The sequence below is a fragment of the Schistocerca cancellata genome, chromosome 2, assembly GCF_023864275.1.
Source record: "Schistocerca cancellata isolate TAMUIC-IGC-003103 chromosome 2, iqSchCanc2.1, whole genome shotgun sequence".
NCBI lineage: Eukaryota > Metazoa > Arthropoda > Insecta > Orthoptera > Acrididae > Schistocerca > Schistocerca cancellata.
The window spans coordinates 425,120,617-425,192,705 of record NC_064627.1 but is presented as its reverse complement, the minus strand read 5'-3'; positions in this window follow the sequence as shown (position 1 = coordinate 425,192,705).

Here is a 72,089-nt window from a genome sequence, read left to right as displayed (position 1 = left end):
GCCATTGAATCAGCCTGCTACTTGGTATTACCGGCACTAGCAGAACTGGATGTGGCGGATGAATGTCTAGTCAGAGTGATTATTTACAAAACCATCTGGAGTTCGCATCGGATATTGGATGTTGAGCGTAAAAACAAACTAATACAAGATAGACCGAAGCAAATGGTTTCAAGTGGTTATTATGTCCCACAATCGTTGGTGCGTTGGTGCATCTGGAAGATAGGTTTTAGGAGTCGGGATCGGCGTGATGCCCCGCCGTATGGTAGCAACAGGGAGGGCGCTACCGGCCCGTAATCCAACAGAAAATTTATGTATCCTGAACTATCGAGGCACACCCACTTTCGAAGCCCAAGCCGTTGTAACATAACCCAGAGATTACTGATTCCAATCCTCAGGACGAAAAAAGTTTCGGGTCTACCTAGGGAGGAGAGATACCACCGTGCAATTCTTGATCCCGAAGAATAACTCCAATGTACAGGATAAAAATTTCAGCAGTGCCTTATCCAGAGAGAACACTATTAGCCAGTCGGTGTTTGCCACCAACTCTAACCTATGACAGTGAGCAATCAATCTTAAATTCGCAGACCATCCAAATACCATCTCAAAGCGTCATACAGATGTGTGTATCTTCGACAAATTTGATGGATTTTGCGATCCAATATTGTCTCGCGTAATTATGAATGACTACCAGGATTCGGTGCTGATTGTGGCGAATGTTACAGAACCATCAGTTTGACGAACCATGATTGCAAAATACTGACACGGATTAGCTACGGAAGAATGGAAAGACTTGTAGAAGATGACCTCAGGGAAGATCAGTTACTGTGCGGCTGGTCCCGGCGGAGGTTTGAGTCCTCCCTCGGGCATGGGTGTGTGTGTTTGTCCTTAGGATAATTTAGGTTAAGTAGTGTGTAAGCTTAGGGACTGATGACTTTAACAGTTAAGTCCCATAAGATTTCACACACATTTGAACATTTTTGATTTGAAGATCAGTTTGGGATCCGGAGGAAAGTAGAAACACACAAGGCTATACAGTGATCCCGCAATTGATCGTGGCACGTAGACTGAAGAGAGGCAAACCTACGCTTATAGCACATGTAAAAAGCTTTTGACGTTTTTGGCTGGAGTACGCTCTATGAAATTCTGAAGGTAACGAAGATAAAACGTAAAGAGCGAGCTGTGAAGGAAATCAAAAACAATTTTACTGTTTGAGTGGACTATGTTGATAATGTTGTAGCCCTTCAGGCTCGCTAGGAAGGTTTTTGACTTTCCAGTCGCACAATCGGATGCTGCTGCGTATTGCTTCTTCATCTGCATTGGTAGTTGAGTGAGATAAGTCTCTCGGTGATCGTACAGATAAAAAAGAAATTTAGATTTGTAAATTACGACACACGAGACAGCGTCAGGGCATTCTCGTTACCCGTATCACAACTTGGCCGTTTTTATCTTTCCTGTTATATGTTACGTAATTTCCGTATGAGGGAACTATGCAGTAATAGTCTGGAAAGTCAGGAAGTCTTTAACAGAGGGCGGAATACATAATGTGTTTCATAATGGTAAAAATCCATAATGTGCCTGCTGGTAAGTGTATCACATCCGTGAACGGGATTCAGTGGGTAGATTTTCGTTGTTTATTGTTAAACAAAGACATTATGCGTGTGAATTTTCCACCGTACGATGGTACAGAATTTTGTCGAGTGTTTCAATTAGAGTGAGCCTTTCTTCAGCAGCACCAAGCAACGTGACACAGTGAAAAGCGCATTATATTCAATTTTATGACGAGATGTGTGTGGTCACCTCGCTCAAACAGATGCAGGCACGTTTGAAAGAAATGTGTTTTATATCGTGTCAAGTAGTGCTTTGTCCGATTTACTGACCGAATCGGCAGGTACTTCAGGTAAGGATGAGAATGTAGTACGAGCATTAAGATTCTGTGTCGAGTCTAACTTCTACTAATGCAGTTACGTAGGAGATTCTAATATTTTTTAGAAGTGATTTGCTTATTCATTTATTCCGTAAGTGATTAAACTGTAAAATTGTCCTGTTTTATTATTTTAGTTTCTTTTCTGTTACCACCGTGGAATTTAATAGCACGTTTTATACGTTGTACTACAAAGAGTTGTTCATTTGAATTTGTATGTAACAATCACGATAATTTAATGAACAACAGCATTTTCATAATTGGCTGTATATATTTACTGTAAATCACACAGTTGCAATTTCGGCATTAAGCTGTTACCAAGTGGTTTAGTAGCTGAAACACACAAGCTGACGACATGAGTAAGAGAAATAAAATGGATGTGATATTGTAGGATTGTTGTCAGCGTTCGTTATACGTACTATCGGTTTATAAAAGATGAAAATGAGTGACTAAATAACTTAAGGCAAATGCTGGGATGATTCCTTCAAGAAAATACGGCCCATTTCATTGCCCAAATAAGTGGTTAATCACTGATAAGGTTAGTGTAGAGCAGACATACAGGTGTTTATAAGCCTAGCACGTGTGCTCTGGAAAAGTACGTTTGGAGTGCTTACTTCTGTTTAATTGCCTTGAATGTCCTGCATAGAGTGGTTCACTAAACAGAGGGATAAAATGAATTATATACGCCGTGCCATAGATTATACTTGCGATTCTGAATATTCTATAGGCTTGGAAAAGAGGGAATGCCGGCAGTGGAGGAGGAATATATCTATTTTAGTTCGAAAATTCCCAAAAGGAAAGGTGTTTCTTACTACTGAAATGTTATTTCGTCCTGTAACGTTTTAAGAAAATGTGTCTTGGTTAATACCACAGTGCAGCTTTTGATCAGTGTCGTTTTTAGTTTTCGTACATAGCGTTTACAGCTACGTTTGCTGTTCAGTACTTATGGCGCAGAAACACATAAGAGAGAAAACTTTCGAGACGAGAGCGTTTTTATGTTTGGGGAACGTTAGCAGTTGCGGCACTCGCTTCTTTATCAGTCAATTTTTTTTTATCTTCGACGCGTTATCACAAGAAAGACAGAGCTCCTGCTGTTGTCGGCGGAATCGATAACATACTTAAGTCTACAGCGTGCGGGTTACGTACAGGTGGTTAGGTAGGATTCCCATAGGATCAGTGCTGTAATGTGAAGCATTTCACGGGTTACCTAAAATTGAAGATTCTTCGGAAGTGAGTTTTCAACATAGAGGCATGTTATATTGACGTGAAGAAACATACGATGCTACAGCGTTCTGGGGATAATTTTTCGTCAACAATCTTCTGACTGGTTAGATGTGGCCCGCTACGATATGTTCTGTGATAACCTTTCAAATCAGAGTAACACTTGCACGCCGCTTCCTCTATTTCCTGGATGCATTCCAGTCTCTGTCTTCCTTAACCCTTTTACCGTATACAGCACTGTCTAATATCATGGAAGCTATTCCCTGATGTTTTAAGACATGTCCCATCGTCCTGTCCCTTATTCTTGTCAACGTTTTCGACGTATTCCTCTCCTCATCAACTCTGCGGCGAACCCCTTCATTCCCTGTCTAATCAGTTAACCTAATTTTCGACGTCCTTCTGCAGCATCATAATTCAAACGTTCGATTATTTTCCGATTTTCCGAGAGTCCATGATTCACTTCCATATGATACTGTCCTCCAAACGTACATTCTCCAATGTAAACCTACACTATGTGATTAAAAGTATCCGAACACCCCCAAAGAAATACGATTTTCGTATTATGGGCATTGTGCTGCCACCTACTGCCAGGTACTCCATATCAGCGACCTCAGTAGTCACTGGACATACTGAGAGAACAGAATGGGGCGCTTCGCGGAACCCACGGACTTCGAATGTGGTCAGGTGATTGGGTGTCACTTGAGTCATACGTCTGTACTCGAGATTTCCAAGCTCCCAGACATCCCTAGCTCCTCTGTTTCCGATGTGTTAGTGAAGTGGAAGCGTGAAGGGACGCGTACAGCACAAAAGCGTACAGGCCGACCTCGTCTATTGGCTAACAGAGACCGCCGACTGTTGAAGAGGGACGTAATGTGTAACAGGCAGACATCTAACCATACCATCACACAGGAATTCCAAACTGCACCAGGATCCACTGCAATTATTGTGACAGTTAGGCGGGAGGTGAGAAAACTTTGATTTCATGGTCGAGCGGCTGTTTATAAGCTACACATCACGCCGGCAGATGCCAAACGACGCATTGCTTGGTGTAAGGAGCGTAAACAATGGACCACTGAATAGTGACGAATCACGGTACACGGTGTGTTGATCCGATGGCAGGGTGTGGATATAGCGAATTCCCGGTGAACGTCATCTGCCAGCGTGTAGTACCAACAGTAAAATTCGGAGGCGGTGTTGTTATGGTGTGGGCGTGTTTTTCATGGAGGGGGTTGCACACCTTGTTGTTTTGCTGGCACTATCTCAGCACAGGCTTACATTGGCGTTTTAAGCACCTTCTTGCTTCCCACTGTTGAAGAGCAATTCGAGGATGGCGATTGCCTCTTTCAGCATGATCGAGCACTTGTTCATAATGCACGGTCTGTGGCGGAGTGGTTACACGACAATAACATCTCCGTAATGCACTGGCCTGCACAGAGTCCTGATTTGAATCCTTTGGAATGTTTTGGAATGGCGACTTCGTGACATGCCTCACCGCCCGACATCGATACCTCTCCTCAGCGCAGCACTTCATGAAGAATGGGCTGCCATTCCCCAAGAAACCTTCCAGGACCTGGCTGAACGTATGCCTGCGAAAGTGAAAGCTGTCGTCAAGGGTAAGGGTGGGCCAACACCATATTGAATTCCAGCATTACCGATGGAGGGCGCCACTAACTTGTAAGTCATTTTCAGCCTGGTGTCCGGATACTTTTGATCACATAGTGTATGTTTGGTACTAGTAGACTTATTTTTGCTAGAAATGCCCTCATTGCCGGTGTTACTGTGCTTTTTATGTTCCCCTCGCATCGTCGTCATTTGTTATTTTGCTTCGAAGATAGCAAAATTCCTTCACTTCATCTACTTCGTGGTCCCCATTTTCGATATTAAGCGCCTATAGCTAATCTCGTTAAGCTATTCCTCATTACTTTAGTCTTTCTTCGGTTTACTGTCAGGCCATAATGGGAACTTATTAGACTGTTCGTTTTATTTAAAGGCCCTGCAATTCCTCTTCACTTTTACAAGGATAGCAATGTCATCAGCAAATCTCATCATTTATATCCTTTCACCCTGAATTTTAATTCCGTTCCTGAACCTTTCTTTTATTTCCGTAATTTCTTCTTCCATCTATAGATTGAATAGCAAGGGCGAAAGACTACATCCCTGTTATACTCATTCCATTCTGAGCAGTTCGTTCTTGGTCTTCTATCCAGCCTAATTTACGCTATAAAAATATTATAACAATTATAGGACATTTTCAGAAAAAACCTTAGATTTATATTGCTGTATTGCTTTCCTGCGTAATCGCCACTCAAAATATAAGCGTTTATCAAGTCTCCTGACTAACAAGGTGTGCTGAAAAGTAATACCTCAGAATTTTTTTTTATTCGGTTGTCGATATCTGTTGAGGTATTACACGTCATGCATATTACTCGGTCGACTTTCCCGCTTCGCCGACGCAAGTTGCAACCCTGTGCCGCTAGATGGACTTGGAACTGTAGCGTGTAACATGGCGGTAAGTAACGTAACTATGTCGATGCATGAGAAACAGCGTGATGTAATCGAGTTTCTAACTGCAGAAGACGTGCCTCCTCAGTCTGATCACTCTCTCCTTCAGCAGCACATTGGTAGGCCACTCACGAGGGCAGCGACTTCTGCAACAATTCAACGTGTTGGGACACTGTCATCATCCTCCATGCAGTCCCGACTTGACCCCATCTGATATCTGATTTTCACCTGTTTCCAAAACTAGTGATGAAGCGGTGCAATCAGAAGTGAGGTTATTGCTCCGTGAATAAAGTCACACATTCTTCAGTGACGAATGTTGGGAGAAATGCTGCTAGAATCTCGATTACAGCACGCTTTTTCTCACGCACCGATACTTATGTTACATACCGCCATGATGGACGCTACAATTCGGAGCCCCTTTAGCAGCACAGGGTGACTACGTCGAGAAATAAATATGTAGACATGAAGAATAAAGATGTAGAATGTTAATAAAGTTTCTTTTATTTAAAAAAATTAGGCTAAGAGTTTTCACACTAAAAAAATCAGAGGTATTACTTTTCAGCATGCACTCGAAATTAGCAAGTTCCTTTTGTATAGCATTTGCAGTCGTATGTAGCAGTCAGTTCGTGTCTCTGGAAAGCGTTGGGAGGCAAGCCACTTTTTAATGTTCGTTAAGACTTGCAAATCACTTCAAGCCATCACCAAACTACAGCGTGGGTATTCAGTAAGGCCTCATTTTTTACTGACTCAACAATTCTTGTTTCTGAAGGGCACATCCAGACCGAGGATTGAGCAACAGCGCCACATCGGTACTCAAGAGGCGGCGACAGCGCTCTGTGAGTCGTCATTTTCTTAGTCGTATTTTTATTCTAATTTACATAAAACTCACAAACGAAATTCGTTAAACTTCCCAAAAATACAAGGGCCAAAACCTTTCAGGCTGACAGTATTTGGGAAAGAGGCCTTAGCTTATCGCATCACAGCGAAAACGAGATTCCAAATAAGCAGTTAACTTTCGAGTCTCGTATTTCGAAGAAAGCATGGTGCGGTGTCAGCGAGCCAGAGTGTGTACTATTCTCTGCTTTAGTCGCATTATCGTGCGAAGCACTCGAAGAACTTTGACCGTTGAGATATTGTGTGACGAAGGTTTTGCACGATATTTTAAGTTAGTTTTCTGTAGCATTCAGTTTATGACGACATGCTGACTGTCATTTGCAGCATTATTTTGAACATTTCTACCTTCCAGTCTTGATCATAATTTATTTAAAACAAGTTCACTCATCACATGTTGTCTGACAGAATAAAATTCGTCAGGAATGTCAACAGTTTTGAGATTGATTACCACCATAAACTTTTTTTTCAAAATAGATTTTACATGTAACGATATTTTCAGTTGAAATAGACATTTTAAAAAGACTCCCTGGGCGAACAGAAATAATGATACCTTACCACTCCGTGGAAAAATAATACAGTGGTATGAATTTAAGGTTTTATAAATATTTTCCTTATCTGTTTCAATATTTTATTTTTGGCCTAACAGAGGCTATTTTTCGGGCAGTTCTCGAATGTGTGGTAATGCCTCTTTATTTTCTTTCGCTACGATACTTAATTTCACTGAAAATGATACCTTAGGGTTTGGTTATCTATTTTCGAAATTGTGTAGCATTTTTGCACTGCTGTCTAGTGTGGAATTGTTCGGACTGTATTTTCCGGTGCTTCTGACAAGAAGGCAAGGCTGCAGGTGAGCAGTATAGAAAATATATTGAAATAGCATGTATCATGCGCCCGTACTGAAAGGGGGTGTGTCGCTACGTGAAACGCCCCTTTCGTTCGTACCTCAGAAGCCCTGTGGCGTCGCGCGGAGTCCCACTTGCAGGCAGGCGGAGACCGTAACACTGCAAAGCCAGAGGAGCTGTACGTGCAACTTACCTTTATTTTTCGGTCTTTGAGAAAGGTGAATCATTAGCACGAGGGATATTGCAACATCATACCGACAGATCACACACTCAATTGCAGCAAGAGTGGTGCCTGAGGATTAGAGTGTAGCGAGAAGAGCAGGGACGCGTGTTTTCAGGACGACTGTAACATGGAAATGTCGTAAGATTGTTTGACAGGCTCTGCGGAACAGACGGATGACAACAGCTGAAATTCGGATGAAGCGCCAAAACGAACCGTCGAGGACAGGTTGCTGAAAGCTGCGTTGAAACGCCGAGTTGCCACGCGTGATTTTCCTGACACCGTATCACAAAGAGCAGAGAATTGCATGACGTAGCGCAGAGTCAAAGGAGGCGTTGACGAATTTCTGTGGTGCCCAGCGGCGGGTCTCGCTCAGTTCGTGCTATTCAGGTCGACTTCAGCTCCTCAGTAAACAGAAGCAGCGATTCTCGAGATGCATACCTCTTCAACTCGCGGAGCTAATAAAAATGGCAATGGGACTGATTTGATACTTGTTGAAAGTAGGGTGATTGCTCGCCAGTGTTTGGAGACAATCGTAAACGCCATTATCATACCCTTTATGACCAGGGTACCAGATTTCATATTCCAGCATGATAGTGAAACATCCCACACCACAGTTCACATAACAAACCCCTTGTGGCATGTGTTAAGCGTCGGCTGGGAACTCGATCCCACAGCGGATGCCTGGGATGCGACGGGAAGACATCATACTTTCATGCCCGCCTTCATTCAGCAATTTCACCAGTTAACACAGAATGTCTTACAGATGTGGCAGGAAGTTCCCCAAGGACGCAGTCGTACACTATTTGCTGCCATGCCACAACGAATATGTCTGCGACGAAAGAGAAGTTCAGATATCAGCTGCTATCGGGCACTGAAATAAATCCAATGGCGACAAGTGAAAATTTGTGCCGGTTTGAGACCCGAACCCAATTTCCCGCTTATCGCGAGCGGTCGCCTTAACACTTACGCTATCCAAGTATGCTGCCCTGCAACCCATATGCCCGTATGTCGCAAACTACATACACTATGTGATCAAAAGTATCCGGACATCCCCAAAAACATACCTTTTTCATATTAGGCGCATTGTGCTGCCATCTACTACCAGGTAATCCATATCAGCTACCTCAGTAGTCATTAGACATCGTGAGAGAGCAGAATGGGGCGCTCCGCGGAACTCACGGACTTCGAACGTGGTCAGATGTAACACGTCTGTACACGAGATTTCCACAGTCCTAAACATCCCTAGGCCCACTGTTTCCGATGTGATAGTCAAGTGGAAACGTAAAGGGACAAGTACAGCACAAAAGCGTACAGGCCGACCTCGTCTGTTGACTTACAGAGACCGCCGGCATTTGGAAGAGGGTCGTAATGTGTAATAGGCAGACATCTATCCAGACCATCACACAGGAATTACAAACTGCATCAGGTTCCACTGCATGTACTATGACAGTTAGGCGGCAGGTGAGAAAACTTGGATTTCATGGTCTAGCGGCTGCTCATAAGCCACACACCGCGCCGGTAAATGCCAAATGACGCCTCGCTTGGTGTAAGGAGCGTAAATATTGGACGATTGAGCAGTGGAAAAACGTTGTGTGGAGTGACAAATCACGGTAAAAAATGTGGAAATCCGATGACAGGGTGTGATTGTGGCGAATGTCTGGTGAACGTCATCTGCCAGCATGTGTAGTGCAACAGTAAAATTCGGAGGCGGTGGTGTTATGGTGTGGTCGTGTTTTTAATGGAGGGGGCTTGCATCCCTTGTTGTTTTCCATCACGCTATCACAGCACAGGCCTACACTGATGTTTTGAGCACCTTCTTGCTTCCCACTGTTGAAGAGCAATTCGGGGATGGTGATTGCATCTTTCAACACGGTCGAGCACCTGTTCATATAAACGGCCTGTAGCGGAGTGGTTACACGACAATAACATCCCCGTAATGGACTGGCCTGCACAGAGTCCTGAACTGAATCCTATAGAACACCTTTGGGATGTTTTGGAACGCCGACTTCGTGCTACGTCTCACCGACCGACATCGATACCTCTCCTCAGTGCAGCATTCCGTGAAGAATGAGCTGCCATTCCCCACGAAATCTTCCAGCACCTGATTGAACGTATGCTTGCGAGAGTGGAAGCTGTCATCAAGGCTAATTGTGGGCCAACACCATATTGAATTCCAGCATTAAAGATGGAGGGCGCTACGAATTTGTAAGCCATTTTCAGCCAGGTGTCCGTATACTTTTGATCACATATTGCACCCTGTGCATTATGTTAGACGGGAATCGTATTCGGATAGCCGAAGTGGTTAAGGAGACCGCTGGCGATAAGCGCGAAATCCGGGTTCGAGTCCCAGTCCGGCATAAATTTTCACTTCAATGCCCGACCACAGTTGATGTCGGAATTCGTCTTTCGTCGTGTACTTATACGGCTGCAGAGTCATGAATGGCGTCTGTTCTTTGGGACATCTCCGATTGATTTACAATCCGCTATGTGATGAACATCTCTATCAAGTTTTATAAATATCTTACTAGCGCTTCACTGTAACACTTTCAATTTGTCAGTTGATTCTAGAAAACGGCCCGTTTTTTTTTAAGAAACACTTACTCCTAAATACGTGACGAACAGGCACTCCACAGTATTAAAGTTAAGTTACCTTTGCGTCAGGAATGCTATTAGTTATCTAGTTCGCTTGAAACCCTTAGGAGCTGGACACTACACATGTCTTATCTGTTTTACGAGCAAGATGTGTCACCAGGCTGACAGCGCTGCGTTAACTGCAACATAAAAAAGACTAAACCGGTGTCTCACGCCATTATACGTAGAGGCGTTCCTTTTGTAATAGATAACAATGAAAAGCGGGCCTAATGTTTAATGCCTCACGTCATAGATGTGGCAGTCTTTCGACCAATTTCATGGCGACAACCAGTCACAGCAATTTGGTCTCTATTAAAGTGACTGATTGTTAACCGAAGTTGCTGCTGCGTGGAATGTAGAAGAGCTCATTTGGTGAGCCCTTAGCCGACCCCCTTAAGTCTCGACAAATGTTACCTTTAAAAGCGTTATACTTCACCGGCGCCACATTAGCGCATTATTTAACGCACCGTGGGGTTGTTTATCTAGTAAACAGACGACTGACTACCTCGTTAGCAAACTGGCAGCGCCAAAGTGCCGTGACGGCTGTGACAACAGCAGCTGTATTAGCCGCTTTTAAAGCATCGTTTAGTGCCTAATAGTGACACAGGGCGCAGGAATGCGCGCGGCCGTGCTACTTCGGGCCTGTGACGCTGCTACGCTCATCGAGGACGGGACGTGTTATACACACCGGTCGAAACGATTAAGCCATCAGACGAGATATCGCACGTTAGATAAAGATAACATTTTAATTTCCTCTGATAGACATTTAAGAAAGTATACTCTGTGAGTTATTCTAACACTGGAATGTACAAGTGGTTGGTCAAAAATATGGAAACACAGCGAGAAATGCATACTTCAACGCAAATGCATATCCTAGCAAAGCCTGCAGCTAGCGCTGTTATATTTGACCACGAGCGGCACCCGTTCAACGCTCTCAATATGTTGCAAGCGTCGTTCGTGGTCAGAATGAAACGTCCCCTTTGGAAAATTGTGTATTACTGTGCTGCTAAACCTTTTACGTTATTTGATTTCCAAGCCACTGAGCAAAACTCAACGCACTCAGACAGTTTTCTCTTTACTCATTCTGATCATCACTAAACTGACACACAATATTTTTAGCGCAACGCAATCAGACTTCCAAAAATTCCCACAAAAGAATGGTCCTGACTAACAATAACCTATACCTTTCGTGAATCACTTACCTCACAAAAATCTTCGTTACTCGAACTACTGCAATACAGCGAGCGCCAGTACTGGCAGCTAAATAAAAGATTCTAACTACTGAAGGCAGTAACTACTGATAGGCATAGTTAGCAAATGAAAGATTTTGATAGAGAACAATGTATTTACCTTAATAGTGTTCAAAAGTCATAATAGCCTATATATATATATATATATATCAGTTCATGGCATCCAGTTTTACAAATTTCCTTTTTATGACGGACACACGTCCAGATCGTCCGCTCTCGAAACTCTGCCATCTCTCTTCCCACATCCACCACTGCTGGTGGCTCACCTCCAACTGCGCAACGCTACGCGCTGTTCACATCCAACTGCCCAACACTACAATAGCAAATATTCCAACAATACAAATCAGCCACAGACTGCTCACAGCACAGTCAGTGATTTTCATACAGAGCGCTACGTGGCGTTACCAACATAAAAACCTAAACAGCCTACTTAAAAGAACAGTCTTTCTCATAGTTGCGAGTGCATCATGTCGAAGCTCAGTGCGTTCGAAGGTGGGCAAACTGTTTGTGCTTAGACAGTAAGCGCCTCTGTAACCAAGGTAGCGGAAGTGTCAGGTGTTTCAAGAGACACTGTATCAATGATTTATACCACAAGAAAAAAAAAAACAGAAAAGAGTCATCCGCATAGTGACAAAGCGGATGAAAGTGTGTGTCGAGTGACCGTGACAAACGGTTATTCAAGAGGATTGTGAGGAAACGTGACTGCTACAAAGGTCACGCAGAATTGAATGTCGCTCTAGCGAACCCTGTCAGCACCAAAACAACGCGAAGGGAGCTCCGTAAACACATAACTGCAGGGCGAGCTGGAATCCCAAAACCACTGATCAGTGATAAAATGCCTGTAGCAGGAAAACGTGGTGCCGAAGCCATAAAACCTCGAGTTTAAGCAGTGGAAGACAGTTGTTTGGTCGGATGAGTCCTGTTTCAGCTTCTAGTCGGGTGTACGTCCCTAGAATGAAATATGCCGGGGGTTCGCAAATGATTTGTGCAGCCATACCGTGGTATTACGAAGGACCCCATGGCCAATCAAGGATGCTACTAACAGCAAAGACAAAGATAACCGACGGCGCCGCTGAAAATGAAGATAAGACATAAAAATTGAAAGTCAGTCCTATTAGGTCATTATACCTGTAATGATTTAACTGAACTTTGTTTGCGATTAATGCTTTTCAGAGTAGTCAGGGATTTGACGACGCACGTGTATCAATTAAGTGAAAATATAAATATGTTACTATTAATTGCTTTCAGACGTGATTTAGTAGTTTAAATAGTATTGACTGACTGGATGAGTCGCGTGATCTATTATGTTAGGGTTCTTCAGTCGGTTCTAACGAATGTTAGATTAGTGATTAATGTACGAGTTACCTTCGATTTACTGTGAGAAACTGTATTATTTCCTTGACTTTTGTGAATTCTCTCACTCACGTGTCGTCGCAATAGAGAGGTGCCACACTCGGTTCCTACCGATTAGTCGGAGTAAATGGGAAACAAATACAGATCCGACGGACAAGGGAAAAGCCGTCATTCAGGCGAACGACTGCTCGAAACATGTACGGCGCCACGGATGTAGGTCGGTGGGCGCAATATTACGCCAAGTGGAACATTCGCCTGGGCTTCCAAGGGACCTCCGCTAGTGATCGAAGGCACCACGACAGCCGGCCGAGGTGGCCGAGCGGTTCTAGGCGCTACAGTCTGGAACCGCGCGACCGCTACGGTCGCAGGTTCGAATCCTGCCTCGGGCATGGATGTTTCTGATGTCCTTAGGTTAGTTAGGTTTAAGTAGTTCTAAGTTCTAGGGGACTGATGACCTCATATGTTAAGTCCCATAGTGCTCAGAGACATTTGAACCAAGTTTTTGTTACTTTCTTCTCTGATTCTGAGACAAACCTCTTCATTCCTTACGTTATCACTCCATCTAATTTTCACATCTTTCTGCAGCACTACACCTCAACCGCTTCGATCATTTTCTTTCCCGGTTTTCTTCCAGTCCATGATTCACTACCAAACAATATCATGCTCCAAACGTATGTTCTCTGATCTTTTTCCCACAAATTCAGGCCAATGTTTGTTACTAGCAGGTATTTTTTTCCTCCAGGAATGACCTCTTTGCCTCCGCTAATCAGCTTTATATCTCCTCCTTGCTTCATCCATCATGTGTTATTTTGCTTACAAGATAACAAAATTCCTTCATATTGTCTACTTCGTGGTGCCACATTCTGATCCATAATATGCCATAATCGGTAAAAAATATTTGTAGATACTGTAAGTAGGCTGTTTATGTTTTCTTTATGTAAGTTTGCTGTTTATGTTTTCTTATTGGCAAAGTTACGTAGCGCTCTATATGAAAATCACTGGCTGTGCTGTGTGCAGTCTGTGGCTAGTTTGCATTGTTGTCTGCCATTGTAGAGGGGCAGCTGGATGTTAACAGCGCGTAGCGTTGCGCAGTTGGAGGTGAGCCGCCAGCAGTGGTGGATGTGGGGAGAGAGATGGCGGAGTTTTGATGATTTGTGATACTGGATGTTAATTATGAATATTAAGGTAAATACAGTGTTTGTTCTCTATTAAAATCTTTCATTTGCTAACTATCCCTATCAGTAGTTAGTGCCTTCAGTAGTTTGAATCTTTTATTTAGCTGGCAGTAGTGGCGCTCGCTGTATTGCAGTAGTTCCAGTAACGAAGATTTTTGTGAGGTAAGTGATTTGTGAAAGGTATAGGTTAATGTTAGTCAGGGCCATTCTTTTGTAGGGATTTTTGAAAGTCAGATTGCGTTGCGCTAAATAATATTGTATGTCAGTTTAAGCAAAGTCATGTACAATTGTTCTAAGGGGACGTTTCATAATACGTAGATTCGAAAAGCAAGCATATTGTAAACTTACGCCACAATAACGGTTTATTACGGAACCTTCTGCGGCCGTTACTGCAAGTATAACTATTCTCATTGTCTGGTGATTGGTTTTAGTAGCGTTTCTCAACCTTTTTATCGCTATTTCGCAACATCGATCCGCTACATTGACAAAACCAGAATCGATGGCCCTCTGTTGTTCTGTGCCTTACAGGTTGCGCACGAAAATACTCCAGAAGATCTCCGGACAGGGGTGGATTGATGAGTTTTCTGCACTGAAAACAAGAGCATTTCGTGTACTATTATTTTCAACATCCTACCAACGCAAGGGCGTATTTTCTGCATTTGCTGCTTTGATGACAAAATATAGCTCTACGCTGAACATAGAAAAATAACTCAGAATGTCTGTGTTTAATATTAAACCCTCCTTGGAAACGCTTCGCTCTGCAAGCCGGTCACATGGAAGCGACAAATATTTAAAAAAATTGTTTTTAGTTTAGTATTGAAAAATATTGTGCGCAGTACTGATACAGTCCTGTTTGTAAGTGCATTATATCGGTGTAGATGTGAATTTTAATATTTTATTATGTGAGAACATATTTTGCAGTGCATTTTTACAGTAAATTAATCAATTTATGAATTCATATACTTTTTTCTATTCAATGAGCTCGCGCCTCCCATGTATTTTTACCACGCTCCTCTAGGTGAGCAGGCGGGGGGTGCACCCCACAGGATACGAATCGCTTGGCTGGAGCTTGTCGCCTTAGACCTGCGATGGGTCGTCGCTGAGTTAACATAATAGCGTAATTAGAGGGGACGCGATGGGACCCGCGTATTCCCTTGTCAGCAGCTGCTCTGGACGCGGGTACTGCTGAAGCGGCGGCTCTGTCTCGCTTCAGACCACCGCCTGCCTGACACAGGCATTAGTCGGCCCCTGGCCTTATCTCACGCAGGCCCTGATAACGCCGTTCGACGCTCCTCGACGCTGCTGATTTGAGGTCCAGCAACGGCCAAGCGTAGGAGTGGGCAGGTAGCTCGAGGGACATTTATGGCCTCCGTAGCCATTCTGTGCCAGGAGAATCTGGGAAACTTCCACCAAGCGAATAGCCTTTAAGCAGAACCCAATTATGTCAAAGACGACCAGCTGTACTGACCCATATGCTGACACATATCAGGATCTACGTGAGGTCAGCGTATCTCTCTTGACTTCCTTTTAGGAGCTGTTTTGGAAATGACTGAAATTATAGGTGTCTGCATTGTATGAAATGAGGCGTTTGTGAATGAATTATCTGGCAACGACGTGGAACAGCGAGCTGCAGCCTGTCGTATTTTGTATGCCCAATTTACATATACCGTGTCTCGCTCCGGAGTGTTATTTACGGAAGAATTTGAGGCATATCGCGAGCCACTCAGGAGGGATTTAATTATCTACTCTAAGAAAACTCCCCATGATGTGCAAGAGTTGGAAAGAAGTCTGATATGTGATGTGGAGAGGAATGTCATCGTGATACTTGTTCGGACATTTTTTATGGTACATAGATGAAAATTCTGATTTAGACAGATTGCAAACGTTTGTAGTGCCTAAGATCGTGGACAAGAGGATCACGGATTACGTGTAGTTACAGCACACTTTGCTATTCAGGTGTGGGAGTTACTTGATCAGCAGCTTCGAGATCGCTGTTCAACAACGTCTCCTGCCTCAATGAAACTGCCACCACGAAACCAGGATCTTAGCATGCTACACAACTCGTTGTGAAGAGTAATGAAGTCCCTTGTGTACAACGTCCGTACAAGACTAACGAAGCATTGCCCAAAAATGTTGAGAAAGACTTTCGAAGCATGACTGCTGAGATAGTCAGCGAAATGTCAAAGAAGAAATGGCGACGCATAGGTGTCTGCGTAAGGCACGATGGTGCACGAACAGATGCGCTGGATACATACTGCAGTGTACGAGTATAATTTACTGTTTCGACCTAAGGTTACGGGGACCCAACGCGCTCGCTATGCAACTAATATACAGAGGATGGACAGAAATACGGAAACTCAAAAAACACAACACGTTACCATGCCTAACACTGTGTAGGAAACGCGTTGGCATTCAGAGCAGCTTCCAGTCGTCTCGGAATGGACAGACAGAGGTCCTGTACAGTTTTCGAAGGAATCTTATGTCGTTGTTCCTGCAAAATAGTGGCAAGTTCAGGTAACGATGACGGAGGTGGGTAGCGATTATGCACCCTTCTCTCCAAAGTAGATCACAGAGTCTCAATAATACTGAGTTCTTGTGACTGTGTTGGCCATACGTGATGCGACAGTTCATCATCGTGCTCACAAAACCAGCCCTGGAAAATTTGTTTTCTTGAACAGGGGCCTTGTCGTCATGGAAGACAGCGTCACCATTGGGCAACCAACAGTCTACCGTGGCATGGACCTGATCAGCCAAAACGTAATCATTGGCAGTACCACGACCTTGTGGAGTAACCATGAGACCCGAGGAATACCGCAGTACGGCTGCATAAATCATCAACGAAGCCCCGCCAGGTTCCACTTTTCGCACGTACCAGATGTTGGAAACCGCGGAACAAGACTAATCGGACCACATAATTTTCTTCCATGGAACCACAGTAGAGGTTTTATGGCTTCGGTATCAAGTTTACCTGTTATAGGCATAAGCATCACTGATATGCGGTTTTAGAATTCCAGCAAGACACTTAAAGATTGCCTTGATGTAGTGAATTAGTGAATTGTCGGCTGCGGTGGCCGAGCGGTTCTAGGCGCTTCAGTCGGGTACCGCGTGACTGCTACGGTCGCAGGTTCGAATCCTGCCTCGGGCATGGATGTGTGTGATGTCCTTATGTTAGTTAGGTTTAAGTAGTTCTAAGTTCTAGGGGACTGATGACCTCCGATGTTAGGTCCCATAGTGCTCAGAGCCATTTGAACCATTTTTTTGAATTAGTGACTTAAACATCTCTGAAGTAACGTATACAGAACAGTAGCAGTTCGTGGCTGAAAGGGTTCTCCTTTTGTGCTCAACTCTAAACATTTGCGGCTGTTTCTGATGGTCTTATTACCATGGGGAGGGGGAAGGGAGGAGTGCTAAATATATACAGTTACATGCTTTTTTGATAGCAACTGGAGCTCTGAGTATTGCGTAATGGAATCTGTGTATCGTTGACCGTGCTGAAGCAGTGCTGTCAGTCATTTCTACATTCAGTACTTTGCAGCGTACAAGTAATAAACGTTAACTTGATGTTTTTAGAGGTGGATAAACGATACTGTTGTCAGCTTGAGTGTGTAGAAAACATTTTAAGGCATGCTCATTTCTATAGTATATGAAACACAAATTGTTCTAAAGTTACCCATCTTTATCATAATAGTCGTAAAAAAGGCAAACACAAAACACGCTCAGAGTGGCGTGGTTAACGTTTGCCCGTCTTTACCCTGCGTTTGACACAAACTGTACCGTTTATTGCAATAAATAGCATTTGCCAACGTACTTTTTTTCTGTTTCAGGTAAATATGGCTACTTGCTCCATCTCTGCGCTCTGTTGTCTTCGGCGGTAGAATGTGAGTAGTCTGAATTCTAATTACTGGAATGACAGGAGTGCTCACGTAACGTTACAGGCTGCCACGTCATCCGTAACGATATGTGCCGCTCTAGTGTGGAGGAAGTTTATCGTGAACTACAGCTGTGGTGTGCAACGCTCCCGTTGCGTCGGAAGTATTGTCAACCTTCTGTCCTCATATTTACAATTCGCGGTGGCGTCAGCACTCGCTCCTAATGATCATCAAAAGCACAGTTTTGTTTAGCTGTCTAATTTCTATTATTACGTGAGACTCAGTATGAGTAATTATTTGTCCGGCATCGAATTATCTGAAAGTTTCCTGATTTTTGGAAAATTAATTCTTTGTTGATAGGACTATCAGTATTAACGCGAAGTCTAGCTTTCAGGACACAGTATAGTTTGGCCTCAAGAGCCAGCGAGATTAGTCCGTAGTATATGTCTTAACTACAGATACATAACCCTTGACACTAATGTATTAATGTCCACATAACGTGCACGTCACTGAACAGCAAGAAACGATAATGTCTGAATACTTATATTTTTTTGGTTACGATATTTCGTTAACATGGTAGGGGTGCTTTTTTCCCAATATTCAATAGCCAGAAATTAAAACAAGTCCCAATATAGGAAAGGGAGTAGGAACAGATACTGCATATCAGTAATGCTTGTTTTTCAAGGGTTTACTGACGGCGATTCAAATATTTGTCGAAGTGGTGTAAAAGATTTTCTATCCCGTCAACTCAGGTACTGCGTGTCGTCGCGATAGTCACATGAAGCGACGGGTCCATACAGCCACCTACTCATTAGCGATGGTATGTTAGAGGTTAGGATTTTGTTTATTAAATGCACATGTTCGCGACAGGTTCCCCTTGTAGATGGAAGTATCATGTGAATTTTATGATGGCTATTTCTTCATTAACAGTGAAATTAAGATGATAACGCTTGACGCGCAATCCACTGAATTAATCACTCGACTTTGTCTCCGGAGAATATGTATCACTTCTCATAGAACAGGAGAAGTCTGAGGAACTGCACCTTATTTGCTGAGTTATTACGGGACGTGATGTATTTCCATATTGACGATGAAATCAAAGACTCTCTGATATCGACGTTGACGGGACATTGGTTCAAATGGTTCAAATGGCTCTGAGCACTATGGGACTCAACTGCTGAGGTCATTAGTCCCCTAGAACTTAGAACTAGTTAAACCCAACTAACCTAAGGACATCACACACATCCATGCCCGAGGCAGGATTCGAACCTGCGACCGTAGCGGTCTCGCGGCTCCAGACTGCAGCGCCTAGAACCGCACGGCCACTTCGGCCGGCACGGGACATTGTACTCTAGCAAAACCAGAAGGGGGGAAAAAAATTCATGTGACTGCTTATGACCAGTGTGCTGGCTATCAGTGTGTGACATACGCTAAGCAATGTACTTCCGAGGCAAGACGAAAACTCTCGAGACTACCTGTCAAAAAATGTAGTTTTTGATCAATTCGTACTTCAAATTTCTAGATTTTTACACTGCCAGAGCTCCATTGTCAATACGTGTGTTGTCCTGATGAAATATATGATTTTTGTTATTTTGTAATTCAGACCTTATATGATGAAATTTGTCATCAAAATGGTCCAGAACACCTGTGTGTCTTATTCGTAATGTGTGTTTTACCTTCTGTAAGTTGCATCTACAAAAAGGGTTCTCACAATTTTTTGGGCATATGAAATACACTTCTCTGTTTTCTGTACTGAGTAACCAACTGCCAGCCAATGCTTTGATTACGGTGTGATTTGTAGTATGAAGTAGTGCTCCCACATATCTTCCACAGTCCCATAACGCTCCTCAAAATCAGCAGGGTGGTTTTCGGAAGCGCCACCTACTTGCCAAGAACTTCTTTGCTCATTTGCTGTTTCACAACACTCACAGTTCTCTCACAAAGCTTCCTTACTGTTCGTCCTTCATTAAAAATCTACCGAACTCTTTCTTCTGCTATAACTTTTGTGTCGCACGGGTTTTATAGCCGATCGCCCCATACCGTATTGTGTGCTTCCTCCACGTTTCATCTGTAGTTACAGTTACAGGACGTCGTGCACGTAAATCATATTCGAGGCAGATACGGTGCGTTTGAATTCAGTTGACAATATCTGAATTGTTGAAAATGCATAAGAAGCTCGTCATAAATGTTCACCAACTTGGAATGAGTTTCCGCTGCGGTTAAACCGTTAAAGAATTTTATGGCGACAGAGTATTCCAGTGTTCCAATTTATCCATTTCAACAAAGCATACGCAAAAAGGTCACTATAGTACGCCATACGAAGAAAATTATTACATAGTTGAAGTTGACAATTGCCTTACATTACTGTGCAACAGGTACCAACATTTCTAAAAAACATCTTTCATATCATCACCACCTCTATGAGAGGCTGACAGCTTAGCACCTTGCCCTCGTACAGTTTCTAACAACCAGAAGGAGCACCGTTCCTTGCTGTAAGGCCCTTCGACGCTAACTCACTGTTACTTTCATGAAATCGAAACAGTTGAGAAAGCCGATTTTTCTATTTATGAAATTATCGACTGAGTGAAGTTGATAGATAACGCCCTTGTACGTACAGACGTCTAAGAAGCCTTGTGACTGAACCGGAAGATAGCTGAAGGATCTTTCATTCGAACAATGGTTTGTTTGAATCGTAGCCATCCTTAGAAGTACTCGTTGAAACAGAAGCACCAACAGACAAATGATTGTTTTTTAATTTGGCCTTTTTAATTTCCGCTGCTTCTGCATCCGTATTTACAAGGATGAAGTAAGAAATACACTCCTCTCTTGACCTAAACTACAGGTCTTGAGACTACTTTTCCGATACTAGAAAGACTTAGAATTGACTTGCCGGGAATGTCTGCATCGGGAATACAGGACAGCACGTGAATTAGCGGCCTGTGACAGTACCGCATTGTTATATGCGATGTACGCTGATCATAATGTTTTGATGGGAATTTATTTTTTTATTCATCATAGCGACAAATCTGCATAGTTATTCACACTGTGATGCAGGACAATCAAATCAATATGCCTAAATAAACGAAGAAAAAGTCGTTTGAATTCAGCTTCATTTGATCATAAACAGTAATTACATGAATAACATGACATGAGTATGTATTAGTTCAATTCTTCTTTTAATAAATTTTAATTTTTAATGAAAAAAGCAAACTTGCAAATCTATAATGCAACCGGCGTACAGAGTTCTCACACCATTGAACAGGTTTCCATCTACTTCATAGCGGTGATTATTGCTACGGTGTCGAAAACGTGTGATATGGTCTTACTAGAAACAAGAACTATGGCTCACAGGTATAGTATTATATGCGACAGCGTGTCGGACGACGATACGGTTCGTTCCAACAGGAACAACAGACATCTCCGTACGGGAGCCAGCTTGAAATTCATCTCGATATCATAGACTGCGGTGATATCTTGAAATTTTGATTTTGTTACCGTGTGTTTTGCGTAATAACGGAAGTAAAGTCTCATTCTGTATTCGGACGTATTTTCTTTATACTTCCTTCAGAAGTAATAGGGTTGCGTTTCTTGACAAATACGAATAGACAGAGCGGAATACTGTCCCATCATTGAATTATTTGTTGTTGGCCTTATGTCATTAACAGGCATTCGGGCAAAGTTGGCGAAGGTTCATAATGAAGCTAGTCCTTCATTTTCCAAAATTAAGAAATGCTTAGCTCAAATAAAAAATGACCATGTATTATTGAAGGTAAGCTACGCGAAGGACTTCCACAATTGCAACCTCTGCTAAAACATCGAACACGGGCACATACGGTGTTGGATAGTCGTCGAGTTAATTTGTACTGTATAGCTGACACATATGTGTAGCAGAAGAAACAACTGAGGTATTTTATAGGAAATAGTGACTATTTTAAAACTTCATGTAAAATTATTGATATATTTTTTGCATGCGGACTGAGAGGAAAAAAAACAAATTTACCAGGAACGTTAGAGCCCTACTAAAAAGTAACCAACTGATCTGTGGATAACGTGGATCCACAACTTCACACGAGAAATGCAAGTGGAATAAAACGTGTGAGTGGGTACCAGAAAGCGAAATAGACTTCATCTGCCAGAAATGAAGGAAGATAATGTTTCAACACTCTGTAGATGACTTCATAAGAACAGAGTGCACTTGCTTGGGTAGAGGAAGGATGAGGACAGCAATCAGCCGTGACCCTTTTCAAAGGAACCATCTGGGCATTCGTTTTAATTGCGTTAGGGGAACGACGGAAAACCTAAATCTGCATGGTCGGGCGTTTTTTTGCGAGTCCGGAATCTTCAGCAGCGCACCATCAAGCTAGATCTGCCGAAAAGGTCATACCCAGTATTTTGAGACGCGAGAGGGAATTTTCTTATTTATATCCTTCCAAAGGATGTAACAAAATCTACTCAAGACTCTGCATCAATAGGATGAAGTAGTACAAGATGAGGTGCAAAAGGAGGTCATTTTTCATCACAGCAGGGCAGGCCGTCAGGAAGGTGCTTTGGTAATTTGGTTAATTGAAATATTTGAATTACGAATTGTTAGAAAATCCGCTCTGTTAAGCAGATTCTCTTCTACCTATTACCACATCTAATTTGTGATGGGCAAATGTTTTGCACCCAGTGAAGACAATCTTAATGTATTGTATGTTAACCAGGGGCCTAGAAACGACGGAGAAGCTCCGTCCCCGCCGCAGCCGCAGTGGTCCACAATCTCACGGCGACTACCATAGTCCACTTCACCCCTCCGTCACCCCACACCGAACCACTCTCTCAGGGTTATCGTGCGGCTGGGCCCCTGTGGAGCCCCCCAGGGAACGTCTCACACCAGACGAGTGTAACCCCTATGTTTGCGTGGTAGAGTAATGATGGTGTACGCGTAAGTGGAGAACTTGTTTGCTCAGCAATCGCCGACATAGTGTAGCTGAGGCGAAATAAGGGGAACCAGCCCGCATTCGCCGAGGCAGATGGAAAACCGCCTAAAAACCATCCACAGAGTGGCCGGCTCACCGGATCTCGACACAAGTCCGCAGGGCGGATTCGTGCCTGGGACCAGGCGCTCCTTCCTATTCCGGAAAACCGTGCGTTAGACCGCACGGCTAACCGGGCGGGCGCAGTGAAGACATACTCCTAAACATAAGGGGCGATGAAAAAGTTTCCGTTCGATGGCCGTTCAGTCCAGAACCTGTATGCCAGTCGGAAAAAATCGCCGTGAGCATTGAAGCGATCACCCTACAGACGCACCAGTTTGAAGATATGCGTTCGTAAAACACGGAGTCCTGCTGCGTGAAGAAGGCCATAACTGCTTGCTGCACATCCTCATCCGACAGGAATTGTCAACCCTTGAAGCCCGTTTTATAAGTGACTGAGGACGTGATAATCGCATGGTGAGAGATCAGGACTATCGTGCGGATGCTCGAGTGTCTCCCCCTTGAGTTGGCGTAACGACAAATGCGACCTCGAGACGTGTGGTGGCAAGAAGCAGCAGCACTTCTTTTGACCAGTTCGGAACGGAACTTGGCGCGCCATTCCACGACGATAGTTTGCGACAGGCATGCTGCCCCATACACGTTCTCCCCACGCATGAGATTTCATGTTGACTTTTCGTCAGGGCGCTGATGACCATGATGTCGAGTGCCCCCTCAACTAAATCATAATCATCATCATCATCATCATCATCATCATCACCACCACCATACACATTCTTCATTCTCCGATGGATGTCTACCAGTGTTTGTGCTTTGGCAGCCAAGAAAAGAATAACATCACGTTGGTCCTATATGGACGGATTTGGTTGAAATGTCGCATTAGTTCCTGTTTCCGCTTTTACTGCACAAAAGTCGGAAAGACACGAGTGCCACAATGCCCCATGCCTGCGGGGCTCGTGTATCAGCGTCGGAGTCGCGCTACGTTGCAGCAAGGCCCTGAGATTGCCCCTTACAGATCGTTTGTACATCTTTCGGAACTATAAATAAGGTATGCAGTCTACCCAGCGGACTGAGTTAGTTGACGTGAAATAGAACTATTTCGAAAAATAAATATATGCTGTGCCTAAAGAAAACTTTGAAGCTGCTGTGTTGCACGTGACATTGGTGGCAGAGGTGAACAGTTTACTAACACTGTGCGTGAAGGGCAGCCGACATTTTGCCCTGGCTCAGTTCCCCGTGACAACAAAACGGGGAAAATTCGAAAACGAACTTACTGCTCCTGACTAGAGTCAGTTAACCATCTTCGATGAGCCTCGTTTCTTGCTTGGAAGGACAGATAGATTGCGGTCAGTCCGTTGGAAAACTAAGACTGTGCTGTCATGGCAGAAAGAGCGGAAGGTGTTGAGGGCAGGATTGTCGCCTGGTTCAAATGGCTCTGAGCACTATGGGACTCAACATCTGAGGCCATCAGTCCCTTAGAACTTAGAACTACTTAAACCTAACTAACCTAAGGACATCACACACATCCATGCCCGAGGCAGGATTCGAACCTGCGATCGTAGCGGTCGCGCGGTTCCAGACTGTAGCGCCTAGAAACGTTCGGCCACTTCGGCCGGCGATTGTCGCCTGGGAATGTTTGTCATTCGGTAGGGCCGATAATCCACGTGAAACGCCATATTGACGTATTTAGTTTCGAATCCATCTTCGGGAATGACTCACTAGAACATAAAATTAGAGCACATCTTCGGGAGGAAAGGCTGTAAGCAAGATATTCAGCCTTATGCATGACTAGAATCTCCAACAAATGACTGGAAGAGCGTGATCAAGTCCTCGAAAGATTTACCTACCCACTCTTCCAAAATCTCCACATAGTGACCTAATCAAACATATTTTGAGAAACTTCCTGGCAGTTTAAAACTGTGCGTCGGACTCGGACTCGAACATGGGACCTATGCCTTTCGCGAAAAGTGCTCTACCAACTGAGCTATACAAGCGAGAATTGTGACGAGCCCTTACAACTTTTCTGCTGCCAGTGCCTCTTCTCCTGCCTGCCTCATTTCAGAGAAGTTCTACCACTCCTGTAAGCAAGTGTCGTCAGTCGTGCTTAGATAGCTCACTCGGTAGAGCACTTACCTACGATACGCAAAACTTATATTCGCCTCCCGATCCGACACTCATTTGTCTGCCAGGAAGTTTCAAATCAGCGAACTCTCCGCTGCAGACCCAAAATTCAATCTGGACCTTTGATGGTGTTCGCTGAGTGCAACTTCAGACAGACATTTCAAAAGCTATGGGGACTAATGTAGACAAGCATGGCCTTACGTACCGTGGAGCCCCCTATTTCAGCTCGTCTAGCTAACGACGTTTTCTCTGGAAAAGCAGAGGTGATCACGACATGAGTCTACAGTGTATGTGAAATGTCCGAAATGGGAAGACCGGGTACATGACGGAGACAACCGTCGGTGAACACCCTCGGCTGCAGCTCCCCGGCTGGTCTGCGACGTTGCGCGGTGCGGCGAGTGAAAGGTGGCCAGGGCTGCCTGCGGACGGCGATGCTGGCGGGCACGTCTGCTGGATAGCCGCGGGGCGCCGGTGCCGGCGCTGCCTCGATCCAATCGGAACCAAAAATGCCCTGCACGGCCCAGAATAGCTGATGGCGGGCAAACTGAGGCAAGGTCGGGTGCTGACGTCAGCCGGGAACTTTGGCCTTTTGTAGGAAACGAGGCTAATTGCACGGGCTACGCGGGGCCGCGGCCCGCAGGCAGGCGGCGTTACAGGTGCGGACGGCGCTGCGCGGCGCTGACAGGCGGACAGCACCCGTCACCTGCCCTGCTCGCGCTGGTGCAGGCGCTGGCGCTGGCGCTCCCATTTCGGCTGGGGGAGGGACCCGGCGCGACCTCTGACCGCTGCCCGCACACACACACACACACACACACACACACACACATGTACTTGATTCGTGACTGACACTCTGATACACTCACTCTCACTGAGGCGACAAAAGTCATGGCGTAGCGATGTGGGCATACACAAATGGCGATAGTATGGCGTGCACAAGGTATTGGCGGAACTGTCATTTGCACTTACGTGATTCATGTCAAAAGTATCCGGAGTGATTATGGCCGCTCGGGCCGGTGGGGGTGACCGAGCGGTTCTAGGCGCTACAGTCTGGAACCGCGCGACCGCTACGTCGCAGGTTCGAATTCTGCCTCGGGCATAGATGTGTGTGATGTCCTCAGGTTAGTTAGTTCTATGTTCTAGGGGACTGATGACCTTAGAAGTTAAGTCCCATACTGATCAGAGCCATTTTTATGGCCGCACGACGGGAATTAACAGACTTTGAACGCGGAATGGTAGTTGGAGCGAGACGCACGGGACATTCCATTTTGGAAATCGTTAGGGAATTCAATATTCCGAGATCCAGTGTCAAGAGTGTTCCGAAAGTACCAGCTTCCTTTCTCTCACCACGGAGAGTGCATTGGCCGACGGCCTTCACTTAACGACCGAGAGCAGCGGTGTAGAGTTGTCAGTGTGTGTGCGTGAAATAACCGCACACATCAATGTGGGACATACGACGAACGTATCCGTTAACACAGTGGGGTGAAATGTGGCGTTCATGGTCCACTGCAACGGACGACCGACGCGAGTGTCGTTACTAGCAGCACGACGTCGCCTGCAGCGCCTCTTCTGGGCTAGCGACCATTTCATTTGGACCCTAGATGGTTGGAAAATTGTGGTCTGGGCACATGAGTCCCGACTTCAGTTGGTAAGAGCTGATGGTAGGATTCGAGTGTGGCAGAGACCCCATGAAACCGTGGACCGAAGTTGTCAACAAGGCACTGTGCAAGTTGGTGATGGCTCCATAACGGGGTGGAATGTGTTTACACGGAATCGACTGGGTCCTCTGGTTCAACTGAACCGAGCATTGACTGGAAAGGGTTATGAGAGCTATTTGGACAGCATTTGCAGCCATTCATGGACTTTGTTTCGAAACAACGATGTCATTCCACTGGGCAAGAATTGTTTGCGAGTGGTTTGGAGAATATTCTGGACATTTAGGGCGAATGATTTGGACACCCTTATCACCCGATGTGAATCTCGTCGAACGTTTATGGGACATAATCGAGAAGTCAGTTCGTGTACAACATCCTGCATCGGCAACATTTTCGCAATTGTGAACGACTAAGAGGCAGCAGTGCTTGGTATTTCTGCGAGGGTCTTCCAGCGACTTGGTGGGTCCTTGCCACGTGCAGCTGCTGCACTACGCCGCGAAGGAGGAGGTCCGACACATTATTAGGAGGTATCCCATGACTTTAGTCACCTCAGTGTGAGTGAGATTGAGGAGGAAATTTCTCAACCTAGTGGTGAAAAGAAGAGGTGGGTTGATGGAACACATCTGAGCTATCGACGAATAGACAATTTGGAGGCAAAAACTGTAGAGTGATGGCACGGTTTGACTGAAGTAACAGTTTGCGACAGGATGAAGATAGCTAGTACTGCAGCCAAGGAGACACGTATACTGCCTGATTTAAGCGTAGGTTAGCTTGGGTTGGGCCTATGGCGCCGAGAGACCTAATTCACTGCTTCTGGTTTAGGTTGCCTTTGTCTCATATACACAAACATCGTCTAGCTCGAAGGCCACAGCGCTGTCCCTAAGTAGTACTTGGTTCATTGTTGAGTTCAGACGGAGGGCGGTTATTGTCGCTGGTTGCAGCTGTTGTGCAGTTCCGTTCCGCACCAATTCATGTACAAGTTTACGTTACTTTGGTTGTCAGTTGTCATCGCTGCAAGTGTCAGCTGTTATTCTTTTCAGGGTTCCGTACCTAAATTGATAAAAACGGAAACCTTATACAATAAAATTGTTGTCCACCTCTTTGTTCGACTGTTCAGGTCCCTTTTTCTCAGGTACGGCTAGAGGTATAAAGTTGACATTTATATCAGTACTTTAGTCTACGGTTCCTTGCCGGTGTAAAAAATTTGAGCTTGTAAGTCATTGCAGTCATAAGATAACACAATTATTGTCACGTATTTTGACACTCCTAAACTCATTCATCAACATCTGTAGATGAACTAAGTATATACCTAATCAAATTTTACTTAAACTTCAAAGCGAGAGTCGTACTCGCAGTCGTCCGGTTTTTTAAAAGTGGCCTGTCCAACACGATGAGCGGCGTTGTGGTCCACAAAATAGAAAACTAACTAAATGGTTCAAATGGCTCTGAGCACTATGGGACTCAACTGCTGTGGTCATAAGTCCCCTAGAACTTAGAACTACTTAAACCTAACTAACCTAAGGACAGCACACAACACCCAGCCATCACGAGGCAGAGAAAATCCCTGACCCCGCCGGGAATCGAACCCGGGAACCCGGGCGTGGGAAGCGAGAACGCTACCGTACGACCACGAGATGCGGGCGAAAAAAAACTAACTGTTGAACGAAAAGAGGGAGATGCTCTTAGAGCTAAAAATTTTGGTAAATATTTTTCTAAGACTGTAAATGCAAATTTGGGCTTCCAAATCGGTAGCAGTAACATTAATGGTCAAGGTTAAATTTTAGTTCCAGTTAATGAAAGCGTCGATGGCGGTGAAATGTGTGGCGATGAGAGGCGTTGTTAGGAGTGGAAGTGACATCGCTGATATTGAAGAGGCTTCAAAGACGGGGACTTGTGATGGTAGTATGGAGCTTCCAACATTCAGGAAAGAGGAAATACAAGACAGAGTTACCGACAAGAAAAGTCGCAATGTATATATACAGAAGAAAATGAACAAATGACAAATGTGTGTGCAAGTACCAGTGTGGTGGACCTCGTGATAAACCGTGCGTCAAGGTGGAAACAATGAAAATGAAACATTCATTGAGCCAATAAATTGGGTTATTAGTGGAACTAAAAGAGAGTTTATTGCTGCTCGGGGTGCTCGGCAATATATAAATTGATTGTGCGAAGTCGGATCGACTGATGAGGAGAGAGGGAGAGGGGATGGGGGAACGGGTCGCCTAGAAGCCACCGGCCAAGAGCGCCAAACTTAGCATTGGCACTTGTCACACAGTTCACCATCAACTTCTTCACAAACTCTCACTGCATGAGATATTGAAGTAAGGGTAAGGATGTACCCCAGGACCAAGTCACCCAATCTGATGCTCGGGAACTATTCTCCCCTCGGTACCTAAGTACAGGTGGAAAACGTTGTTTTGGGAACAGGTCTCGAACCAATGACCTCCCAGCCTAGTGGCACTGCAAGTAATCTGCATCAGTGGCCGTAGCTATCACAAATTCCTTGCTGTCACTAAAAACCACATCATAATTATCATCATCTTCATCAATAGAGCCGTCTTTAAGTACGGCGCTGGCGTGATGTACGCTGCCCAATTTCATCCAGCGTGCTGGCTCTCTGCGTGCAGTAATGTCATTACTGAGACTTCCGGCCAGTTAGACGTGATGAAATCTCCATAACGCATCTTCGAATAGGGTACAATATAATACAGCTTTAAAAAAAATCTTTATCTGTTCCTGGTTTTAGCCAGGTTTCAGTGGTTGCTGAGCTGGCTGTCCTTGAAAGAGTATCAGTATGATTACAGGATTCTCAAAAACGTAGGCAGTGCAGTTTTAGTATTATAGTTAGACTGGTAGTCCACCGCTGTCCGGAGCTTCTCCAGACATGTCTGGTATTCGGGGCTTTGAATCCCACTGATTGGAGTAGACTTGCCTTTGGTCCCGCTTCGAACTGAGCCTCGATGAACAGCGAAGAAGTGTCTGGAGACACCCCCGACGGTGGTAAGATACCAGCCTGAGTAACGCCCGCCATACTGCTCAGCAACCAGGAGTAAAGGTCAGGGGTACCATTTGATTTCATAGCAGGACCCATTTTGTTGTCATCTGCTGCACCCTTACAGCACAACGGTACGCCCGGTTTTGTTGCCCTTCATGGTAAGCCATCATGGGTTTACATTTCAGCAAGATAATGCCCGCCCGCACACGGCGAGAGTTTCTACTGCTTGGTATCGTGGTTCCCAAATCGTACCTTGCCCAAAAAGGTCGGTGAATCTGTTTCCAATTGAGAATGTTTGGAGCCTTATGGGCAGGGCCCACCAATCAGCTCGAGAATTTGACAATATAACGCGCCAATTGGACAGAATTTGGTACGTTAATCCATCAGGAGGACATCCAAACTGTATCAGTCAATGCCAAGACGAATAACTAGTTGCATAAGGGCCAGAGGTGGACTAGCTCAATTCGTTAAGTTCTTTCTCTTGAATAAATCATCCAGCGTTTCTTAAACTGTAATCATTTGTTTGTCTGTACATCTATATCACATCAACCAATTTCTGTCCCATTCGGATAATTTGTTCTCTTTGCTTTGAACGTATTTTAAACAAATTCATACACATATATTTGCTTTCAGATAGGTAGGACATAGGCAAGAGGTGAAAGAAACGACAAATAACGAGCGTGTATTCTATTTGTCAGCAATACCCCCAGAAAAGTCAATAGAATCTTGGAGTGAGACAGTGTCAAACGTGTATTTTGCCCACCTCCAAAGACCTTGGTACATCAGGTATAGTAAAGGATGATCTAGCCTTCGCAGACTAAGAGTCTAAAATCTCCTGCCAGTGCGACAAGGCATACATCAGGGAAGAGAGATGCTATAACATAGACACCACACTGAGTCACCCCAGACCACCAAGTTAGCCGTGCCCGAACATTGTATAAAAACTGGCCGTTACTACTACCAAGATAGGCAGGCAATCTTCCTCCCTTTGGGGATGCACGGTTATAAAGAACATTTAAATTAGGGCTGAAGACGGTCTAATTAACACAAACAGCGCCTACAATTGGGAGAGACTGGGGTCCGCAGGTGGCAGCCCACCACCGCTACCCCTGTCCTGTCGCGTTGGCTGCGCAGACGGCGAGGGGAGCGGAGTGTGGAGGGATAACGGCCAACTTTTGTAGGGGGCTGACCCGAGCAGAGCAGCGGTCATCAGGAACCACCTGAAGATGATGGCGTATCCATTTCCCCAAATATCGTGGACCTGTGACCCGGGCTGACACCTGAGAGCTCTACAAATGCGAACAAACATTGTGTTCCGCAACACTTATGTTGCAATCTGGCTGCACTTCGAGAAATTCCAGATCTGACTAATACCGGGTGATCAAAAAGTCAGTATAAATTTGAAAACTGAATAAATCACGGAATAATGTAGATAGAGAGGTACAAATTGATACACATGCTTGGGATGACATGGGGTTTTATTGGAACCAAAAAAATACAAAAGCTCAAAAAATGTCCGACAGATGACGCTTCATCTGATCAGAATAGCAATAATTAGCATAACAAAAGTAAGTCAAAGCAAAGATGATGTTCTTTACAGGAAATGCTCAATATGTCCACCATCATCCCTCAACAATAGCTGTAGTCGAGGAATAATGTTGTGAACAGCACTGTAAAGCATGTCCGGAGTTACGGCGAGGCATTGGCGTCGGATGTTGTCTTTCAGCATCCCTAGAGATGTCGGTCGATCACGATACACTTGTGGCTTCAGGTAACCCCAAAGCCAATAATCGCACCGACTGAGGTCTGGGGACCTGGGAGGCCAAGCATGACGAAAGTGGCGGCTGAGCACACGATCATCACCAAACGACGCGCGCAAGAGATCTTTCACGCGTCCAGCAAGTGTTTATCAGCCAGGCTGGCGATTCTGTAACATATCGACGTACCTCTCACCCGTCACGCTAGCAGTTACAAAACCAGAATCACGCATTTCCTCGAAGAAAAAAGACCCGATAACTTTGTTCTCTTTTTTTTGGTTCTAATAAAACCCCATGTCATTCCAAGCATGTGTGTCAATTTTTACCTCTCTATCTACATTATTCCGTGGTTTATTAAGTTTTCAAATTTATACTGACTTTTTGATCACCCGGTACATTGGAAATATGCAACGCTAGCAGGCTTAGTTTAATCTCCTACTCCTTGCCATGTTCTCGGCAATCTCGTCAGAAAAAAGCCGCAGAGCAACAGATGAAAGACGTGAAAGTCACAAAAACCTTACTAAAAACACACACTTTGGTTTCCACGGAATCAATATTGTCTGTTTCCAATTAAATAGCCCTTGTCAAAATGAAGTCTTGAATCAGCGCCTCATCCACCTAACTATTTACTACTCTAACACAGAGCTTACACCGTACAGTAACACTAAAATGAGCTAAGTCGCTGTACGCTCGACACTGATAGTCACACCTATCGATCAATAAAGCTACCGTCGTGAAACAACGTGCGCCTGCTCTAAGTGACCACGCCCAGCTACCGTAACTGGCTACTGCCGATAACGCTCCGCAGCCTGGTCCTTCTAAAACAGGAACTCAGGATTGCCAATAATGCCCACGACCTTGTCCTGCTAAACCGGAAACTCGGTATTGTCGATAATACATCGTGTCCTGGTCTCGCTAAACCAGAATCTCTGGACTGCCGAAAACACTCCGCAACGTGGACTTGCTATACCAACGTTCTTCACTCCACGAGAGGTCACAGCCTAGTAATAGATTTCGCCAGCTTCGAACAGATTTTATATTTGTTGAATGTTTGATACCTTTTATCCAACCACCACTTTCACTGCATATTGATCAGTGTGTTTCTTGCCACGAGAATTGACATTCATTCAGACCTCTCTGCAGTAAATACTCACCTACTCGATGGTGCCACCTAACAGAACCACTCATAACATAATTCTGTCAACTAATGCCCAGAGAACTTTCCGTGACGAAACCACGTGCCTTGTGCATGTTGACTGAATCAAAAGCTAGCCTCTAAACTTCATTGAAAACTTTTTAGGGTGACACACTGTTCTCGGATTTGGGGAAAACTTCCGCATCTCCCTAAGACTGCAGACAATTGGAGGATTACATTCGCCTTCTGGTTCGGAACATCTTCAGAAGATACCGCTCTTTGAATAGCTTAACGCTCAGGTTGCGAGAAGGAATGTCAGCCAGATCCTGATGGAATCCGCTCTGAGGCTTAATGGCCTTTGGTCTGGTAAATCGTCCAGCCAGAGTGGAGTTTTAGGTGGCTTTCCACGGTCGTTTAGCCAAATGCTGCTCTTGTCCCCAATCTCCGCATCAGAAAATAAGATAAATGGTTACAATACGATAACACGAAGAACGTAGTTTATACGATGTACGGACCGGTGGCACACACGATTTCTCTTGTTCAGGTTAACGGACGATCGTGGCAACAGAAAGGCCAATAATCCATAAATTTATTTAAAAATAAATTTAGCCAATCATGATAACAGCGTGCCCTGTACGGCAATCAAAAGCTAGGAAAGATATAGTTACATGACGGTAAACTTCAATGCTTGAAAATATGCTACGGAATTATCAAACAGTGTAGGTTTTACGAACGGCGTAACAGGGTGTGAAGACATAACTTTGGCTGAAAACAAGAACAATAACAAATATAATATTACATCGGAGCTGTGCAATGCGTCCAGAAGATTGTCATTTATGCATGAAATGTGCCAGCTGAAATCCCTACGGTCGATAATCTTTATGATTTCTGATGCGCTCGCAATTCCGTTCATAATTAATGTCTCTCCCCTCACCCAATGTGATCTTTAGATTCTGAATCGTCTGATGTAGTGACATCTGCTCAATACGTTCCTTGCATCTCCTTTGGGGTTAAATTGCGCGAATACACAGGCCGCTCTATCAACAGAATACCATTGCTCCTCGATGTCTCAGCAACGCGGGTAGTTATTTGGGCTGATATCATTGATCGTAGAAATGAAGCCAGGCACAGTGTATTACAGTACAACCGAGCACTTCTGATGATGATGATGATGATGGTTGGTTTGTGGGGCGCTCAACAGCGTGGTTATCAGCGCCCGTACAATTACCCAATCTTTGCTCAGTCCAACTGCGCCACTTTCCTGGATGATGATGAAATGATGAGGACAACACAAACACCCAGTCATCTCGAGGCAGGTGAAAATCCCTGACCCCGCCGGGAATCGAACCCGGGACCCCGTGCTCGGGAAGCGAGAACGCTACCGCGAGACCACGAGCGGCGGACCCGAGCACTTCTCTCTATCTCAATACTGCACAGTCCCCTCTATCCGGCCCTACTGCGCAGATACACAGTGAGGAATTTGTATCGATCGTGATAAACATCCTGATCATATTTCATTATCTGTCGACATCTTCAGGCTCCAGTATCTTTAGGGCATGATAAAGCGTTCCCCACTTTCTCCATAACGGCTGATGTCTATAATCGCTGGTTACACAGAATCGCTGATTACACTGAACGGTGTTTCATTGAGAATATCGCCTTGGCCTACTTCCGTTGGGCGCAAACTCTAACTCCAGCATACCACAGCAACGCAGAAATTTAGATCGGTTTTAGCTGGGGTCCGAGCATACAGTCCGATTATGTGTAACTCCCGTGAAGATGGTCGGTAGAAACGTGGGTGCCTGAGACACCATTGATGCAATCTGTGCTGCATTGCGGTTTGTGTCTGTTAGTTGGGCTGTGTATCGCTCTTATATTATAAGGCGTGTCAAAAAGAAACGAGCCGGAGGCATAATTAAAGAAACCAGTACCTGTATGTTAGAAGTATTGACCCTGGCTGTTGACACACTGTGACACAAAGCGGTAAATGGCTGTCTCATAAAATTTACGGGGCTGCGATGTTAACCACGTCCGCGCATACAACTGGACGTCGCCGTCCGAGGTGAATCGTTTGCCCCTCACACCTTTTTAAGGGGACCAAAACTGGCGCAATCACAGGGAGAGAGATCCGGACTCTATGGACGGCGGCCGAGAACATCCCATTTGAATTTCTGCAGGAGTGCCACGGCTATGTTGGCCGTATGAAGGTTTGCATTGTCGTGGAGCAGAATGACCCCACGGGTGAGATTGCCCGGTCGTTTTGATTTGATCGCTTGGCGAAGCGTGGTCAAGGTTTGCGAGTTACGCTGGGCATTCACTGTTGTCCTTAGCTGCAGGAAGTGAATCAGAAGGGGGCCATCTTGGTTAAAGAAGAACGTCAGCATAACCTTTCGTGCACTCGAGTGGATGGCCTTAGCTTTTTTGGTGGTGGTGACCCTGGATGCTTCCATTGGAGACTTCGTCGTTTTGATTCTGGTTTGAAGTGATGACACCATGACTTGTCTCCAGCCACCACTCGTGCCAGGAACGCATTCCCTTCCCGAGCACAGCGCTGCAGATGAGGAAGACAGTGGGCCATTCGACATGCTTCCTGGTGTGGCTGAAGACTGTGGGGCACCCATTGGGCACACACTTTGAGCATGTGCAGTCGTTCCTTCTTGATGGTGTGAACACTTCCGACGCTCAATCCGACGGCGGCGGCTATCGCTTTCACTGTCACTTGGCGGTGCTGGGTAATGAGTGCATCCACCAGCTGAACAATGTTATCGGTAATGCAGCGTGGTGCTCCAGACCGTGAATCATCGGCTAACGACACCCGTCCTTCCGTAAAGCGCTTGTTAAAAAAAGTGGTTCAAATGGCTCTGAGCACTATGGGACTTAACTTCTGAGGTCATCAGTCCCCTAAAACTTAGAACTACTTAAACCTAACTAACCTAAGGACATCACACACATCCATGCCCGAGGCAGGATTCGAACCTGCGACCATAGCGGTCGCGCGGTTCCAGACTGTAGCGCCCAGAACCGCTCGGCAGCGCAAAACTGTATGGAACGCCTTCCTGAAGCCAAGGAACACTGCATCAGGCTGGGTACCGGTTTCAGCTGACTTGTTTGTCTCGTGGGCGAACAGAGCCAACTGGGTTCCACACGATCGTTCACTGTAATATCCATGTTGATTCGCACAGAGGAGATATTCGGTCTCTGTAAATGCACTAATACGCTTTCGTTTTTCATCCTCTGTGATGATGGTTTGCAGAAAAGATGTATCTTCGACGCTCCTATCAGCGAAATCTCCAGCGGTTTCGCACAGACACTGGTGCGATAGTGGAATTGAGAACAAACTTTTCGGTCAGACAAATCTTTAGGAAGTAAGGCGTTTGTGACGCTCAGTTCCTTAGATGCCAACATCAAAGCCAGTGGCAGATTTAGTACTAACATCTGTTGCACCTGCTTCATGTAGTCTTTCATTATGCTTGTTGATTATCGACCGGTATTTAAACAGTTTCCATTCCATACGGATCGAATCACCAGTCAACCAAATTTTTACTTTTTGTGTTGATATGTCATCAGTGAGTGATATATTAGAAGTTGAGTTGTGATCAAATACATTTATGTCGGAGGAAGATCTTGATGGGTTTCTAATTTTCTTCCTATTTTATAAAAAAATTCGTGAATGCCGAGCAATAAATATTATGTCACGGAACTTCGATTGACGGAATTAATAATACAAGTATATGATACTATATCCACTTGCTGTTGATCTGTTATCTTGACTAAACTGTAATAACAGTACAATGTATGGCGGAATACCGTAGTTAAACATTTCCTGACTGGAAATACCCCTTTCTATCTACGTAGCAAACCTACCATTGCTCGAGTTAACAGACAGAACGGCGGTCTGTTAGATGAGTGTGGACATTTATTTCGCTGAGTAACTGTGAAGTTAGTTTTTTCAATTGGTTTTCCACGGTTCTGTTGTTATACCCAAAAATAATTTTAGATATTACATTACATTAATATGAAGTTATAGAAATGGCTGAAAATTTTTTGCGTTCTAACTTTTTCAACCAACGTTACACCATTACAAGTCTGAGGCTTTCATGTACGATTTATGTTCACATCTTTCGCATCCGCTATCAGTTTTCATAACGCTTTTCTTTATTCTGGGCCGCGTCATAGTGTAAAATGATAAACCAGCGTGTTGGTCTCCATCGGGGTATGTAATGGTGTCTGAACTTCGGCTATCGTACGATGTGGTCTAAAACCCAGAAAAATGATATGAGAAAAGTAATACGCGTGTTTTTATCTTGCTTCACTGTTTACTGAGCCGATTTCACTGTATATAAAAATGAACGACACTGTGTGAAATAGTACTTCACGTATTGTAGTCTGTCTGCAGAAAAAGGCGACTTTCTGTTTAGAATGTACGTCGTAGTGACCATTACATAAATTGAGAGAAATCAACGTTTTCTGTCAGTATTTGGTCCTCATAAATGAGAAACTAAAAATCTCTAATAACACTTTTTGCAACAACTCTTGAATGTTACTGCAGCAGTTGGTAGTTTTGAAAAGTGTCTCATCATATACTGAACTGTCATGCTTTATATATTGAGTTCCACGTGAAATCATGGCAATACTGAATTAGGAATTCAATGGCTGATTCCAGATGCTTTTTACGGAAAGTAAAGTTAGTTTACGAAATTTTGCATGAAAGTTCGCAGCTGTCACCAAAAGAGTGATATAATAAGATGACATTCGTAGATGACGTCCTTCGAGCCTATACTCAGGTGCAGGCGAAATTGTGTTTAGGACTTAGCTGTTTCAGTGGTTAGACACTGGACTCGCATTCGGGACGACGACGGTTCAATCCCGCGTCCGGCCATCCTGATTTGGGTTTTCCGTGATTTCCCTAAATCATTCCAGGCAAATGCCGGGATGGTTCCTCTGAAAGGGCACGGCCGACTTCCTCCCCCATCCTTCCCTAATCCGATGAGACCGATTACCTCGCTGTCTGGTCTCCTTCCCCAAACAACCCAACCCCCCAACTTAGCTGTTTCGCAGCAACTCTGAGGAGAACCGTAAGGTAATTACAGCTACAATAGCTCTTGAAGTAATATACTCATTTAATCGATATACTGTTCTAATGAAGCCATCTATATTCATTATTTTTAGCTTTGAGGTTTTCAAGAAGTCTTTTCGCTTATAATCTTAAGTTAATCTCCTGTGACAGAAAAACGAGGGCGGGCTGAAAAATAGTGCCTCCGAATTCTTTATGTGAAAACTCTTAAAGCTTTTTAAATAAAACAAACGTTATTGACATTCTTCACCTCTGTTCTTCATGTCTACGTATTTATTTATCGACTCAGTTACGCTGGAGATGAACAAATTTTTCACAATGGAGGACCAGTTAGTCGATACCGTACTGTAGAATGTTTGGCTTTGTTGATGGAGCCACATCATCGCCTCTAGTACTTTCACCACTTTATCGTTATCAAAGTGAAGTCCTCGAAGGCGTTCTATAAGTTTTGGAAACAGAAGAAAATCGGATGGGTCCAAGTTGGACTGTGTGAAGGATGGGCGATGGAAGCGAAACCAAGGCTCCGGATTGTTACAGATGTCGCCGCGCTCGCCTGTGGTCTGTCATTGTCTTGTTGAAGGAGGCGGTGCTCCATGTGTGGAAGAAGTCTTCCAATTCGAAACTGCATTGTAGCACGCTGTTTCTCAGGCACCGAAACAAGCTAGGTTGCACACTGCCGTGTCACACGGTACAATTCGGAGTCCTCTACCGGCAAATGGTTGAAACTTAAGTCATCGAAGTGGGAAAGTCACCGAGTAAAATGCATGGCATGTAATTCTTCAACCGACATTGAAAACAGAATAAAAAATTCGGAAGCATTACTTTCCAGTACGCCCTTGTAGAACATGTAGAGTGAAATCGTGACGCATTAGGAACTTCTGAGGCTGAGACTCGCAGTCACATTTCACCTGGTCCACTAAATGTTGAGGCGAAGTAACGGTCAGTATGGGCCTGCTTTCGTTTCTAAGTTTACCGAACGGGAGTGAGTTTGTCACTATTCTCTTCCTAGTGCTTTTGGACATTACACATTAGACAAAATAGGTGGCCGAGCGGCTCTAGGCGCTTCACTCTGGAACCGTGCAACCGCTACGGTCGCAGGTTCGAATCCTGCCTCGGGCATGGATGTGTGTGTTGTCCTTAGGTTAGTTAGGTTTAAGTAGTGCTAAGTTCTAGGGGACTGATGACCTCAGATGTTAAGTCCCATAGTGCTCAGAGCCATTTTAACCATTTGAGAAAAATTGATAGTATGTAATTCGGGGCCGTACTGTTCACCGACTACTACTGATTCGTAAACAAGAGTAAGACAGTCTACGTTATGTATGTAAGACAAGACTACACAGCGTGTTTCTCGTTCACAAATGGCATTTGAATGGTGGTTGTTTCTGAGAGGAAAGTATTATGCCACGTGTAATAGAGAGAAGCACCTATCAGCACATGTGGGAATTCGACAACGGAAGGATTGTGGACGCTCCAGGACATTGCTGCTGGTATGGATATAATTTACGTGACTGTTGCGCGAATATGGAATCACTGGATTGATGAGGGTGCTACTCGACGTCATGTAGGATCTCATCGGCGACACGCGTCTAGTGCCCGAGAGGACAGATACATTTTTCGCTCAGCCGTGGAGAACGGTCGATGCAGGTCATGTACATGAGTCAGGAAATCGGTTTGCTCATAGCAAGGCAAGTTTAGATTCGTCACCGCTGTCGGACATCGATATCGAGATGAACGCACCAGCGTTGGGCGACCAGAACTGTTTGGTTTCACGGTCGTTCGTACAAAATTACCACTGTTATATAACAAAAGATCTGGCTGAGAACGCGAGAAAATTGTAGTCCTATGTGAAATCTCTAGGCGGGTCTTTGACCTCCATCCGTAACTCGTTGACGAGTCTGGTGGGGCAGTCGAAGATAGCAAAACAAAAGACATTTAAGTCGCGTTTAAGAGGTCGTTCACTCAGAAGATACGTATAAACATACGTTCGTTTCGCCGTCGAACAAATAACGAAGGTTATTCTACCGCATTAGTCCCTTACTTAGCTTGCGTTCATCACCAATCTCTCGCCTGGCGCAAAGCCAAGCGACAGGGGAAAAAAAACCAGCAGGTGAGTCCTTGTATGTAAGAAGGGTAAAACAACGGACCTGCAAAATTTCTGACCAATATGGGTTCACTGCAGAATTCTTGAACATATTCTCAGTTCGAATATAATACATTTCCTTGAGGCCGAGAAGTTACGTCCACGAATAAACACTGTTTTAGAAAGCATCGGTCGTGCGAAGCTCAGTTTGCCCTTTTCTCACATTATATCCTGCGAACTATGGATGAAGGGCAACAGAAAATTTCATATTTCTAGATTTCCGGAAAGCGTTTTACACGTAACTGAGGTGCGAGCGTATAAAATTGGTTCCCCGACTTGCGAGTGGCTCAAAGGAAAGTGTTTATCAGAGACAAGGGTACTTTCAGGAGTGCCCCAGGGAAGTGTGATATGACTTCTGTAGTTATCTATAAGCATAAATGATCTGGTGGACAGGACAGCAGTCACCAGATTTTGCTGATGGTGCTGTGGTGTAGGGAAAGGTGTTGAAGTTGAGTGATGTAGGAGAATACAAGATGACTTAGACAGAATTCCTAATTAATGTGATGAACAGCAACTAGCTCCAAATGTAGGAAAGTTAATGCGGATGAGTAGGGAAACTAAACCCGTTATATTTGGATACAACATTAGTAGTGTCCTGCTTGACACAGCCACTTAGGCGTGTCGTCATTACAAAGTGACACGAAATGGAACGAACTTGTGAGGATAGTGGTAGGGAATGTGAATGGTCGACTTCGGTGTTTTGGGAGAATTTTGGGAAAGTGTGGTTCATCTGTAAAGGTGCTAGCATGTAGGACACGAGTGCGATCTGTTCTTGAGTACTGCTCGAGTGTTTAAGATCAGCCAGGTCGGGTTAAAGGAAGACATCAAAGCAATTCAGAGGCGATCTGTTAGATTCGCTACCAGTAGGTTCGAACAACACGCCATTATTACGGAGATGCTCCGGGAACTCAAATGGGAATCCCTGGAAGGAATGCGACGTTCTTTTCGAGGAACACTATTGAGAAAGTTCACAGAACCGGCATTTGAAGCTGACTGAAGAACGATTCTCCTGCCGCTGACATACATTTAGCGTAAGGACCTCTAAGATAATTGTACGAGAAATTAGGGCTCATAGGTAGGCAATTCCAAAGAAAGCAGGTGTTGACAGATGTGAAAATTACCGAACTATCAGTTTAATAAGTCACAGCTGCAAAATACTAACGCGAATATTTTACAGACGAATGGAAAAACTGGTAGAAACCGACCTCAGGGAAGGTCAGTTTGGATTCCGTAGAAATGTTGGAACACGTGAGGCAATACTGACTGACCTTACGACTTATCTTAGAAGAAAGATTCAGGAAAGGGAAACCTACGTTTCTAGCATTTGCAGACAAAGGCTATTTACAATTTGTACAGAAACCAAATGGCAGTTATAAGAGTCGAGGGACATGAAAGGGAAGCAGTGGTTGGGTAGGGAGTGAGACAGGGTTGTAACCTATCCCCGATGTTATTCAATCTGTATATTGAGCAAGCAGTAAAGGAAACAAAAGAAAAATTCGGAGTAGGTATTAAAATCCAGGGAGAAGAAATAAAAACTTTGAGGTTCGCCGATGACATTGTAATTCTGTCAGAGACAGCAAAGGACTTGGAAGAGCAGCTGAACGGAATGGAAAGTGTCTTGAAAGGAAGATATAATTGAATATCAACAACAGAAAAACGAGGATAATGGAATGTAGTCGAATTAAGTCGGGTGATGCTGAGGGAATTAGATTAGGAAATGAGACACTTAAAGTATTAATGGAATTTTGCTATTTGGGGAGCAAAATAAGTGATGATGGTCGAAGTAGAGAGGATATAAAATGTAGACTGGCAACTGCAAGGAAAGCGTTTCTGAAGAAGAGAAATTTGTTAACATCGAGTATAGATTTAAGTGGCAGGAAGTCGTTTCTGAAAGTATTTGTATGGAGTGTTCCATGTATGGAAGTGAAACATGGACGATAAATAGTTTGGACAAGAAGAGAATAGAAGCTTTCGAAATGTGGTGCTACAGAAGAATGTTGAAGATTAGGTGGGTAGATCATGTAACTAATGAGGACGTATTGAATAGGATTAGGGAGAAGAGAAATTTGTGGCACAACTTGACTAGAAGAAGGGATCCATTGGTAGGACATGTCCTGAGGCATCAAGGGGTTACAAATTTAGCATTGGGGGGCAGCGTGGAGGGTAAAAATCGTAGAGGGAGACCAAGAGATGAATACACTAAGCAGATTCAGAAGGATGTAGGTTGCAGTAAGTACTGGGAGATGAAGGAGCTTGCACAGGATAGATTAGTATGGAGAGCTGCATCAAACCAGTCTGAGGACTGAAGACCACAACAAACAAGAGGTAGGCATAGAGACAGTCACTTTTCCCTCTCTCTATGCGAAAGTGTAATAGGAAAGGAAATTACTGATAAGAGTGCAGAGTACCGTCCGCCACGCTCGTACAGGGATTTGTGGAGTATGTAGATGTAGATGTACATTAACTACTCGGTGGAAATGAATGAAAGTGCGGGAGCATATTGCCAGAGGTCTCCTAATCGTGTACAGAAAGTTGGACTCCACACAGCGTGAGGACAGAGTGTCTATAGCATAAAATGGGTGGGGTCCTTGAACCTTACCGCGGGAACGAAAAAAAAAAAAAACAGTGTGTATCAATAAGAGAGCAGTTACGGTCCACCGTGGTAGTTCTTCTTTACAAGATGGCACGAGGACAACGACTGAATGACTTCAGACGGGGAGGAATCATCGGGAAACTGGAAGGAGGACGAAGTGTGACGAGCGTAGCCCAGGAATTTTGGTGTTGCTCACAGCATTGTTTGACCTGTATGGGGAGATTCCGAGCGACAGGCATTGATTCGCAACGTAGAGGAGGTGGTCGGACGCGGTCAGCTATAGCAGCAGATGATCGCTACACTGTACAACGAGCAAGAAGGGACCCACGTCAATGAGAAGGTGTAGTTGCAATCGCATTTGACAGGACTGCATGGGAGTGGTCTCTTGCCCGACGACAAGTTCGTTGTGGTACGTTGACACACGCACATTGGTGGCACCATTTGCAATGGCGCTAAGAGCATAGGGGCTGGACCAACGACGATTGGGGTTCCGTGTTCTTCGCGGATGAGAGTAGATTCACTATGAATTGTGATTCAGGATTCACCTTCATACGGCGAGAGGTGTGGACACGTAATGCTCCCAAGAACATGGTGGAGATGATGGTTTTGGTGGTCCAGATGTCATGGTGTGGGAAGACGTAATGTGGCATGGACGTACTGACTGTCACCGATCGACGTGATTGTGAAACTGTACTTCTTCCTTTTCAGGGTGCATTCGGCTCTGACCTCGTATGTATGGATGGCAATTTGTGACCGCAAATAACAGTGCCAGTAGAGGAGTGCAGCGAAGGTCATTCTGTTTTAACATTGCGCTCGTGCAAGCCTTCCTGGAAGGCCTAGGCGCGGGTATTGCGTAGGCGGCCCCTGCCTAACACAGGCAAGAGTGGTGAGACCATTCTGCTGAAGTATGAGTGGAGGCCACGAGTGGGTGTGCCGGCCGCGTAGGCTGCGACAGTCACAGAAATAGGAATCTCGGTTCAGCTTCCTCGAAGTGACGTGTATCGTCTTTCCTGTTATACCGAGAGGACGCTGGTTTGTATGGCGGAACAGGTGTTCGTCTCCGCAGCGTCACGCGACCACTTCCCGTAAAGTGTCTAACCGCAGATCACGCGCTCTCGTACGGCCACCTCAGCATGCTCTTGTCGAGAGCTGATTCGTAGCGCGAGAAGACAGCAAGAGAACTGTCAGCTGGAGAAGGGAAAAGGGGGAGGGGGCAGTAAGCTGACACGGATTACGCTTCCAGGCAGCGTCTTTCTCGCCGCAGTGTGTGTACCCTGTCCTTCTCGCTACATTTAATGTGAGAGGCGGGTCGGCGTCCGTACCCAGAGACTTGTTGGCCTTTTCAGGTGCTTCGAATTTCTCCTTCGTGCCCTGACGGAATAGCTACAAGATGTTCGATTAGTTACTGTTTCGCCTTTGCCGCAATATGTGTGTAAGTAAAATACAATTTTTTTCTTTGTGCTTAAGCGTATCTTAAGTCAAATTTTTCAAGAGACGAGGGGCATGAAAGAGAAGCAGTGGCTGGCAAAAGAGTGAGACAAGATTGTAGCCTATCCCCGATGTTGTTCAACCTATACACTGAGCAAGCAGTAAAGGAAACAAAAGGAAAATTTGGAGTAAGAATTAAAGTTCAGCGTGAAGAAATGAAAACTTTGAGATTGTATTTCTTTCAGATACAACAAATGACTTGGCTGAGCAGTTGAATGGAATGGAAACCGTCCTGAAAGGAGGATATAAGATGAACATCAGCAAAAGCAAAAGAAGTGTAATGGAATAAAGTCAAATTATATCAGGTCATGCTCAGGCAATTAGATTAAGGAACGAGACACTAAAAGTAGTAAATGTGTTCTGTTATTTGGGCAGCAAAGTAACTAACGGCGGGTGAAGTAAAAAGGAAATAAAATGTAGACTGCCAGTTGCCAGAAGAGCGAAATTTGTTAACATAGAATATAAATTTGAGTGTTACGAAGTCTACATCTTCATCTACATGGATACTCTGCAAATAACATTTAAGTGCCTGGCAGAGGGTTCATCGAACCACCTTCACAATTCTCTATTATTACAATCTCGTATAGCCAGTGGGAAGAATGAACACTTACATCTTTCCGTACGAGCTCTGATTTCCCTTTCCATTATTTTATCTTTCTGATCGTTCCTCGCTATGTAAGTCGGTGTCAACAAAATATTTTCGCATTCGGAGGAGAAAGTTGGTGATTGGAATTTCGTGAGAAGATCTCGTCGCAACGAAAAACGCCTTTCTTTTTATGATGACCATCCCACATCTTGTACATTTCTGTGAACACTCTCTCCCATGTTTCGCGATAATACAAAACGTGCTGCCTTTCTTTGAACTTTTTCGATGTACTCCGTCACTCCTATCTGGTAAGGATACCACACTGCGCAACCGTACTCTAAAAGAGGACTGACAAGCGTAATGTAGGCAGTCTCCTTAGTAGGTCTGTTACATTTCTAAGAGTCCTGCCAATGAAACGCAGTCTTTGGTTAGCCTTCCCCACTTTTGTGAAAATAATTGTATGGAGTGTAGCCATGTATGGAAGTAAAACATGGACAAGAGACAGTTTAGAAAAGAACAGAATAGAAGCTTTTCAAATCTGGAGCTACAGAAGAATCCTGAGGATTAGATGCGTATATCGCGTTACTAATGAGGTAGTACTGAATAGGCTTGGGGAGAAAAGAAATTTGTGGTGCATCCTGACTAGAAGAAAGGATCAGTTGGTAGGACATATTCTTAGACGTGAAGGGATCAACAATCGAGTACAGGAAGCAAGTATTGGGGGTAAAAATCGTAAACGGAGATCAAAAGATGGATAGAATCAGCAGATTCGGAGGGATGTAGGTTGCAATAGTTACTCGGAGATGAAGGGGCTTCTACAGGATAGAGTAGCATTGAGAGCTGCATCAAACCAGTATTCGCACTGAAGGCGGCGGCAACAACAATAACAACAACAAAACGTGATTTGAGAGAGGAAGGCCTTCGATCTGTCCATCAGTTTTGCCACTTTTAACTCTCCTTGAATGTTTTTTGAAGAGACTGATCAAAAACATACATCACCAATGTCTGACAACATGAAATGATATCGGTCTCAGGTGAAGCCATACTTTCTCTGCACAGGAGTTTAGACGCTGACACGACTGTACTTAGAGGTGGAAAACATTTTGAAGACGTTTTTACCGTAAACCGAAACATAAAAATACGAGATTTTCAATAATTTGGTATATTTCTTAAAATTGTAAATAACGTTTGTTCAAAATTAAAAGTGTAAGAAAAAGTTTTTTCCCTCACTTTAACATTAAAAAGTACTTCCATCATCCTACAGACTGTCTTTTCTTATGCGTTGTTTAAATTGTCAGCTCCAGAATGAGTTTCTGAATGATATCATTGAGCAGATGCAAAGATTTTTAATCTTTAGACAAAAAATGTCCAGTTTTGGGAGTTCTTTTCAAAGGTGCTAATGTCCCCATTTGAAATCCCAAAACTGAGTTCGTTTCTCCATTTTCCAGCAGCTTCCAGGCAGCATAAGGTTCACCGTTCTATTCGCTGTCATCGGTTTGCACAAACGCCTTTCCCCGAAAAAGGTCGGGCGCTCTCTTTCCGAGAAAAAGTGCCTCTACGGTTGATTTAAAGCGCTCTGTATAACTGGCAGCACGTAAAATACGAACGGTGCTTCAACGCACAGCTTTACTGGTTGTTACAGCAGTTTATGGCTGGAGATGCTGGATGAAACTGTTACGTCTACGTTGCTAACTGTGGACGGAACAATGCCTATCTGCTTCCAGCATGACGGAGAGCTCTATTTACATTGCGAGGATGTGCCACTGGTTGACCATTTACTTTCCTGACAAACAGATTGGCCTACGTGTACCTAACGAATACTCACTTCAACCCCCGCCCCCGCCCCTCCCAAAAATTCCCTTCAACTTACCACGTCCCTCCACGGTCCCGGAACAATGCATCTATCCACCTTTGGCACCACATAAAGGCAATAATGTACCAAGGGCAAGGACACAGATGTGGCCCATCTGAAGCATCATACCAATAACCCATGGCATATTCGTACTGCTCTGTGTGCTTTACGAAAGGCGGTACTGAACTGAAGCTATACTGGGTATCCATTACGTGAAAATCTGCTCCAGTATCGGTGCTCATTATTAAGACCCCACAATTTTAACCAGTGACTTGTATCTCTTTTTAATATTTTCACATCGTTAAGTCTTGAAATGAAACTATTACGTTCATAGTATGAAAATAAAATTTGTTTCCATTCTTCCTGAAAAATAACCCTTAGTGTTTCCCGAGGTACTGGACCAATAAATTCGGCACGGATGAAAGGAAAAAAGGAAGCTTACCGTTGAACGTTCCGTCATCATCGAGGTCATTAGATACAGGCCGTGTTCTTTGAAAGTAACCATTCCGGCATTTGCCTGGAGCAATTTAGCCGGACCGGATTGAACCGTCGGCCTTCCAATCTAGCACGGCACAGATGTCTTAGCTCATCGTACAAATGAAATGTCAAAGGGTTTGGATTGGTACTTCGATCAGGACAGTCTAGAAAATAATAGTGATTTTCTTCGAAATGTGCTGCATTGGTCCTCGCTTTTTGGACAGGAGTCTTAGCAAAATGCTACAGGGGAAGACACAAGTTTGAAACTGTTGCAAAAGTGTGAGTAGCACTTTATTGACTTTTTACGATCTGCTTTTATTTTTAACCATCTAAACTACTGTTCAGATGCCAAACGGAAAAAACCGCCCTTTGCCAAATCCGCTTAAATCGTGACATCACGGCTATTCCTTAAGATACCATTCGCGAGAGATACGCCAGGTCCTCATATGCATCATGTGGTGACTGATAACTTCATAGAACCTATCACATCTCCACAGACTAATGACAATATTGTCTGCACCATTCTAAATTTTCTTCCGTGATTAATGGCTCCCAGGGCACACAAAGAACGTGAAGCCATATCTCAGTCCTCTCCTGACGATTAATGGTGTCCCTGACCTTTATCCCTAGGTTGCAACGGGAGAGCTCTGCAAATGTCGACGAAGATGACTGAAGCACTTGGACAGTTTTGACGCAGCTGCTTTCCAAATTTCACACGCGCTCTCCTGCTTGAAGGTATGAGGATTAGTCGTGAGAGCTTTACTGTAGATATCAGTTAATTTCTTGAACCAAACAGTGAGACAATTAGATTTAGTGCTTCCTTTATTTTCCACTTCATTACATCACTAGAAGTGGACGTAGGCTGACGATTGTTTTGCGAAATTTCTGTAGTGGATTGTACGAATTTGTGGATTTCTACTAACGAGATCAATCGAATTCATTCAGTTGAGTCATTATGACATAAAAGATGTCTATTGGCGTGTGTGTTGTGTACTTTACGATGGATAGCGCGGAGCAAGCTCAGTGGAGCATCTGCGTCTATATCCATACTCCGCAAAACAGTGTGAAATGAATCTCCTTGGCAGAGTAAAACTGTGTGTCGGACTGGGACCCTGCTGTTTGTGGGCATTGCTTCTAACGACTGAACTATCGAGCCACGACTCACTCTCACAGCTGTACTTTAGACAGTGCCTCATTTCCTACTTTCCAAACGTCACAGACGGCCTCTTGCATACCTTCAGTTCCTAGGAGGGAGGTACTGGCGTAAATAAAGGTATGACGACTTGTGGTGGGTCGTGTCTGGGTATCCCAGTCAGTAAGAGAACTGCACGCGAAAGGAAAAGTCCTTATCTCGCAGGAAGTTTCAAAACACGGCACACTCACGTCTTCGCTGTAGAGTGAAATATTTATTTTGTAATGTCTCATTTAGGTACTTTAGAGATTCACTTCTTTTACACAGAGTACCACATACCCCACCCCCTCCCCTACCCATCACCCCCCCATATATATATATATATATATATATATATATATATATATATATATATGAGCAAGTCAGCATCATTGCAGAATGGCTAAAGAACCTTGGACCAAAATCACTACAGGAGCTTATGCAAATAATCTCTACCATCTGGCAAACTGAAAAACTTCCTGACGACTGGAAATGTGCACTTAGTCATCCACTGCACAAGAAAGGAGACAGGACGAATGTGAACAACTATAGAGGAATCTCCCTGCTACAAGTCACCTACAAAATTTTCTCAGAATGCTTACTTCGGAGAACATAAGAACAGTTAGAACACAATACTGGTGAATACAAGGCAGGCTTTCTCCCCGGTCCTTCATGCACAGAACAAATCCTCAATCTGAAAACAATTCTAAAATACAAGGCTATCAGGAATGCGCAATTCATTTGCACCTTCATGGATTTCAGGAAAGCGTATGATTGTATTGACCGACAATCCTTGTTCAACGTCTTAGAACAACTGGGGCTCGATCCAAAAACACTACTATTAATCAGACAACATCGAAAGTTAAATTCATGGGTGAAATCTCTGTCCCCTTCATGGTCAAAACTGTAGTGCGCTAAGGCGACGGGTTATCTCCACTACTATTCATCCTAGTGTTGGAAAAAGTAATGAGGGAATAGGAAAAAGAACTGAAATCTGAAGTACACTGGAAACCAACACGACTAGGAAGATACCGGGACAAAATAGAAATATCAAACCTAGCTTTCGCAGACGACCTGGCCATACTATCACACAACGAAGCAACGGCAGCCAAACAAACAGGGGTACTAAAAGAATGCGCGCAAAAAGTTGGGCTGCAGATCGAGAAGTCTGAATTTTTCTGCTCAGAATTAAACGTAACAAAATTAGGTACCAAATACGGCAAAATAAGCAGAATTGCACACTTCAGGTATCTAGGTGGAATCCTTGAATCTACAGGAGGAGAAAAGATCGCACAGAAGACTGGACTACAAAAAATGAAGAGAGCGTTTGGAAAGACGCAGCACATATACAATAAAAATGCATGTCCTTTCACACAATGGTCAGACACCACAACGCAGTAATCAATCCTGAAATACTATGTGCAAGTGCGACGCTAACACTCCATACGAAAACTGTCATGGAAAGCGAAGAAAGGAAAATCATCAGGAAAATTCTCGGCCCAAAGGTGACAGAAGAGGGATACAGATTACACTCTAGGAAAACTACAGAGAAGATGTCAAACATATCAACGAATGTCAGAGAAAGAAGATTTAAGTTCTGTGGGCACATCATCAGGCTATCACCAAAACGTCTCACCATGGGTTTGCTAACATACATACAAGGGGTCAAATCAATAATACCATGGATCACGTTAGTCAAACTGGTCCTAGAAGCAGTAAAAATCGATCAAATAGAAATTGAAGACAGAAATGTGTACAGTAGAGATGGGTAGTTCGCTAACGAATGGGTGCAAAGGAACGGTTCACCAAGATGAACGAAAGGACCGAGGGACGAATTCCAAGGAACGATCGGTTCGTAGTTCACTTCGGTCGCGGCGGTCTACCTACAGTTCCCGGGAACGAGGAACGATCGGTTCATAGTTCACTTCGGTCGCGGCGGTCTACTTATAGTTCCCGGGAACGAGGAACGATCGGTTCATAGCTCACTAGTTCACTTCGGTCGCGGCGGTCACTTCGGCAGTTCTCGTTCCAGCCTCGGTCGCGTGCTCGTCTGTCTCGGTCCCACTCGTCGTTCTTCGCATCACCACCTGTCTCAGTTCCACTGCCGACTGCTCCTAGTTAGTTCAGTATCCAGTTGCTCGTTTCGTTCACTGCGCTCGCCCATTTTACATGTGTTCCAAACTGTTCTTCCACTTGGGTCTGGCTATTCAGCGTCCACGACCGGTAATAAAAAAGTATTTTATAGTTACGTTAATTACATAAAAATCACGTTGTATGTAATAGGTATGTCTTTTCAGGTAACAAAAGTGTATATCAGCTCTCTTCATTATATCGATGAACAGCAGAAGACATACTTATAACAAGGCAAGTTTTTTTTTGTTATTCATGTATTTTTTTGGTTTCATCGCCTTGATTTAGCAACTAACTTTCAATAATTTGCTTCATTGTTAGTGTAAGAAAATTCATATAAAACGATTTTCGTGTATCTTTCATATACAAAACATTACATCTAGGAAGGCTCTAATTATTTTTAAGTTTGATTGTTTCCAGTTTGCATTACCTGCTAGTTTGGTTTCTTTGAAAAAAAAAAAAAAAAAAGTGGGTCGTGGGTCATTTTGGCTCAGTAGCAAAAGCGGTACCTCTCCATTTGAAAAGACATAGATTGCCATAAAATCATATATACTTATTATCTCAAAAACATTTGTTCAGAAGGAGCTTTCAAGCCAAAAACTTTATTACTGCAAACTTTATTATTATTATTATTGCTGCATTAATGTTAATAATGCAACATAAAAACCTAATTTTTACTAAGCGTGCGACGCAAGTATGATGAGAAAACCACATTTTATTTTATGCTTCCATAAAGTCTATTTCGCCTACTAACTCAGAGACAACGTGAAGTGTATATAGGGTGTAAACGATTATTGTTACAACGTAGCATAGATATGTAGTGGAAGTCGAAACGAAGAATTTTATACAAGACACTTGTGGTCTATTAAGTTGGGAAAGAGCCACCAACAGGTTTACGAGACTACATGTGCTATAGCCCATGCGCGTCGCGTGAGATTTTCATGTTCTCTTCTCCAGCTCTCTACTCATCATCATCATCATCATCATCATCATCATCATCATCATCATCATCGATTGTTCCGCCATTGCTGCTTGCATTAGCTTGTTATTTCTTCACTGCCTAATTATTACATGTTTGTCCGTTTGTTGTATCTGCTCGTAACGGGCAACACATCGTCCGTAATTGGCGAGCAGTCTGTACTCGGGGCCGGTTTCCCGTGCGCCACCCTACATTATTTCCCTGCGATCAGCTACACAACGCTACAGATGGCTAAACGAGAGGTTCTGCAGAATCACAGAAATTACTTATAGAAGTGTGAAGGAATTCTGTGATGAATGAAAACTCTATACTCCAGGAGGCAGGCAAGTGCCCCTTCTTGGTGTCCTCCATCCTTCAATCACCTACACTACTAGTTTTCAGTTTTTCATAAGAACCATATACCAAGCACAAATGAACGGTGAACGAGTAAAAATGAACGGTTCTCAAAAAAGAACGATCAGCAGCGAACTAGTTCCCAAGAATGAACGAGTTTGCCCATCTCTAGTATACAGGGACAAGATACACAAGTGGAATGTGAGGTCAGAGAATGAAGTTCCAAAGAAACCAGGGACAAAGTGGAGTGAAGATAGAAAGAGATGCATAGAGAAAAATTGAGAGAATCGTGGAAGATCAGAAAGAAAGCTCAGATGAAGCAGAATGCTTTGCGTGATCCTGCAGGGTCTCGACGCAAATAATTATATAATTTTCTCATGAAGTTCCTATAGATGGTGGCGCTATTCGTGGCCGTAGCTTTCAAAAAGACATCTGTAACGGAGGTGCGTTCCAAGTAGATAGCTGTCACTGAGTTTCTTTTGGCGGAAAACCAGAGCATCTTAGGTATTCTTAGGAGTGGACGGAGTGTCTACGGATACCTGACAGTGAACAAAAGGACGGTGAGTCGTTGGGTGACGCGTGTGGCATCATCGTAACAAAAGCCGAGCAGAGCTGTCCAATTTCCCGTTCCGGCCGGCCGCACAGAGTTGTGACAGCCTACAGTTTTGGAACGCGCGAACACTCATTTTAGGTAATCGATGGATCAAATCGAAACCTCGCTGCATGGATGAACGTCTCTGTTGTTAGTGCTGGCACACTCGTCCACCAGTTGGGGTACTAACAGGCGTGTGTCTCCTGCGTTCCTCGGCTCCTAACGGAAGACCATAAAGAGCAACGAAGGACCATCTGTGTGGAATTCCTTGCGCGTTACGAGACTCATCGTGACAATTTTTGTCGAACATCATCGAGGGCTCCGACGTCGACCATTAGAGTGATCAACGCGGGCATACAGGCGCTCCCAGCAAAGTGGTGTAAGGCCGCCACATTGGACGGGAGTATTTTGAAAAATAGGATTTTGTAGTCAAAAGAGTGGGAAGTAACATGGTGTATTGGAATCCTGAATGAAACCAACCTGCTTTCCGAGAAACTGTTGTGCATTACTTATTGAACGCCCCTTCCCAACTTTTGTAGTATTTCCTGAAAAGAACCACGATTCTGGAGGGTATTCAACGAGGAACGGTCAGTATTCAGTTGTACACTACTGGCCATTAAAATTGCTACACCACGAAGATGACGTGCTACAGACGCGAAATTTAACCGACAGGAAGAAGATGCTGTGATATGCAAATGATTAGCTTTTCAGAGCATTCACAAAAGGCTGGCGCCGGTGGCGACACCTACAACGTGCTGACACGAGGAAAGTTTCCCACCGGTTTCTCATACACAAACAGCAGTTGACCGGCGTTGACTTGTGAAACGTTGTTGTGATGCCTCGTGTAAGGACTTTGATAAAGGTCGGATCGTAGCCTATCGCGATTGCTGCTCGCGTTGGTCGAGATCCAATGACTGTTAGCAGAATATGGAATCGGTGGGTTCAGGAGGGTAATACGCAACGGCGTGCTGGATCCCAACGGGCTCGTATCACTAGCAGTCGAGATGACAGGCATGTTATCCGCATGGCTGTAACGGATCGTGCAGCCACGTCTCGATCCCTGAGTCAACAGATGGGGACGTTTGCAAAACAACAACCATCTGCACGAACAGTTCGACGACGTTTGCAGCATCATGGACTATCAGCTCGAAGACCATGGCTGCGGTTACCCTTGACGCTGCAACAGGCCGACTGGAGTGGCCGAGCGGTTCTAGGCGCTACAGTCTGGAGCTGAGCGACCGCTACGGTCGCAGGTTCGAATCCTGACTCGGGCATGGATGTGTGTGATGTCCTTAGGTTAGTTAGGTTTAAGTAGTTGTAAGTTCTAGGAGACTGATGACCTCAGCAGTTAAGTCCCATAGTGCTCAGGACATTTGAACCATTTTTTTTTGACGCTGCAACACAGACAGGAGCGCCTGCGATGGTGTACTCAACGACGAACCTGGGTGCACGAATGGCAAAACGTCATTTTTTCGGATGAATCCAGCTTCTGTTTACAGCATCATGATGGTCGCATCCGTGTTTGGCGACATCGCGGTGAACGCACATTGGAAGCGTGTATTCGTCATCGCCATACTGGCGTATCACCCAGCGTGATGGTATGGGGTGCCATCGGTTACACATCTCGGTCACCTCTTGTTCGCATTGACAGCACTTTGAACAGTGGACGTTACATTTCAGATGTGTTACGACCCGTGGCTCTACCCTTCATGCGATCCCAAGAAACCCTAAATTTCAGCAGGATAATGCTCGACTACATGTTGCAGGTCCTTTACGGGCCTTTCGGGATACAGAAAATGTTCGACTGCTGCCGTGGCCAGCACATTCTCCAGATCTCTCGCCAACTGAAAACGTCTGGTCAATGGTAGCCGAGGAACTGGCTCGTCACAATACGCCAGTCACTACTCTTGGTGAACTGTGGTATCGTGTTTAAGCTGTTTAAGCAGCTGTACCTGTACACGCCATCCAAGCTCTGTTTGACTCAATGCCCAGGCGTATCAAGGCCGTTATTACGGCCAGGGTTGGTGTTCTGGGTACTGATTTCTGAGGATCTATGCACCCAAATTGCGAGAAAATGTAATCACATGTCAGTTTTAGTATAATATATTTGTCCAGTGAATGCCCGTTTATCATCTGCACTTCTTTTTGGTGTAGCAATTTTAATGTCCAGTAGTGTATGAGACGAACGATCGTTCGAATCAAAAAAGTCTAGGATGTGTACCTGAAGTTCTATGAGTACTTCTTCATTTTTGATGCCGTGAAAAAATCTCTTCTTCTGCAAGCTCCTTGTTTTCCAAAGCTTGAGAGGCGGTAGTATGGACGAAAACAAGAAAATGGGCTCCAAATTGCGCACTTTATGAGCTATGAGCACTTGTTCAGTAGGAGACATGTTTCACAGTAGCGAAGATGAAGAACTGGTCATAGCTCTTGAGGTATCAATTTTAGAGCCTATGTTAATAAACCTTTCTTCCTTTGAATGTTCGTTGCTGCCATATCCCTGAATAATGACCATTCCTCCTGGGACACCGTGTACAATGGGCCTGATCTCGAACTACGTATTCTACCTCCTGTAGTAGAGATTGGAAAGTAGAGAAGGAAAGGCCTACGAGAGTGAGTGGGTAAGGGCGCCTTATATTTGGCCACGCGGTCATCCCTCGGGGACGTGGCAGCGCTGGAGGCGGCGCGTCGGCGCTTCGGCCGCGGGCGTGACTGGCCTAACCGAGATTTACGGGCGCGCTGCCCGCCGCAGCCCTCAATGAGGATGTCGCGAGTTCGAGGGCGACGGCGGCGCCTGTGGGTCGACAGCCGCCCCGCTGTCCCTCCGAATTGGCTCGCAGTGGTCCTGATTAACAGCCCGGTCGAGCGAGCCAGTCTTCACTGATTAAGTTGACTCGGACAGTAGGCACTGTCTTCTTGCAAGTGGTATGCCCTTGTCCTCTGATCTCTGTACCATCTCAGTCACGCTATGGAGGTAACACACTGACGGAATTGGAAACGCCTGCCCCACATTTATCAAAATTTGTGGAGAGGTTCTTCACATACATGGTTTTAAACTACTACAGTTCCGACCAAAGTATTTGGAAAGTTTCCTTTGGTGTGTCTCATTTAATGATTCCCAATTAAGAACCTCTCCGCTCCATTATCAGCTCTTCTGTGTATCATGACATTTCTGGATACAAAAAATCTTCCCTGTAAGAATCAACATGGGTCCCGAAAACAACTATTGTGTGAAACCCAGCTCTTTCAGTTCGTCCACGGGACCCAACCCAGAAAGCGCCCAGGTATATGCCCTGTTCCTTGACTTCCGGATGGTGTTCGATACAGTTCTGCACTGCCGCCTAATGAACGAACTTCGGCCGTTCGGAATACCAGATCAGTTACCTGATTGGATTTTAGAATTTCTATCAAACAGAATACAGCACGCTATTCTAAGCGTAGCGAAGTCTTCAGATGAAAAAGTAATTGCGGCTGTGCCGCAAGGGAGTGTTACAGGACTATTACTTTTCGCAGTATATATAAATGGCGTAGGACATAACGTCGGAAGTCCCATGATCGACGCTTGGTGCAGGGAATGGCAGTTAACCCTCAACTTAAATAAATGTAATGCATCGCGAATACGTAGCCATTTGGATGCTTACACAACTGCAGAACAACCACATGCGTACAGAGCGATTTGAAGTGGAACAATCACATAAAACTAATAGCGAATAAGCCAGATGGCAGACTGATTAGTTAGAGGAATCCTTCGGAAATATAGCCTGTCAACAAAGGATAAGCCTACAAAACACTCGTTCGACCAGTTCTAGAATATTGCTCGTCAGTGTGACAGCCTTGCCAGATTGGACTGATAGAGCAAAAAGGGAAGATCCAAAGAAGAGCACCGCGTTTCGTTACAGGTTCATTTAGTAAGTGTCACGGAGTCGCTCAGCCAATTCCAATGGCATGCGCAGCAACAGAGGTGTTTCGCATCACAGTATGGTCTACTGTTAAAGTTCCGATAGTGTACGTCCAAAGAAGAGCCAACCATTATCCTCCTTCTTCTTATGTATATCTTGCGAAAAGGCTTTGAAGATAAAATTAGAAAGATTCTAGCCCACACGTTGGTTTACTAGCGATCACTCCTCCTCGAACTATAAGCGTCTGGAAAATGAAAACTGGAACACCTTGTAAGCTTTTCACGTTAATTAAGACCATATAAGAAGGGTCTTTTTCGGAATGTACTTCTGACCAAAAAGTGACTCTGGTAGCTGGTGTCCTAAGTTTTTGTTAATCATTCCTTTTGCGGTCTTATGGAGGTATTTCCATAGCAAATTTCATTGCCTAACAAATGTTTTTTATAACTAACCGACAAGTGAAATACCAGTTTTCATAAATTTAGCTTTAAAATTTTTTAATGTAACGAAATAGTTTCTTAAAAATGTTCATACTCTATTGCATTCTCTTAGGGGTTAAACTTCCAGAAACACGTTTTTTTTTTAAATTTATAACCGAGAAGTCAAAAAGCAGTTCTTACAGATGTAGCCTTAGAAATCCTTTAGTAGTTCCTTAGGAACTCTATTTAAAAAAAAAAAAATTCATCCGCTATTTTACCCTCTAAGGGTCTGAATTTCCAAAAATGCTGAAACACACATTTCTTATTTTCTGACTACGCAACCAAATACCAGTTTCAGCAGTTCTAGCTTCAAAATTCTCTTAATAGCGACATGCTTTCAAAAAGCCTTTCATCCCCTATTTCACCTCATTAGAAGTCGAATTTCGGGGAGTCTCTTCTTAAACGATGTATATAAGATCAACACGTTCTACAAACTTCAAGTTTCTATCCTTAGCCGTTTGGGCTGGGCGTTGATGAGTCAGTGAATCAGTCTGACCCTATTTCACACCTTACGGTTGAATTTCCAATAACTGTGAAACACGCGTTTTTTTATCTCTAACAGATGAGTCAGATTTAAATTTTCATAGATTTAGCTTTAAAAATTCTTTCATAATAAAAAAATTTTCATACAAAATCTCATCCCCTATTTCACCCCCTTAGGGATTCAATTCCCGAAAATACTGAAATATTTTTTTATTTGTAACCGAGGAGTCTAATACCAATTTTCATAGATTTAGCTTTAAAAATACTCTAATAGTTCTTTAATAACGATACAGTAAAAAAAGTCTTCGCCAACTATTTCACTCCCCATAGGGTTAATTTACTAAAAATTGTGAAACACGTATTTCTTTATTTCTGACTGAGAAACAAAATACGAATTTCTATAGGTCTAACATTAAAATTTGCTTAATAGCGACGTTTTTCAAAAACTCTTCGTCCCCTATTTCACTCCCTTAGGATTGCAATTTCGAAAAATCCCTCTTAAACGGCGCGTACAGTACAAAATCCACACCTTATACAAATTTCAAGTCTCTGTCCTTAGCGGTTTGGGCTGGGCTACGGTGAGTCAGTGAGTCAGTCATTGCCTTTTATATATAGAGAAGATAATCAGAAGAGCCCGACGGTATAAACGCTGGGAAAGGCAGACAGAGCACGGAACGGAGAGACTGGCAGTGGTACGAAGGATCTCAGTTCTGCATTTTACAGTTGCCTCAGGAGTATAGATACCGGTGTTGGTAACGGATAATCTGTCATTACTGGAAAATAGCAGCGTTGTTCTTCTTGGCTTTATGGGTTACCAAATTCTCTTAATTCGAAGTTACGCGCGTGGAAATGTGTGCGTGCAGACTAGTGTGTACGCTGGACGTAGCGACGCTGGAGAGAAGAGGAACAGATGCTGAGCACGCGCGTCCCGCGGCAGGCGCTGCCGTTCACAGGATGAGCGCCCTGGACCGATAAGGCACGGACAGCTGATAGCGACAGCGCGGGCCGGCGGTGTTTGGGCGAACAGCGCGCGCAGGCACTGCCTAATCACAGCCTCGAGCCCGCCGCTATGTCGCTCTGTCGCGGGCGGGCGGCCGATGAATTTCTCCAGGACAAGTAACCTCGCTGGTCAGTTGCGAGCTTCTTCAGTTACCGGCAGCCACAGTATATCTCCGGGTGTCTTGTAGATGGTGGTAGGTGGAAGCTGCAACGTGCTGTAATCCCTGTGACAATTTGAGCAGGTCGCGAAGTTTCCCGACTTCCATTTTTGATGTCAAAACATTTGCTCCTCCATTTTATCCACAGACTAGCTGATGAACTCACCAATGGCCGGGTATTCGTTTTGCCAATTTTCTAATAGGAACGTGCAGTTTCTGTACGCCGGACACAGCTGCTTCGTGTATCTACAACGCGATTTCGTAAACGTCTCCGTGGCAAAGCTTCTTTATAGCTCTATACGTGGCTATCGTATTCGCCCACAGCCGTTTACATCGAAGTTGAAAGCTGTCAAAAGCGCCGCCAGGCATTTGGGATTTCCTTAAGTTGACTCGATTCTAGGAGTACCTTAGTAGTAAAGAACAAATGCATTAAAACTTCATGCATGATGCGGCATTTTTTTAGGCATCTTAGTGTTTATGACATATCTGTTGAACTATGTACCGTGTTATCATGTATTTGGGTGTGTACATTCACCAGAATATGCGGATACTATCTGCGAAATAGGTTGCGAATACAGTTAGTGGCAAAGAAGTAAAACCAAAAAATGGTTCAAATGGCCTTGAGCACTATGGGACTTAACATCTGAGGTCATCAGTCCCTAGAACTACTTAAACCTAACTAACCTAAGGACATCACACACATCCATGCCCGAGTCAGGATTCCAACCTGCGACCGAAGCAGTCGCGCGGTTACGGACTGAAGCGCCTAGAACCGCACGGCTACAACGGCCGGCTCCCCAACGGTGATGCTATGTTTAAAGACTATAGGACCCATCTTCACACAGTTTTCATCGTCCGAAACTGGCTTTGTGAGCCCACTGATGAATTTTTTGGTCTCCCCTGGGCACCACAATCACCAGCTCTCCATATTATTGAGTCCTTGAGTCCTACATTGGGGAGAAGAGCGCGTGATCGCTATCCACCTCCATCACTGTTAACTAAACTTGCCACTATTGTGCGCCAAAAATGGTATAATATTTCTTTGAAAACCATGTAGGACGTGTATTCATTCATTCCGAGCCGAGACGCTGTTTCGAATGCCAACAGGTTTCGTTCACCGTATTAGGCACGGTAATGTACTATGTTTGTGGTGTTTCCAGTTTTTTGTCCCACACAGGTATATGTTGTAAAATGTTACAAGTCAATGACGTCAGCGGAGCAAGCATGTAGTTGTGTGCATCTGTTCGGCAACCCTTCTCGAAAACTTAAATGACACGCTGATTTTTCAGTGACTTGGAGCGCTACTTTACTCCAACGACGTGCCGTAGGTTCGTAAGAGAAGTGTAATTTCTTTGCATATTCTTTGTAAAATCGTGCAGGAATCCCTTCAGGCCCAGTCGCATTTCCTCTGCTAAGTTATTTTAGCTGTCTACCCCTACGACCACGTACTTCGATACCTGATACTCACAACGTGCCTTCTTATTTGCTACCTTCCCCGTTTCGGGAACAAGCACCAACAGAAGTCAGCCGAGAACAGATATACTGAAGTCTTTGGACCTATTCCGGAAAAATCCTGCGCAGCACAGGTTCGTACTGGTTCTGCCCACGCGTTACTTACATATTGACACTCTCCCCGCACATGTCAGTCCAGTGCAACATAGTACGCTCCCCATCATCGGCGATTAACACTGGCCAGAAACTGTTATGTCATAATGATTGGGATCGGTTAGCGACAGGGCGCCAACCGGCGGAGCTGGCTGCGTCAGCCCAAGTGCTAACGCGCTGTGGTCGCTCCCCATCTGGTGGAAGCTGTGGACCGGCTGCTCGCTGGAGGCCAACCTTCTGGGCTGCCGAGTCCGCGCGGCGCTGCGGGAGAATCGTTCTTCTGCGCTCTTCTGCGCTCTTCGTCGGACAGACGAGTCATAACAATTTCGGGAATTTCGCGAACGGTGGCGTTTGTCGTTTACATCTACATCTATCTATGCAAGCAACCTCACACTGGCGGAGGGTATTCCTGGTACCACTACCTTAGGCCCGTTCTATTCACGAATGCTACTCGGGAAGAACTACTGTCGATAAAGCTTCTTATGTGCTTTAATTTCTTTGATTTTCTCATTGTGATCATTTCACGTGACATATGAGGGAAAAATGTTGCTCGCATCTTCTTGGAAGATACACTCTTAGAATTTCAACAGCAAACGTCTCCGTCATGCACAATGCGTCTCTTAAGCCTCATTTACAAGATTGACTTTCTTGTCTCAGCTAACTACTCGAGAAAAGTGAGTCTACTGCAGCGCGCCTGGCGTTTTATTCCTGTACTAAGCCTCGTCTGTTTCAAGTGGTCATTTTCGTTTACACATCAGCGCCAAAATTGCCTGTCTTGTGAGCACTCTCTGCTGTGCAGCTTGGCATCTGAACGGTGAAAGAAAAGTTATGAGAGACTATCCTTTTCACGAAAAAATCAAAATATACTAACAAAATGTAGTAACAAGCAATGATAATAGAGTTCACTAATGACCAAAGCAGGATTCACAGTGGACGCTCTTGTCAAAGGTCGTGTGGTAAATGCTTTACACTCTTGAGAACTGAAAGAATAGAGGAAGTGTTGTCCAAACATTTCAGAACATATACATTTATTTGCTGGAAAAAATATGTATTTGCAAACACATCAAACACTTTCTAGATTGCAGTAAATAGCGCCTTTTTGCTATATCATTTGTATCTTGTCTTGCAAAGGGGCGGATAACAAGGAAAATTATTTTTCTCTTCAGATAATTGTGACTTTTTCACTGTTCAAATAATTTTCATAGAACACGTTTATCTATTTAACTTCTTATTTATGCATAGTGTAGGGTTTTTCTCTCTGAAATGTAAATACCTTTCTGATTTACCGAGCGAGGTAGCGCAGTGGTTAGACACTGGACTCGCATTCGGGAGGACGACGGTTCAATCCCGCGTCCGGCCATCCTGATTTAGGTTTTCCGTGATTTCCCTAAATCACTCCAGGCAAATGCCGGGATGGTTCCTTTGAAAGGGCACGGCCGACTTCCTTCTCCATCCTTCCCTGATCCGATGAGACCGATGACCTCGCTGTCTGGTCTCCTTCCCCAAAACAGCCAACCAACCAACCTTTCTGATTTCATATATTTCGTCTCTCTTGTAGGAGAACACCACTAGGAATAAATACCAGGACCTTGTGTAACTTTTCAGTGAGACACGAAAACAAAGCAAACGACATAAAGATTAACAAGATATAACGACATAAAGATTAACACGACATAAAGATTAACAAGACAAAGATTAACAAGACTATGCTAGGAATGAGCTCAGCCACACTAGAGTAACTTCCGACTTCAGCAGGTGCCGCACTGTTCTCTTGTTTCTGCGCATGCACAATACGCAGCATACTCGCAAATTTAGAACTCGGCACGACATATAGATCGTTGACGTCATAGACACCCTAGAGTCGTGGTTGGCTGCTGATTTACACGCAGGCACGAGAGGCACATGTACTTCGAGTGGTCGATTTTGACCAGGAAATCGTTCGTGTAAAACGGGCTTCAGCATCTGCGTAAGAGTCCCACACAGAGGACCAACATAGTTTTGTAAGCCACTTCCTTCGTGTTTCAGCGTTTTCTTCCGTTTCTCAGAAAGAATCTCAGCATGGCATCTGCTTTTGCTATGGTTTTTTGATGTGGTAATTCTACTTTACGACCCGGCCGTTGTGGCCAAGCGGTTCTAGGCGCTTCAGTCCGGAACCGCGCTGCTGCTACGGTCGCAGGTTACAATCCTGCCTCGGGCAGGTTAGTTAGGTTTAAGTAGCTCTAAGTCTAGGGGACTGATGACCTCAGATGTTAAGTTCCATAATGCTCAGAGCCATCTACTTTACGTCGCTCTGGATTGTTACTCCTTGGAATTTTACGGTAGTTATTGTTTTCAGTGAGTTATCGCCAATAGCGTTATCAAAAAGTAGTGGATCCATTTGCCTGTTTACGCGTCGGTTTCTGAGGAAGAATAATGGAGGACATCAGCATTAGCAAACCATCACTCTGAGTGAAGCAGGCACCAATTTACACTCTCTTCTGAGAGTCGCTTCAGGACGATATGGAAATTGACACGAAATGTGCTTATGTAACAGTCCATATCAATAACGTTCTTTAGTTCAGACCAAACCATTGGTTTACGTGTCTTTTATTTTATTATTCGCTTGATTCCCTAGTTGTTTTAAGTCTCCATTGTTTTTGGAACCAATCATTACTCATTGGTCGTAATTGTTTCAGCTATTCTCTCATTATATTTACGAACATCACAAATAATGAGACAAAAGTCAAAGGATAGCAATATGCACATACACATGGCGATAGTATCGTGTATACAGGGTATAAAAGGACAGTCCCTTGGCGAAGCTGTCGTATATACTCAGGTGATTCATGCGAGAAGGTTTCTGACGTGATTATGGCCGCACGATGGCAGTTAACATACTCTGAATGCAGAATGGTAGTTGGAGCTAGACGTATGGGTCACTCCATTTCGAAAATCGTTAAGGAATTCAATAGTCCGAGATCTAGTGTCAAGAGTGCGCTAAGTATACCAAATTTCAGATATTACCTCTCACCACGGACAACACAGTGCCTTCACTTAACGACAACGTTTGCGTACAGTTGTCAGTGCTAACAGACAAGCAACGCTGCGTGAAATAACCAGAAATCAATGTGGAAAGTACGGCGAACGTATCCGTTAGGGAAGTGCGGCGAAATCCGGTGTTAATTGGCTAAGGCAGCAGACGACCGACGCGAGTGCCTTTGCTAACAACACGACATCGCCTGCAGCCCCTCTCCTGGGCTCGTGACCACATCGGATCGACCCTTGACGACTGGAAACCCGTAGCCTGGTCGGATGAGTCCTGATTTCTAGTAGGAGTCGTGTGTGGCACAGATCCCACGTTCCCATGGACTCAAGTTGTTGGCCGCGCGGTTCTGGCGCTGCAGTCTGGAACCGCGAGACCGCTACGGTCGCAGGTTGCATGGGGGCATAATTAAAATAATACTGCAGATATTTTTTTAGTAGCTGTAAGTCCGATTACGCTGTTTCGTAAACGGCTGGCCCTGACTAGTATTAGTACGCAATCTGACTGCATAGAACAACAACAAAGAATGAAATGAAAATTTTCATTAACACAATTAATTAATTAAGTCCCCAGCAACTATAAAACCAACGCCACAACAAGCCCAAGTGTAGCTGTTCTGTATGTGGTAGTATGACTCAACGCACATCTGGCACAGTTCTTCTTCAACAAGACAATAATTTTTAAATATTGACGTGATAAAAGAAAATTAGAAATACTATAATTGTGCAAGAAAACCAAAATTACACTCTAATACAAGAACACAAGCCAGATGCTTTGTTGACTGAACCTGTAAGGATGCATTATTTGAGACACACAAATAATAAAAGAACATAGCGTTTTATTACCTTCATATATATTGACGAAATGCACTCTGATCATTACAATATCTCCATTAGAATAACATCTGCTATCTCTCCCATCAAATAACTGCATAAAACATGGAACAACACTCTCCACTATCACATCTCACTCCGACTTCACGACAAGCAGTGTCCACCACAACTTCTCGGCAAGAACTGCCTGCCGCTCCTTCTCAATAATCACTGCCAGTGGAGGCGGCGGAACAAAACTCTCTGGCGCGATCTCTGGCGCTGTGGCTCAGTGTCGCCACCTTTCAAGGTTCGAATCCTGCCTTGGGCATGGTTGTGTGTGATGTCCTTAGGTTAGTTAGGTTTAACTAGTTCTAAGTTCTCGGGGACTAATCACCTCAGCAGTTGAGTCCCATAGTGCTCAGAGCCATTTGAACCATTTGAACTCAAGTTGTCAACAAGGCACTGTGTAAGCTGGTGGTGGCTGAATAACGCTGTGGGCTGTGTTTGTATGGAATGGATTGAGCTTTCTGGTCCAACTAAACCGATAGCTGACTGGAAATGATTCTGTTCGGCTACCTGGAGACCATTTGCAGCCATTCATGGACTTCATGCACCTATGACAATGTGCTGTGTCACTGGGCTACAGTTGTTCACGATTGGTTTGAGGAACATTCTGGACAATTCGAGCGAATGATATGGCCACAGAGATCGCCCTATATGAACCCCATCGAACATTGGGGGAACATAATCGAGAGTCAGATCGTGCACAAAATCCTGCATCGGCAACATTTTCTCAACTATGGACGGCTATAGAGGCAGACGGTTCAGTGTTTCTGCAGGGTTCCTCCAACGACTTGTTGAGTCCATGCCACGTCGAGTTGCTGCACTACATTATCCAAAAGGAGGTCCGATGTGATATAGGTGGTGTCCCATGTATGGTTACGAATTCTGTCAGTATACAGTACCTACGCAGTAAGGGAACATTTAAAACACTCGGAATGTACGAGACGGTAATCGAACCCGCGCACTCGACTCCTCGAAGCAGCTACGTGACACCGAGATGAAAGATCAGTGCTCGTAATTTTTCGCGCTAATAAACGCAGCACGTGCTGCATCGAAGTAGGCTGCGCCTTCTGCCGGCCTTTCTGGCCGAGCGGTTCTAGGCGCTTCAGTCTGGAACCGCGCGACCGCTACGGTCGTAGGTTCGAATCCTTTCTCGGGCATGGATGTGTGTGATGCCCTTAGCTTAGTTAGGTTTAAGTAGTTCAAAGTTCCAGGGGACTGATGACCTCAGATGTTAAGTCCCATACTGCTCAGAGCCATTTGAACCATTTGAGGCTGCGCTCGTACGTAATCTAGGACCCGCGATCTTGTGGCGCATAATCTGACAATTGGCGATCCACGTAGGTCTTAGCACCGGTCGTTCCAGGCATCTCAACCGTGCTGGTTTGCCTTTCGTGCGTAGATGACCTGCAACGTGTACCTTCGTGTGGAGAGCGGACAGTGTTGGCACTCGGAAAAATACGTTTAATAGCAGTTAGTCCTGATACTTTGTGCGATTTAAGACAACCAGTAACGGCGCTGAGCGAATATCATCAGTCGCGCCTTGCAGCAGTGACAGCAGCAGCCTCCACCACCTGATGATGTCGGGCAGTTGCATCGACGAGATATTGTGCGCGTTACACAATACGATTCGGCGGCAAACCCGAGAAGCGTATTTGCAACCAGTATTCTAATTATAAGTTGTTACAAATATTTCAGGAACTACTGGCCAAATTCATCTAGCAAGTGTAAGATGCGGTTCGAATTAGTTCTGAATGCCAATTCGCAACCCGTTGTGCCTTTCCACTGGGGCGCCTTTGTGATGTGTACAGCCATCATATGGCACGATAAAACCATGGTTACCTGTTCACAACTTCTGAATCGCGTAGATTCGTGTTACATGCAGAGTATCCCAATTATCCCTGACTACAATCACTTGTTTGCAGGGAGACGATGGCGAGGCATTTCTACATTATTACACAACGAGCTGTAGTTCTATGGCATCGAAGGCCATGAACTATAGTCGATACTGAAAGTTCAAGCTACTCACACCACGCTGCTAGAATACAGCACTCCCAGGCAGTTTAGTACAGCTTGAGCGGAAATACGCGGAGAAACTAATTCCTAGCTACCTACGTAACTAGTCTGATATGAAGTTATTGTACAATTTTGTAGCTCGCGTTTAACGCGATTCATAGCTGAAGAAAGCTTAATTCTTGCACATGCTGATGTCGCCACACCTGCCAACTTCTGCTAAGACCTCCCAGATTACTCGTAAATTGTCTTAATTACTACTGTCTAATGATGTCTGTGTCAATACAAAGACTAGCTCGAAAGAGAGTACACCCGCGCTGTTAACCTTGTCGTCTGGGCTTACGCAATGTCTTGAGCTGTGGCAGGGAGATCGGTGATACTCCCCGTCTTCGCTGTACACCTCCCCGCTTTTCCCTCTCCAGTCCGAGCTTGTCTTTCGCCGATAATCACCTCATTGACGATGGGCCGTTAAACATGTTTTCTGCGTTTTACTACAGCGTCAGGCTGTGTAAATGTAACAACAGCTGATTGCTTGTAAACAGTTGCAATGTAATTTATACTGCACAATGTTGTTGTAATTCGTGTACTTCAGCGTGGGAAAATGGACGCTTTCCGAGCCATAAAAAAAGGTCTCCCCCTCCAAGGGCGCTTCCAGCTGGGTTTTTGGTAAATAGCTCGAACCAATCTCGCCACGACATCCTGGTAATATTAACATAAACTTCGCGATGAAGTCTGTCGCCCTCACTTTTCTCGGCAGTGTCTTTGCGGACTGTTTCCACAGCTTGCTCTGCTGCTTAGTCTCTGGGTCGTAAAGATATACCGATCACTCACGAAGGTAATACGAAGCTTATAAACGTCCTCAGGATCAGGCTGGTAAAACTGTAAAATTTGCGCTGCTGCTTCCTCTCGGATATCTAAACAAGAATGGTACTAGACAGGCAGAAACTATTGACATGTCGGAAAACTTGTGAATTATCGAAGCCAATGACCCATGAATAACGTCTACCTTGTCCACTGTTTGTTCGACAGAAAGGTGACAGACGGTCTTCAAACACTAGGACCACTTACGTAGCAGTTTTCGTTTCCTCGCTAAGAGAACACGCCTACGGTACTTAACCAGTATTTGAGCATTCTCTGTGCATAGCAACCAGCTCATCAGTAATTTCCTTGACGTTTCTTGCCTTTGGAGAACTGAGGATGAACCATCTGTCAATCTTAAATCTCCCCAAAACCTTGCACCATACTGCATTTTCTGATCTAGCAGCGTTCATACGAAGGAATAGTGCGCCAAAATCTAAGCGGAGGATACTTCACGGTATCGCTTCTTGTAAAACATACCATTTCTCTATGCTTATACTGCTGTAATTAAGTTAGATAGAGTGTATTCCACGAGTTTACATGCGAATATTCTTTTGAGATTGGAATATAAGAAATAGGGAAATGAGTCGGCTAGAGGAGAAATAATAGAAGTTAGAAGTATATATACGTCGTCGCCGCATAAGAAGCTACAGAACTAGGACACAAAGAAAGATTTACCTTTCAAGGGAGTGTCGATGAATGGCAAAGTCACTTTGAATTTTGAAAGTATTGCTCTCTACAAACCACTACGCTTTTCTTTAGGATATTCCATTGGAGTGTGTTGAGCATATCTGCACAGTTACCACACTGATACAATATGCTGTGCGCAGCTCATGTACAGCTTTTCTAACCAGATATCTCCGTATATCAGAGTCCTCCATGTTACAAATAAAGATCAGTTTAAAAGGAGCCTGAAAGACTTACTAGTGGCCAACTCCTTCTACTCCATTGACGAATTTTTTAATAGAAACAAATCATGTATTGTACATATTCATACTATTAGTATTGTTATTTCAGCTTTTTTAAAAAAATTGACATGTTCCAAATCCACGAGGATCTCCTCAGCACGGATCTATGGAACGAAAAAATAATCTAATCTAGTCTAATCTCAGGATTATTCCGACAAACCATTGCCGCGTCTGGCTTTATTCCAGACTGACACTAGAAGCTTATGACCGAATCTAGCGAGCTATCGCAGTTCTTATAGAAAGACGATTCGAGTGTTTTTGCCTTCCTCCTCCTATTACATTTAACTTTTATTTATGTTTGACGGGCAACCGGCTTTGTTGACACCAAGGGCTAATCGACTGTAAGTCTCCCTATATCACATAACATTCTTTTTCCTACTGACACCTTCCTACGTACAAGTGCATCGTTTGCCGACAGCTTTAGAGCTACAAATGTTAACTAATGGGTCATTTACGTAAGTGTGCATACTCAATGTGATGGACAATGCTGGCGTTTAAAATTGCAAGACCAGGATGGATAGCATATAACAAAATGTTACTGTGCTTGTATAGTAGAAAGAGTAAATTATTAAATTTGTACGTGATTCAGTTCACAGAGCAGACCTCTGATAACAACAGTGGCTGCTGATTCAAGGCATGCTGCTTCGGGATGGTAGGTCGACAACTGTCTAGTACTGAGGAATATTTAATAAATTTTTATTTTGTCCGTCTCACTTGCATGAATATATAATTAATTGCTGCAGTGCTTACCGGTTTTGACTCACCCATTATCAAATAATATACCTTGTTATGAACCGCAGCTAATTATACAACATGGTGCCAGCTTTAAATAAGAAAGTCAAAATGTGAGCTACGAACACTCTCATAGATAAGGCGGCGTATGTGCCTCTGTCACACCTGAACGACGCAACCAAAATGACAAATATAATTTTTAGCAATAAACTATATTAAATTTTCCTCAACCACAATGGCTTTAATCCCGTTCGACGTCGAATCGAATTGAGCTTTGATGACACTTTCGGGTAGGTAGTTTCGTGCTGTTGCAGCCATATGCCAGTTCACCAATTTTAATGGCTAGCGTGTAGCGGCGTGACAGTCTCTCGAAAACACATGGTGCGATGTTTTCAATGGGTTAGAAACTGGAGACAGTGCAACAATCGAAGAGTCTCCGTATTGAGGTACGTGTGTAACCTGTAGTCTTGGATCACCTTGTCAAAAGATAACGTCACAGAGACATAGAACATAGTGCACAGCCACATATCAGAAGTTTAATCGCTGTTGTGCCATTTATTAAATATGTGAGTGCTGGGCTCTTAAGTCGATCACGAATGTCATCTGGCAACGCTGGTTCTGCTCGGAGTCTCCACAAAGGGATGCGTGCATCGTGATGCTGCACACAGAACCAGGACTCGCCTGAAAAGAGGAAGTGGTGCGTACCCTGTGTCGACTGTTGTCGTTGGGAGTACTGCTGTAGGAGCGTTTCCCTATGCTGCTGCGTCATAGGAAGCAACGTTCGTCGTGTTGGCAGCCCGTAGTGCTCCAGATTTCGTCGCACTGTTCGAGAAAATAGCGAGTTTGCTGCAAACTAGCCTATTTCCTGACTCAAGGTACATAAATGGCAACAGTGAGTTTGTCCTCCCGGGCGATAGTTACATGGGACCTTTGACATCCTTCACAGCGTTGAGAATGGCCATCCTGAATCCATCGAGTGCATATCTGCGTGATAGCAGTGGGATCCCGACAACCCTCCTGGATAGCTGTTAAGAGCTGCTTCCGCAATGGGAGTTACGCTGGCCCAGGGTCCAATCTGCCCAGCTGATTAACGACGGTGTCGGTGTGCCAGCCAAACTAAAGATGATTTTTAGGCAATTCGCCACATCCCACTAGTTGAGTACCGGACTGGCACCCAACTCCTGCCTAAATTATGCGATTCGCAAACATTTAGAAAACACTACACACAGACAGTCGGGGTACACACATTCCGTTCCAGAGGTTATTGGGGTGGCGACATGGAGCAACCCTTGAATAAACCATGCCAAATCCATTAACAACCATGCCGATCCTGTGCCACTGCGAGAAAAAGGCATAAAATAAAAATGAAAGAAGGAGGAGTCGTGGGATACCGACGAATTCGAGCAACAGTATCGCAGAACTATAAACTATAATCTATCACTGTCCTGCCACTGTCGAATTCCGGCACTTGCTGGTAGACGTTTTTGTTTCTAACACGAATCGTGGCACTACCTTTCCATAAACAACCAACAGTCAAATGGGATTTCTGTATGAGAAACCAGCTGTGTAATCTTTCCTTATACGGAGTAATTCAGCTGCCCCTACCGCTGTCGTTTTATTCAAGCCGTAATGCTATAGCTCGTCTTCGTAAATCACTGGCGAGATTCTCTTATTCTTTCGCTTTCTCCGCGCAGACTGTTAGTTCTACAGAAAAAATGTACAGAACCTTTTTGCAGGAAATTTAATGTACTTAAATTTTGTACTGGGATACGTTTTTTCTGGCGGCCACGGTTTTCGAGCTACTCAACAAAAACGTACAAAAGCTACCAGAGTACAAAAACTTCCGACTACACCAAATATTCCAGATATTCGACATTTTTTCTGTGTAATTTTCAATCCGATAGGGTATCTATTGACTGGGCTATTACGACACCACCATAGTCGGCTTCTTCCTTAACATTATTAATTTAAACGTGCCCTTGAGGATAATAAACTTAAAGCGACTTCTGTAAACGTTACATTATAACTAATTACGTTGCCAGTTCGATCCAAAAGTAATTCTTACAGGGTCATTAGTTTTGTTGTCCAAAAAAGGTCGAATGTGAGAAATCATTCGTGCATTCGGAAATATTAGTGCACTGGCAGAGGGAGCGCCACGAACAACATACTAGAAATCTTGACAGGTGGGTGCTAGTGCGGGACTGGGGATGCATTCGAAGGTGACTTTTGTACGTTTTTCTTGAATAACTCGAAAACTACAGCGTCCAGCGAAATGGTACCCCAGTACGAAATTTAACTACATTACATTTCCTTTAAAAAGATACTGTTCATTTTTTCAGTAGGAATAATAGTTTGCGCACAGCGATCAGGGGAATATGAGAAACTCGCGCGCGGTTTATGAGGGCCAGGTGTAACATTGCGGGTTGCATAAAATGATGCCGGTAGGGGCAGCTGAACCAATGCGTATACATAATGGTGTCGGTCCTAGCTACTTTGCGTGGCAGCACTTAAATGCTCATCATTTGTATATCCTAACATATATTAAAAATTATGCAAAATTGTGGTTTGTTGCATGATATCTTCATGGTAATGCAATTTAATTGGCATAGTTGTGTATCCGGCTGGCGGCTATTTCTTTTAACCATTTCACACGGAAGAACTGTGATTATCGGGAAATACAGTATTGGCCATTAAAATTGCTACACCAAGAAGAAATGCAGATGATAAACGGGTATTCATTGGACAAATATATTATACTAGAACTGACATGTGATTACATTTTCACGCAATTTGGGTGCATAGATCCTGAGAAATCAGTGTCCAGAACAACCACCTCTGGCCGTAATAACGGCCTTGATACGCCTGGGCATTGAGTCAAACAGAGCTTGGATAGCGTGTAAAAGGTACAGCTGACCATGCAGCTTCAACACGATACCACAGTTCATCAAGAGTAGACTGGCGTATGGTGACGAGCCAGTTGCTCGGCCACCACTGACCAGACGTTTCCAATTGGTGAGATATCTGGAGAATGTGCTGGCCAGGGCAGCAGTCGAACATTTTCTGTATCCAGAAAGGCCCGTACAGGACCTGCAACATGCGGTCGTGCATGTCCTGCTGAAATGTACGGTTTCGCAGGGATCGAATGAAGGGTAGAGCCACGGGTCGTAACACATCTGAAATGTAACTTCCACTGTCAATGCGAACAAGAGGTGACCGAGACGTGTAACCAATGGCACCCCATACCCTCAAGCCGAGCGATACGTCAGTATGGCGATGACCAATACATGGTTCCAATGTGCGTTCACCGCGATGTCGCCAAACACGGATGCGACCATCATGATGCTGTAAACAGAAGCTGGATTCATCCGAAAAAATGACGTTTCGCCATTCGTGCACTCAGGTTCGTCGTTGAGTACACCATCGCAGGCGCTCCTGTTTGTGATGCAGCGTCAAGGGTAACCGCAGCCATGGTCTCCGAGCTGATAGTCCATGCTGCTGCAAACGTCGTCGAACTGTTCGTGCAGATGGTTGTTGTCTTGGAAACGTCCCCATCTGTTGTCTCAGGCATCGAGACGTGGCTGCACGATCCGTTACAGCCATGCGGATAAGATGCCTATCTGCTAGTGATACGAGGCCGTTGGGATCCAGCACGGCGTTGCGTATTACCCTCCTGAACCCACCGATTGCATATTCTGCTAACAGTTATTGGATCTCGACCAACGGGAGCAGCAACGTCGCGATACGATAAACCGCCATCGCGATAGGCTACAATCCGACCTTTATCGAAGTCCGAAACGTGATGGTACGCATTTCTCCTCCTTACACGAGGCATCACAACAACGTTTCACCAGGCAACGCCGGTCAACTGCTGTCTGTGTATGAGAAATCGGTCGGAAACTTGCCTCATGTCAGCACGTTGTAGGTGTCGCCACCGGCGCCAACCTTGTGTGAATGCTCTGAAAAGCTAATCACTTGCATATCACAGCATCTACCTCATGTCGGGTCAATTTCGCGTTTGTAGTACGTCACCTTCATGGTGTAGCTATTTTAATGCCCACTAGTGTAGTATCGCCGT